The 72,089-nt window shown below is 41.4% G+C and overlaps 1 protein-coding gene across 1 annotated transcript; it reads right to left on the bottom strand.

The window, feature by feature from the left end:
- Window positions 1–17,030: 17,030 nt before the first annotated feature.
- SAMSN1 (SAM domain, SH3 domain and nuclear localization signals 1) lies at window positions 17,031–55,529 on the bottom strand (the record flags this gene model as incomplete). The annotated part of the gene is made up of 8 exons (XM_084270754.1): window positions 17,031–18,250; window positions 26,939–27,089; window positions 28,110–28,316; window positions 30,623–30,774; window positions 32,185–32,302; window positions 34,308–34,463; window positions 35,021–35,092; window positions 55,473–55,529. 8 exons carry the CDS (start codon window positions 55,527–55,529, stop codon window positions 18,045–18,047), a joined length of 1,119 nt encoding a protein of 372 aa, XP_084126880.1. The 3' UTR covers window positions 17,031–18,044.
- Window positions 55,530–72,089: the final 16,560 nt, after the last annotated feature.

Genomic DNA, 72,089 nt, shown 5'->3' on the forward strand with positions numbered 1-72,089 from the left:
CTTTGGGGAATGTGGATTACACACGCATGGAAATGGGATTTTTAGTAACAAGTGGCCAAATGTTCAGACGGCTCTTCTAAAGACATTTGTGCTTCTAGTGGAAAAAAGAGCCTGATCCCAATAAGGAATCTATTTCTAAATTAATAATAATTTTTAAAGCCCCTAAGTTTGAGATCCATTAAAATACAAGGTGACATTTGAATATGTACTGTGGGTCAGACTCGGATGCTCGGAGGCACGTTGAGTACTGTTTTACTTGCAAGTAGTTCCATTAATTTCAGTGACCCAGTTATGGAGTGAGACACGGCTCGGCGAGAGAAAAGATGTTAAAAATCTGCCCACAATATCTGATGATAATTTGATTTCTGTGCTGCCTCCCAGACCCAGTCACCCCATTCTGCTTTCACCACAGTGCAGCATCTCTTTCATAGATGCTGACATCTCTAGACGGCTGTCAGCCTTTGTGATGAAGAATATTAGAATAACATTGTAGCTGTGTCAATAAAGCAGATATGCATCCAGTCATGAGGAGGGTTTTTTTTTTCCCAGTGATTATTGTAAAATTCTTTGGTGCTTTTTTTTTCTTTCTTTCTTTTAACTTTGATATTCAGGTTTCTGTGACTATGGTAACTTCTCTGCATTTGCATATTGTAGGCTCTACAGCCACAAAACTCCATTGGAGATAATTGATTTTCTCCCCAAAGTAATTTGGTGCTCTTCACTTCAGAGATCACCCTTTGGATTATCGACTCCTTATTATTAGTCATTTGCAAAATTATTGCTATGGCTGTGAGGTTCACAGCCCTGTCAGATGTTTGGCTTCTTTTCCTCAGGGGTTGCTTCCTGACCAAGAAGGTTTTAATCCTCTTGTACTTGTAAAAAAAAAAAAAAAAAGCTAAAAAAAAAAAAAAAAGAAAGAAAAAGCCAGCTAGCTCTGCTAGCACCTTCTCCCATAAGGCTGACATTTCAAATCAGTTCTTTATCAACACATGCTTCTTGCCTGCTTTTATGATAGCCTCAAAAAATGTTGCAAAAAGCTTGGTCAGTGATGATAACCTCTGCAGAGCACTGACCTACAGCAAGGAGAGGAGTGTTTCCAGATGACTACGGCATATGAGCAAATAAGTAGTTTGCGCTTGCTCTTGACTACACTGCCATCCTTTCTGGTGTTGCATAGTTGGATTAACACTTTGTTTATGATAGCTCCTCCCTATTTTTTTTCCCTGTTTCAAATTAATTCATAACTTCAGCATAAAACCTTGCTGTAGGCTAACTGTCACATGAACTGCCTGCCTGGAATTAATTGGATTATTTAGCCCAAAATTTAAAAAAATATCAGAGTAGCCTGTGAAGATGCAGAGTGGATGGAGCCTCTTTGGTTTGGGCTGGGTGCTCACTTAATGAGAAGAGGTGAAAGTCTTGTTTTAGAAATGTATTGATAACCGTTAAGCTTCTAAAGCACAGCAGTTGCTTATGTTGATTTTCAAAGCATTGAGGACTTCACAGAAGTGGTAGTGATAATTTAAATATGAGGGAATTTTGAGTTTCAGATGCTGCTATTTTTCTGTTTGCACTCTATTTTCATAGCAAAAAAGTGGCATTTATCAAGCTCACAGTGTTCAAACACAGCAGGTAGTAGTAGGAGTGACTCAGTGCTTCCATTACCATCTGTAGGTCCCCGCCTGCGCCTTTGATGACTTCTGGCTTGCAGTTAAGATAATCATTGAGTAGGAAGAACCTAGTTTTAGTTGTGCAGTTGTATGTGAACTAGGCGTAGGGGCACAAATGATGGAGCTGTCACAGTAGCATCCGTGGCATCCATGGTAACATCCACATTGTGTGTTCTTTTGGTTGTAAATCAAGCTCCATGAGCTTCCTGCAGAGCTCATCCTGTGGGAAAAAGAGCACAAAGTTGGGACCCAAAAATGTATATACATTTTACTGATGTCCCAGTCATGGTTTCTGTAGTGCCGGAGAGAGGCTGATGTGGAGGCATGGTGTTTAGAGGCAAAACATGGGATAACGATAAGAGCTGTGACTACCAATAACATTTCTTCCATTGTATAGTGTTTATTTCAGGAGTATTCATACACATGCACATACACAAACCTCTCGTTTTCCTCAGAATTGATAGCTTTCTGTTTATTAGAAGCCCTGGTCATCAGCTTGTGAGGGGCTCAGGAGCATCCCCACACGTTGAAGAAGGATTCAGTTTCACTAGTCTTAGCCTAGCCCTGACAGACGAGTCTCAGCTACATATCTCTCTGGTAGTGGCAATTCCTCAATCTTCTCTGTAAACTTGTTCCGTTGCCTATCTTTTCTGATAGTTATAACATTTGCCTAATATTAAATCTAAATTCCCCCTTGCTGCATCTTAAACCCATTACTTCTTGTTCTGTCCTTGTTCTCTAATGAGAATAATTGGTCTACGTCCTCTCCGTAACAGCCCTTTGCATATCTGTAGACAGTAATGCTTCCCCTCAGTCCTCTTTCCTCCAGACTGAGTGGGCCCTGCTCTCATAACCTTTTCTCAGAGGTCTTATTTACCAACTCTTTAATCATTTTTGTTGCTCTCATCTGAACTCTCTCCAATTTCTCTGTCTGTTTTAAAACACGGTGCCCCAAAATGAATGCAGTTCTTCGAACGAGACTTAGACAATGCTAAGTAGAGCAGAATAATTATCTTGCTTGTTTAACGAGGTATTCCTCAGCATGGCTGTTGCCTTGTCTATCAGAGCTTGGTCCTCTGGCCTCTCCGTCCATTTGTTATCCTTTGTAACCCCACAAGAAAACAAGAGCTTTCTAATGCAACATTTTTAGGGCAAAGACAAATACATTAAATACCGATGTCTTAATTACACCTCTTTCCAAAGGAGAGGCATTCCCCTTCCCATCTGCTTACAATATGGAGGAGCAACTGGCAGCTCAGCTGCCTGATCCTCGGGCAGGCCAGAAGCCTCTGGGGTCCCTCACCCCACCCCACGGGTGCTCCTCACCACAAGCCATCATGCTGCGGCCTCGTGCTCCCCTTCCCTGTGCCTGCCAAGGGCCTGTAACCTCCCACACCTTCCCCGCACCCATGCCCCATGTGCTGCTTACCACTACTCCCCCTGTGTGCCATTAATGGAAACCTGCCTTCCCCTGAAGTGTTTTGTGTGGGAACCTCTAGCAAAACTCGGGTCTCTGTATGTTAGAATTTACACCCTCAGTATGGGCACAGTGATACTTTCCAAGGAGTGCCACGTGTCACACCTAAAACATCTGACAGGCTTTGGAGCTGGATCTGGAGCCTTCTCTTTCAAACATCCTCTTTGATTTTGCAGAGCTTGGAATCAGCCCTGGAGACCCCCTGACTGCTGAAGATTATTACTTCTTTCACAGAGCAAGCCAATACCTGCTGACACACTGTTCTGCCTGCAAAAAATTAAAAATTCAGCAAATGAATTCTGTGTAAAGGTTCTCATCTCAGACTTTGAGGGAGCATGGATGCAAGTGATAAAAATACACCCGCATCCCAGGCTTGGTGTTCAGCAAAGGCTCTGAGCCAGAGCTTCAGCTTTGCTGAGCCTACGTTTGTTGAAGCAGAGTGAGGAACTGGTTATGGCTTCCTAACTCCTGGCCTGGCTGCCAGCCCACAGCCAGGCTGGAGCAGCCAGGGATCTGCGCTGACATGTAGCATCTAGAGGCATCTCCGAGTCCTCAGCCACCACAAATACAACGTACAGTGGTATAACCCAGGCGCATCCTCTGCGTCCTTCTTTCTCCTTCTCATCTCTGCCTCCCCTGCTGACATGCCCCCTTGGAGCGAAGGTGGCAAAGGAGCAGCAGCACGCTCTCAGGGAACGTTTTTGGTGCTGGCAATCAATCATGCACGCAGTTAGCACAGCTTCTCTCTTTTACCTCAGCACCTCTTAAGCGATGCAGAGAACGTGCCCACAATTTACGAGGCTCCTGCTGAATGCAGCCAGCACCATTGACTGCTACATTTTTCCAGATCAGTGCACCAGTATGCTGCTTAATAGACCCCTGGCATAATGTGCAACACTACTGAGCTCTATACCTTAGAGCTAAAAATGAGACAGGAAGAGATGAACAGCATAGCTGTTCTTCATGCTGCATATGAAATTACACAGGAAGTAAGATGCCTCCTGAAGAGACAAGAAGGGACATATTTCTCACTTAAATTAAAAATAATAATTAAATGTTGGATAGTTAATTAGAGAATGTTTGGCTGATATTGCACCACTGCTTTTCTTGCTAAGAAAGTGATCGTACAAGTCGCCAACTGACTTTAAAATGACTGAGAAAGTATAGTTGTAAAAATCACTACTGGTAGTAGTGATAGTTGTAAAAATTGCTACTACTAATTTACCTTCTGGCAGGAGGAGGAGAAACCAGCTTTGCCTGGGCGTATTACTTCACACAGTATTAAATACTGCAGCTGGTAAAGAACAGCTGAACACGTGAGGACAAGGTGTCTGGTTTGCTCCATGCTTGACTGAGGAACTTGAATGGACCTCACAAAAGCCTCACATATTGAGCAAAGAACTGTGAAACCCAAACCCAGCTGGCTGCAGTCTGCTGTCTCTTTTGGTTCTGCAAAGGTATGGGGCATGGGCTGAAGGCGAGGACACTGGAGCAAGGTGTCCTCAAATTTTTTCTCAAATCTGTCATCTCTCTTGGCATTTCTTGTTAGCCAGGGTCAATCCACCTGTCAGTGGAAACCCTTTTACCAGGGTATTTTTCTTGCTGTCCTAACACTAGCCCTCTTCTGCCTCAGTCACAGTGGGTAAGCAGGACCAGAATGGTCTCTTCAAAGCAACGGAGGGTTTTCAGCACAACCTACACAGCAAATATCTCAATATCAGATCTTGTACCCGAGGAAAGGTTTGGGGTTTTTTTCACCTTTCTGATTTCATCCCTTTCACTTCTCATGAGCTGGTACATTACTCATAATTAAAGGAATATAAGTTTTAGAGACCATCCCACTGTGTAACAAAGCCTTTCCATTCATCTCAGCAAATGTTGTTAAGCTGTAAACCTGACTACTAAGGGACAGTCCTATAGGGAGAGGGGCTCATCACATCTCTAAATTCCCTGATCTTGGAGTTTAGGAATTTTTTCTTTGTGAAGATTTGCCTCCAAGAAATATGTGCATGAGTATTGCAATTATTTGGGGCTTAATTGGAACTGATCTCCTGTACAAGTCTTTCCCCACCACCACAGTTTCTCCGTAAAGAGGACAGAAAGAACTGCTGTATTACAGCAGAATAAGGTTGTTTGCACATAGCCCTATCACTGTATTACGGTCCCACATGGGCTACTTCATGCAGTCAAGACTTAAGTTAGGACCTAACACCTACAGGCCTTTTACTAGCTCCCCAGTCAGTGGGGACGTTGCGGGGATTTCTTTGTAGGCTCCTGCTCTTTCAAACTCCCAGCAGTACCACAGGTTCTCTGACTCAGTGCAATAGTAGTTAAAAATAAAGGAGGGGTGCGTGAACTCAGATCTGTCTCATGTCCTAGACCAGAGAGAGAAGTGGAAAAGCTTTATTATTCAGATCAGCAGCGTATAAACTCAGCTCTTCCCTGGTTGTCTCTGGTTACTTCTCTGATTGCTCTTGGGGAGCAATAGGGGGAGAACATCACCAGTTAATGTTTTCACCCCATACCAAAAGCTGACCAAGCCAGCTTTGCCTCTTTCTCCCTCACCCTTACAAATGGTAGTGATAACCTTTATAGGATAGAAAGGGATCAGACGGCTGTTATTATACCTTGCTCCTTTCAAATACATACTTCCAGTTGTCCTTATCTACTGTGCTACTGAGCTTCTAACAATGTGACAGGCTATCTATAACATTTTCTAAAAATAATCTTTTAAGGGGTGAGTGGGGTGGGAAGCCCCTCTGTCTTTTAGAGACCACCCCCAAAAGCAGATTCCATCTAAACCCAGCTATTATAGTTAATAGGGCTTGGCATGGGCACTATGTCTGCTATCCCAGACCTTAAAAGATAATTTACAGCAGAATTTTGAATTTTTCCTGGCTCAATGCATTTTTTAATATACTGGATCATTTGCATCAGTGTCTCTGTTCATCTTATATTTCATGAGTAAGTAAATTGTGGGAGGTTAACCTTTTCTATAAAAAAATAGGACTTTATGTGGAAGTCAATATTGGCACGGTCTGCAGAAGAACCGTGTCTCAGTTGTCTGGGTAGATGTTTTGTCTGGAATTCCTTGCAAGTCTTTTGGTTGTAGCCTTCCTTCCTTCCTTGTTTCCTTGCTTCCTTGCTTCCTTGCTTCCTTGCTTCCTTCCTTCCTTCATTCCTTCCTTCCTACCTTCCTGCCTTCTTTTCTCTCTGCCTTCTTTTCTCTCTGCCGCCTTCTCTTTTTTCCTCTCTTTCTCTCTCTCTCTTTCTCTCTCTGTCTGTCTTTTCTCCCCTAAAGCTAAAAAAGGAAATTTAATAAACTAACATTAGTATCAAATTCCTTAAACTGTCAAGTCATACTCTGGCTAGCTTTTCCCCCTGGATAGTGACTTGCGCCACAGCGAACATTTAGGCTTACAGCACATCCCTTCTTGAGTAATTTATAGCATTTAAAAGCTTAGGTGATCTTGTGGGCTTCTTGGTTCCTTGGTGCTTAAGTGGACTCTTGGCTCTGTAGCAGCGATTCCAGATCTAGCAGGCAGCAGCGTGCCACCGCAGTGCTTGATTGCTACCATACTCATCCAAGGACATAACTAGCAGTTTGAAAGATTTCTCCAAAGACTGATGCATGCAATTAGCTGAATTACTTCAACAGGGTGTAAATAGGATAGATTTAAAGTGGAACCTGTTACTGTGCCAGTGGCTGGATGAGGATCCTGCTGTGCCAGTCGAGGGGGAAGAAAATCCTTCTCTGCCAGTTCTCAATGAAGAAGTTCTTGCTGTGACAGCAGATCTAGCTCACACGCTTGATTTAATGCCCTCAATTACCATATCTTTGTAATTATCGTCCATGTCTGGTAAGTCTTGTGGAAACTATCAGGTCTTGAGTAGAGGATCTAGGAGTCTTGTAAGAAAATAATGTCTTGAATTGATCTTTCTGTTTAATGTTTCATCACTCTGCTACCGATTGATCATTCTTTGAATAAAATGATAGCATAGCTGTATGCCAACACTTGTGATTCATTTTCACTTAGCTAATCAAAATGTTGTTTCACAAGACCCTGATGGTGTTCAGGATGCCTTTTAGGAGGTATTACCGTATTCCTTGCTGGCTGACTCAAATGGTCTATTTCTTACAACGTTACCAGATCAAGCCACATGATTTATGAGGCATGTCTTCCTCTAGCAAATAGTTCTTATGGGGGATACAGAACTGTTTCATTCCAAAGTTTTTCAACTGCTGAGAAATCATAATTCGGGGGGGGGGGGTGTGGGGGGGGGGGGGGTGTAGTTCAGTTGAAGGAACTGCAGCATCGTAGTGTATACTGGATCAATAACTGCACATTTTCTCTTTTTACATGAAATTTAAGGATTAGCAGAAGATTTCTAGCCTGGTCTATAAAGATCAACTATTCATCGTTATCTAGCCAAGCCAAACACCTGCCTTTGCTCTACCTTATTCTGAAATCATAATGCAAAGATTCAGAGGCTGACTTGTTTTCAGGGCAGCTTCTTTTAGCAATGTGAACGAATTAACAAGAACCTTTTTCCCTTCCTCAGTTGTGATGGACTGCGCTCGTGTCTGTAGCTGGATTTTGAAAGCACACACCCATCAGCGACTCTGACCTTTTTATGATGAACAGTTGCTCTTTTGACTGATGCAATCCTAGTAAGCTAAACGGTGCAGTGGAGTTTGGTTTGTTACAGCAATGAAGTGGCAAGTGATGGTCGCCTTTAAGAGGCTTAAGCGCTGATGTGAGTCAGAAAACCCTAATGTGGTTAAGAGGCTGTGTAGTGCTCAGGCTGCAGTAGTGAGCAAGTGGTTCGTAGGCCTCAGGGTCATGGGTGAATTTTACCCAGAAAACTAAATATTTTCCTACAGTTTTATGCCCAGTATGTTTCCAAGTTTTAGTGCATTCTTTTCTATTCTGTGAGCCGCAGCAGTGGTAGCATTGGGAAAATCAGACTGTAGCACTGAATGCTGTCTGCCTACAGCAAAGAGGAAGCTCACAAAGGATGCAGCACAGAGCCCCTACTAACCTTCTCTGAATGAAGTTTTGATAGCATACTCTGAGAAAGAAATCTCCCCCCAGCCCTTCTCTGAGTCTTTGTCCAGTCTCGTATGTTTTCTAAAGAGAGGAGATACTACTGTTGGCATTTTATAACTATCATTAACTTCAAAAACCTGTAGGAGCATCTGTTAAGGCCAGAATTGTGGTTCATGATATCAGCCACTGCCTTTCACATTATTTTTTAAAGAAGTAAGTTAAACTGCTTCTCAGGTTCTAACAGGCTGAGAAAAGACTGAGAAAACAAGTTTTTCTATAAATTCAGCAATTCACCTCCATTTTCCTCAGTGTGATTACAAATATCCACATTCAAAGTGTTGTGCTTATTCCTCCATCACAAACCAGCATGTCTGACTTCTGACCACTTGCTTCTGCCTTCTGCAGCATTGTTGGTCCTTTGAGTTAGTGATGCTTGTACAACTCCAGAGGAGAGCTCACGTGGCACCTTTTCTTCCTGATTAAGCAGAACAAGGGAGCTCCTGATTGACTTCTGCCATAAATGCTGACATTCTGCAGCCAAAGGGGAAAGAGGAGGGAAAAAATAATCTTTGATAGTGCTTAAAGCACATGGGCCATTTTTAGCAAGGATTTCCATTTCAAGAGATTTGTTGGTGTAGTCTTGGATTAGTGTATGCATCAAAAGCTTTACTTAGGAAGATTTTCATCCTTGAGGCACACACTTACCAAGGCTCTTTGTTGTTCCAAATCCATATGATTATATGCTGAATAATGAATATTTTAAAAAAAGCTTTACACTACCACACTGTGACACCTCACCAATTTCAGCCAGTCTCATTCTCTTTCCTTTTTTTCCTTCTATTTCCTAACATAAAACTTTTAGCAGTTTACAGGATCTTCAGTGCCAGGCAACTGAGTTGCTGAGATGCTGATTTGAAAAACAACAACAAAAAAAAGAGGAGGTATCTTATGCTGATTTTGTTTTAGAACAAGCTGACTAGCTGCAATTGAGGTTAATTGACCTTTATAATGGATACACAGGACAGTACTAAAGATGTATACATAAACTGCAAGTTTATTTGAAAGCAAATTGTGTTAATTGACATTCATTGTGCATCTTTCTGTTGTTTATTGCTAGTTGCTCATGTGAATAGTTTGTTGATATTATAGATAGGACAAACATTTGTTTCAGATAAATAGGATTTTCAGTTGAATAGGTTTTAATTAAATGATCCCCTGTACTCAATTTTGAAACTGTGAAGCTGCTCTACAGTATGTAGCTAATCCTGTTATCTAGGATCTTAAATCGTTGAATCACGTCTCACACAGATTTGTTTATTTTTTAGCAAATAATGCCGAAGTTCTCTGTTGTTGTGCAAGATTAAGGTCTTTTTCCAGAGTAAAACATGAAGTTGTGGTCCTGTGGAGACTGAGTTTATGCAAGAATTATAGGTGGTTGGTTTGCCTCACAGAGCAAGCCAGCGTTATATTAAACACATATTCACTGCTGTATTGAAAACGACAGCTTCCATCATATGTGGTCCTGTTCTGCTCAGCACTCATCATCTTTCCTTTCATAGACCTCACAAACCACCTGAGAGCCTACCCTCTATTGCCACAGTCTAAATGCTTTTCGCAACATACGATGTTTTTGATCCCATAGATAAGTTCAACATAAGTCTACAAATTCAGTCCAAAGCAGTCTATTTTCACATTTCTTTTTTACCACCAACAGAAGCCATTGCTGAGGAAGTCAGTGGTCACACAACCACTTCCTGTACTGTGGTGATGGCTTTCCCTTCTCAAAAATGAAAAGCAAACCTTCCAGAGCTGTACACGGAAGAAGCTGTTTGTAGGTTACAAAGCACATTTTCCTTAACAAAGTTAAAATGAACACGGATTGCTACTATATTTTGCCTAAAAATAAAGCAGAAGTCAGGTAGATGTCCTGTAGGCATGATCATAGCATTAACTGAGTGATGCAGAGCTATCAGTTATCCTAATAATCTGCTAGCTCCTTCTGATACTTCATCTCTGTCTTTAAATAGCCATGCATTTAGACATATAGGCAAGGAAATAAAATAAGTATTTACTGCATATTTTTACCACAAAGTTATTTAAAGAGAAATAAGTGTTCATCCAGTAAGTTACATTTTATTTGAATTTGCCGGCATAAAGAATGGTGCTAAGTCATTCACCTCTTATGTTAGAGATGAGAGCAAATTTAGGAGGCAAAGTAGTTAGGTAATACACGGAGAGGTTTCTTTGAAAGCATGGAAGTTCCTCACTTTTGCTGTATTCATCTTTCTCTGAAGTGCATTTTCCCCACATGAGTAGCTTCTCTTTCCATTACTTCTTCATTTGCACCCTGTAAAAGGTAAGGTTATTTCCAATAGTGTATTAGGAAGTGCTTTCTCTGGAGGATGATTTTTTTGATCACCAGCAAGGACTGCTCTTGAATATGATGGTGAACATTTTAGAGAGGTTCGTATACTTTATGTTTTGCACAGAAAGGTGGAGAAAGACTGGGGGCTGCTTTCCAGATCTGACTGAGCTGATAAGCTCTTGGAGCAGTCCCTGAGACCTGCACTGAGTACTGGACATCCAAGCAGAGCATGAAAGAAATATCTAGGTGAGGATGTTTCAAAAACCAAAAGAGTAGAAGCAGCAGAGACTCTCTGTCATGATGGCAGAGTATATACTGCTGTATTCAAACTCAGTCCCAAGTCACCAAATAACTCTTGATGGTGGTATGTTAATTTGCACTCAGGGTGGCTATGATTGACAGTTTGGCTCCTTCTCCAGAAAGCAAAGGCTTGGGAATGGTTCAGGTCAAAGTCCTCCCACTTCCTCTCTTGGCCATGTGTATATGACTGGTAGCCAAATAGTGTCAACCAACTTATGCACACGCTGACAAAACTACCCCATGGCCCCACAAGCTCTTGACATGTCTCCTTGTTCCAGTGCTGTGTTCCTCAACATTTATACACTTTTGATGTTCCATCAAATAAAAAATACACACTGGGGACACAAGACAGCCCTTCCATATGTGGAGAACACCTCCAGAAACCATGACTGAGGAAGTGAGACAGGTATTCTGGAAAACCTGGGTTGTACAGCTTCTGTAATGGGGGAAGTAATGGGGCAGTAGTAAGGGTGCATCTAACCCTCACTCAGTGTGAGCACACAGAGAGTCAAACTTTGAAACCTGAGATCTCTGAAAGTAGATCATTTAATAATGTCTGTGGTTTGACACAGCCTCCTATCAGAGCACCAGTGAGTAAGGGGCGCATTATTGGATGGCATGGGAAATGGGCCTTAGGAAGTGAGGACATGTGGGGGCTGCCCAGGGAACACACATATTGCGGGACACTGGCCAGGTTTAAATTAAACAGCCAAGGTATGTGAACTGTTAAGAAACACCACTTGCCCTCCAGCCCTTTTGTCGCCCATTTGTGCATGAGTTCTGTCACTTGCAGATATTCTGTGCTCTTGCTGTCAGCTCTGCCTAGCAGAGCTTTCTAGGTATGTCAGGCCAGTTTCTGCCTAGCCACAAAAAATGAAATAACCATCTGAGATTCCCCTAGCCTATCATAGATGCCCTCCCTCCTATTTCGTAGTTCTAGATAATATGTATTTCCCAAGAAATTCAGGTTCATTGTAATTCCTGCTCTTTTTTACGCTGACATGATGTGACTCTAGATTTCACAGCTCTGTTTCCCTGAATATATTACACATTGTTATCCCAAATTCCCTTTTGCCCTGTGCTTGTAGTGGCAATTTTTGCCTTTTATAGACAGGAGGAAATAGAAAATTTGGCACCACTTTTGTAAGTGGTGAGTTTTTGTGTGTCTGGGTTCTGATGGAGGAGTGGGGCTGTAGGGGTGGCTTCTGCAAGCAGCAGCCAGAAGCTCTCTGCAGGACCCACAGAGCAAACACCAGCTGGGCTCAAGGCCGGAGTCATTGCTGACCAAGGCTGAGCCCATCAGTGACAGTCACAGCGCCTCTGGGAATCACATTTAGGAGAAAAAAAAAACAAGGAGAAAAAAAAAATGCAAGCAGCTGCTTTGTGCTGCCAGAGAAGGGAGTGAGAAAATGTAAGACTGTGCAGACACCAAGGCTAGTGAAGGGCAGGGGGGAAGGCACACCAGGTGCCACAGAGAGGGATAGAGATTCCCCTGAAGCCTGTGGAAAAGAGCATGGTGGAGCAGTTGTCCCCCCGCAGCACATGGAAGATGATGGGGAGCAGAGATCCTGCCTGCAGCCCATGGAGATGCTCCACACTGGAGCAGGTAGAGACATATGGAAAATGCTGTGACCTGCATTGGAGCGAGCCTCTGCCAGCACTTGCAGCCCATGGAGAGAGAAGTACACACTGGAGCAGGTTTTCTGGTGTGTGTGTGTGACCCCTTGGAGGACCAGGCTGGAGCAGTCTGGGTCTGAGAGACTGAGAGACATTCTATGATTTATGACTGCACCCCATAGCAGTGACCCACGCTGAGGCAGCTGGCAGAGAGCTGAAGCTCCATGGGAAAGGACTCAGGTTGGAGAAGTTCATGGAGGACTGTCTGTCGTGGGTGGGACCCCACACTGGAACAGGGGAAGGGTGTGAGGAATCCCTGCTTTCTCCCCCTCCCCCCCCTACAAGATAAGAAGGAAAACAGCTTGTGAGGAACTGACCAAAACCTCCATCCCCATCTCCCCTTTGCCGCCTGTGGGGGGAGAAGGGAGAGAAACCATTAGTTTCCATAAAGTTAACCATAAAGTTAAAACCATAAAGTTAAGTCTGTGAAGAAAGGAGGGGGGTGGGACATGTTTTAAGATTTGGTTGTACTTCTCATTATCCTACTCTGGTTTCTGTGGGTCTGCATTGTAGTGTAATAAATTACATGGTTTTCTTTTTATTCTGTGTTGAGTCTGTTGTGCCTGTGACACTGATTGTGGAATGATCTCTCCCTGCTCTTATCTCGACTCTTGAGCCTCTCAATATATATTATCTCCCCTGTCCAGCTGAAAAGGGCAGTGATAGAGCAGCTTTGATGGGCATCTAGCCTCCAACCTGGGTGAAATGATCACAGTTGGTCTTCCAGTGCTTCTTCTAGGTCCAGGTAAAATACAGAGCTTGACAGAATCACTGGCTGGTCTTCAGTCTGCAGCAAGGATGACAGCTTGTGCCAACCCTCTGGCCAGCCCTCAGGACTTCAGAAGCATGTTGATGGGATCATCGTGTAAGACAAACACTGGTTACACACAGACTTGACGCTCTACACAGCCGTTTTACAGCCTTTTCCACATTATCCACTGGGATGGAGAGAAAAATTTCCTCATTGCCTACTAGGAACCAAAAATCAATCAGTGATGCAAGCAAACACCTCACGCAGGAAGTCAGACCAAGAGAAGATGCTTGTAACATCCTATGTTACATATTCCTGTAAGTGACCAAAGACATTACACAAAGCAGTAGTTAGGGCAACATAGACTGTCAGCAGGCATCACGGTGTGATGCAAATAACCTCTTCAGTGGTGAACATAACCTAGAAAAACCCTCAGCTTTGACCTGTGAAAAAGAGGCAGAGGGTTTGCCATGCTGTTACTAGAAGTGATAGAACTGCTGCTTTCTGATGTGAAAGAAGGCTTAACCATCTATGATGATGTGTGACTCAGTTGCGAAACTGCCACTCAGGTTGTCTTAGGACAACCAAGCTGCGAATGGGACACACCCAAGGCACTGAAATAGTCGATGGCATGTCTTCCTTTAACTGTTGTCGCCACAGGTTTGTGAGTGCGCGTATGCGTGCATCTGTGGACGGAAAGAACTGGAGTGACCTTGGCTTGCTGGAAGAGCTGATTTCCAGGGAAAGGGGCAGGTTGCACTCACCTCTGAACCTAGTGACAATGAACTGACCTGTCTGGTTAACGGCAGCTTTGTTTTTTTTCAACACAGCCTTGTGCTCTCTACACCAGCCTTCCTTTGTAATGGCTCCACTGGTGTGATGAAGATCTCCTGACAATGCCAGAAATTATGTTAATTGCCACTGCCTGGGAACAAGTACTATGGTTTAAAGGCCCCTTTTATATCATAACTGGTGAGCTGTCGGCTTCCTCATATCACAAGAGGGATGGGCTACTCAGTGGTAGGATTGAAGTATGGGATGCATAACCTATACTTCAAGGTGGGTGGAAAGCTGGCTTGGCTGCTGGGCTTGGAGGGATATGTGAGCGCTGTAAAGTCCATCTGGCAGCCAGTAATTAGTTGAGTCCCTCTGAGGTCAGTCTCTCCACAGATATGCCCACGTTCTGCCCTATGCTTCCTGTGCTCGGTCACGCCGCAGCAAAATGAATGCAACCCCCTCCTTGCTGCTGAGCTCTGTGCTGATGTGTTTATGCCCGCTGACTTTCAAAAGTTCTGTTATAAAACCTGGAGAGCAGGATGCTGACTCCTGGGATCTGCAGGCTGGTCTGCAGGGATTGCAGGGCTGTGGTCTGGCATTCTGCCACTCTCTGTGATGGTAGGGCAGCCCTTTAGTGCCATGCCAGCTGTGAATAGAAGTTAAACGGGGATGAACATGAGGCAGTGCTACTAAAAGTGACCCTGGCTTTGCCCAGAGGTGGCTCTTCCCTGGGGATGAGGGTGCCCACCATCACCTGAATTTCTGTGCGGGTCACCTCAGTCTTTCGGAGCGACCGGCTTTCTGCCTCGGGCAGGCGGCAGCAGACGTGTCAGCAGCCAGCCCCTGGCCACAGCCCTGGGAAGAAGTCTGCTGCACCTGCCCCATGTCCCTCTGCAGCGGGGGAGATCCCCACCCGCTAAAGGCCAGTGGGGCTGGCTCTGTTAGCTTCGCCTCTAATACTGCTGACGGGTTTAACTTTGTAACTGTGGGGATCAGCGGACTCACAGTTGTCTCCAAATAAGAGACTTACAAACCTTATTGTAGAGGGAGGTTAATAAATACGGATGTGACGCCACCGAGCGAGTGACAGAGAGGAGCAAAACCTCTGCTGCTTGCTGTCTTTGGGACATTTTAAAGATTCCTCAAAAGTATCTCACTTCTCCACCAGACTGACTTTTAGTCAGATTATCCAGCACTAAAACTGAGCTCTGGTCAGGGGACTATTAGTGCTCTTCCAAGCAGTTTAATCCATGGTCAGTGTAAATAACAAGACGAAAGAATGTTGGGTGTTGCTTCTTGTAGGAAACACACTTTTTTTTTTCTTGTCTCTGTGGTACAAAATTTCCTCATTCTTTTTCTCAGAACAGCTCGAGAGAACACAGAACGGAAGTTTCATATCTGATCTGCTCTGCCTTCACAGCAAGTTAGAAATGGCTCAAACCAGCTTTCAGTTAACACGTTTTTCTGAAAAAAGAGCTTTTTTGGGCAAAGCCTTTCTGAGCAGAGAGGGAAGCGGTTAAAGCACAGCTTGTGCCCGTGGTTAGCAACTAGTTACCAGCCAGGTGACAGGAGATAGGACAAGGGGAAATGGCACAAAGCTGCACCAGGGCAGGTTCAGATTAGGAAAAAAACTTACTGAAAGAGTTCTTGGGGCCTGGAACAGGCTGCCCAGGGAGGGGGTTGAATCACTATCCCTGCATGTGTTTTAAAAAAGGGTAGATGGTAGATGAGGTACTTAGGGGTATGGTTTAGCATAGGATGGGTATGTTTGGACTCAATGATCTTAAAGGTCTTTTCCAACCTTGTGATTCTGTGATTCTCTCTCCACCAGCTCAGACCTTGCAGGGTTTGTTTCTTGTAAAGTAATGGCAGCTGTTGGTGTTTTGCTCTGTGGAAAGCTGTCTTGCTGTAACTAGTTAGGAAGGCCTGTTTTCCTTTGCAAACCTATGCAAATAAACCTTTCTCAGGGCGTTTGTATCGTGGTACATCTCTGGTCTCTGTGGTTGTTAGTCCTTGATCCAGCTAACTGAGCTGTTTTTGACAGTCATATTTAAACTCACCTCAAGATATTTTTATGGGTTCAGCAATTTCACAGATGTCTAGATAGAAGCAACCTGAAGACTAAGTGCCTCTGCCACAAAAACCAAAGAAAAAAAGATAAGCCCCTCTTAGAGGAATCCAAGTTGATGTCAGTCCTTCTCTAAAATGAGCAGATAGAAGCCAACTACATCACTTCAGATAAAAGTTATTAGACATACTAAGTAGAGTCAGTACTGCATGTTGTGACTGTTGTGACATACTACTAGTATGGAAAGGCTCAAGAAACAAAAACCGCTGTCTGATACAAACTTTCATGTACATACGAGCTCATTGCTGCTTATCAGTGCTGGTTGTTGCCAGTGCAAAAAATAAGTTAAAACCAGGGAAAAAAAACGCTTAGTTTTTTTAGTCTTTATTTGCCTAAACAGATTTTTTTTTCCCCACTCCCAATCTTTGGAGTCTAGTTATTGCAATTTTCTAAAATTCCCATTTTGATAATCTCGCCTTCAAAGCAGACCTGTGTGATAGGAGTCTGGCAGCAGTGGCCATTTGAGGAGTCATGCAAACTGCAGAAGGCATTTCCATTGGAAACAAAAAAAAAGGGGGGGGGGGAAAGCTTCAATTTGTTTATAGTTTCTTCAAAAATACTCTTTTTGGGGTGGAACTTTCCATGTTTCATCTCTTCTGAAAGTGGTTTTCTTTCAAGCTGTCAGCAACATGTGGAAACTCTTTAACATAAATGCAGAACGCCTTAAATTATCAAAATTGTGTGACTAACTGGTGAGCAAAAAGTTCCTCTATTGATTTGATACACAGATCGTTACGCGTGATGAAAATGCTGAGTGGAGTTGCCATTTACTGTGTTAAGTCTTAGAGCAGTCTTTGAAATCTAATGACCACATTAAAAATCAAGTAGTTTTTAAAGGACTCAAACACATGATTTTGTTTATTTTTGAAGGAAGTACTCTAAAAGAAGACAGGCAGTTAAAATGTGTACTCCAGTGCAAAATATTCCGGGAAAAGACAACAAAATCTCACATGAAAGACAACAGCTCACAACAAATATATTACCTTCTGAGTTTTGTATACAAACATGTGCTCTATTAATGAACATCACACCACACACAAAAGGCAGGAGCTTCACAAAAAATGACCATTAAAACATAGCACTGATACTGATTTTGGTTTTGCTCCAAGCTTGCGTTCTCCATATAATGCTTGGGAAGAATGAGAACAGGTGTGAAAACAGCAATAAAGAAATTGGCCGTGTGTAAGCTAATCCGATGGCTATGATGTTCTCTAAAAGGCAGCGAACGCAGAGAACTTGATTCAGATTCACACCACAGTTCTTTCATACCTCCAGGATAAAGTGTAGGAGATGATGATCTACATACCTTTTGGGGAAAAACGGTCTGAAGCAGATTTAATATTAATGAGAATTAGCTTGGTACTTTTCCAAGCAGGCTGTGAATGTATCCACCTTTTTATTATGATGATATGTCAATGGATAATTTTACAATAATAAGCATGACATGTCTGAAAATAGAGACAGTGTGATTATGCTATGTCCTCTTGAAATAAATATGTATAATATTTATATCTTGGACAGTTCCAGAAAAGAACATGTCCAGATGTTTTGCCACTTCCTCAACCAGTTCTCTATTATAATAGAAAATTAATTTGCTGTACAAATATTTATAAATACATATATAAACCTTTTCAGTGAAATGACTGTAGATTCATTGGAAAGAAAAGCATGGCGTTATTATCAGCAAACGTAGTTATCCAGTGTCCACATATTAAACAGTCTAGAGTATCATACATCGAACAGATGTAGATTTTTGGAGTTGAGAATATTTTCTGTTCTGATTCTGTGCCATCACACTGGCAAGTCTGATTCTTTTCTGGAAATCTGCAGAAAAGCAGCAGGACTGAATCAGTTTGACTCGGTGATTGTTATTGACCGCACCATGTCAGGCAGGGTTTCTGGGTCTACTTCTTCTTTACCATTATCTGAGTTTTCTGATGAGACATAACAGCCAGAATCTCTGGGGCAGTCATTTAACTGTGATTTGTCAAATCCAGGGTGAGGACTTAAGCTCCGCGTCTCCTGACCACCCTCACTCTTCTGCTGTGGTTCAACTAGAGAGAACAGAAAAGAAAGGAAAAAAATGTCAAAATAAATATCCTGGGAGAGAGTTAGATATAGAAACATGACTGATGCTGAAGAACTGTTGAAACAGTTGGCACACACACGTGACTAGGTCAATATCTCTTGTCTATCAGAAACAGAAACTTCAGCATCAAAGAACTAAAAGTACGATTATGTGAGTATACCAACATCTACGTTGATGTTGAGGTCCTTTGGTGTGCTGCTCAGAGATGAATGCTGGAGGTTTTGGCCTCATCCTTTAGACCGAGGTCCTTTAGGCTGTCCACAGGTGCAACAGTCACCATGTGTGGCCGCTTTGCCCGCAGCAGAGGTGGCAGGTTTTCCTTTCCCACATTTATCTACTGCAGAGCCTGCTCATGCCATTGATTATGTAGCCAACTGCGCCTCGTTTATAGCACATTGTCTTTCCATCATCTTACCTACTCTGTGCACTGTCTAGTGAGATATAATGTGCTGGTCTTCAGAAGTGCTCAGATGTAGTGATAAGATGTGGTCTTGTAGAGCACTGGGCTTTTCAGAGGGAGTGGGTGGCTGATGCAAACTTCCTAAGCTTAGCTTGATATCCAGAATGTTATTTTCCAAAACACAAAGGCCTCAGAGAAGCTAAGATGCCTAACTCCTGCTATGCGATCTTGCAGCACTGTTCCAAAGCTAAGTAGAAGCAAATTATCTTGCAAACAGTTTGTCCTCATTTAGCTGCTGTAAAACTGATCTACTGAAACTAAAAAATCTGCAACGCAGGGATGGTATTGAGAGACCTCTCCAAAAAAAGCTCAGCAGTCCAGTACTTTGCAGATGGGATATATCTGTGCACCATGAATATATCATGAATCTGATATATCTTGTGGTTAAGGTTCATGTTCATATTTTCTGGCCCTGAAATACATGATGTTTACCCACAGAAAATTTCTTCAGAAAAGAAGCTATAAAATATAAAATATTTCCCTTTCATAGTTTTCTTTTTCCTTATCACTCTCCTGTAAATGCATTTTTACTTCAAACTCTGACTAGTTTTCCAAATAATGTATAAGGAACAAATCTCACAGGAAACAGATGGTTTTACCCCAAATCGATCCCTTCAGAAATAATGGTGCCTGCTTGCTTTTGCTAAGAAAGTTCCCTTATTTCACTTGATTTATTACACAACAGTTAAATAGTTAGCTTTGAAACTTTAGCCAGATTCAAGCAGCCCAATTGAAGTGCAGGAAGAATGGAAGTCCTAGTTCATGAAGGATTTTATACTTCATCAATATCTTAATCTAGTTTGGCTCCAGGGTGGAATCCCAAAAGTATAAAATTTCCATAAGGAAAATTAATAGTGACGTTGGTTTAGTTGTTGGAAATGATAAGCTTTGGCAGCCTGGGAGAGGTTTCCAATTTGGATTATTATCTTTAAAAAATATTGCATTATATTCTATAACAAAGAATAAATTCAAAATCCAAAATGAAAATGTTTCACTCTGAAAATGATCGAAATGGAATAGCAGTTAGGATCTGTCTTCATTGTGTGAGATTTCAATGAATTTACCTCAAAAAGCATTTTGATATAGTGAGAAATATTTCTTGGTCCTGATGGATATCTTGTAGATCTGTTTGGACTGATTAATTCTATTTAATACTTTCTAAACTTTGGTTTTCTAATTAAGTTAATGAACTAATCTGATTTTGGAAGAAAAGAATCCAATGTCTCAATCATTTTTGCATGAATAGGTTATAGGCATAAACATATGTTTTAAAATAAATAAATAAGTAAATATTTCCAATTACTTCTAATACTTTCCAAGGAATAGAAATCCCAGCTTCACAAATAAATTAATGTTTAATTGCACTTGCGTGGAAGAGTACACCTTTCATCAGATTTAATTGATAACTGTAGCTGTTTGATCTCCTTCTCACCTTATGGAACATATTTTGTCTCACTTTGCAAGGAAAATATTAGATCAAATTGATTTCTGATTTAAGTTGGGAAGGAATTAGGAAAGGCATTACACCGGTGAAGGCATTACTGCTGCTATTAGTAGCAACAGAAGTAGTTTAGCACCAATAACAGCAGATGCCCCTGTAAAGCCTTGTCTAAACTGTGTCATTAGCTCCTGGCACCCATCGCATTGGCACCAAGACGAAGCAGGACCCGATTGCTGTGAGCTGACAGAGCTCAGCTCAGGCCCCCGGAGCTGCAGGCAGGGATCCCCTGCCCTCCCCTGTAATCCCCTCGTCAGCCTAATGCTGCTTGGTGGTACTTTTATCAGCTTCTGTAGCATCATCTGCTGCCCCGGCAAGCACTGACCTAAAAAGTGTTAATCCTGTTTACATTTTCAAGGTCAAAGAGGAAACTCCATCCACTATGTTTGTTTTACAGTGGAAAGAAGGCCAAGTAACAAGTGGATTAAAAAGAAAATACAGTTTCAGTCAGTATATTAGTGCTCTGTAACTAGTTGTGATAATCTGGGTAGTTCCTCTGTGAAAAACAGATCCTAAGGTCTGTATAGCGGTGTCTTTTCCTTGTGTGCTTCAGGGAAAAAGACACAGATAAGGCTGGAACTGAGATTTTTTCAGTGTCTTAATTTACATCAGTTAGGAGAATAAGAACTTTCTATTTAGGAAACACATAGGAATGTAAAACTTCTGTCTCACCCCTTAACACTAGAAGAACTTTTTACATAAGAAGCTGAAAACCAAAAATGTTCAGGGGTTTGAGACAGTGAAAATATTGTATTTTCTATTTTTCATTCTGAGCAGAAAAAAGTTGAAGAAAACTCTCCCATATTTCAGAAGAAAAGATAGAAAGCAAATTTTGACATGCTCCCCGCTCCAGTAACTACTAAACCACTTGAACAGCGTACTAAGCATTATAAATATACATAGCATCCAGCTTTAGATATTGCTTCAGAAGAAAATAAACTATACTTTTTTTCTCTGTTTAGCTTTTGGCTCTTACATTCAGCTCTACTCATTTCCTTCCTCTAACACGTACGTGTTCAAGGTCCACATTAGTAAAGGTAAATTTACTGTCTTAATCTTCTGGACATCAGAAATAAGATACAATGCAGAGAAAACAGGAATTGGTAAAATTAAACTGCTGTTAGATGTTGCAGAATCATCAGAAATAACTATCTTATCAACAAATGGGAGTCCTATCTTTTTCTACAGTAAAGCAGTTTTATATAAGATAAATAGCTTTCAGTCACTGTTGTCTATGATATGGCCAGAAGAGTCCAAGATATACATCATTTTGACACATATATTCTAATGCTACTTTAGATGGTGGGATTATATTCAGACTTTGGGAAAAAGCCTTGGTAATAGATGTGTGATGCATACTTATCTTCCTTGCTATTTATATCTTTGAAATCAATATTTGTTGTTCAATGACATAGATGTGCGTGACACATACAGGGATAGATCTCTTTTTTCCTTCACCAGCTTTTTCTCCTTTTTTAATGAGTTTAAAGTCCTGATTAGGAAGGCACTTTAAGCTTAGGTTTAAGGCAATTCAACTCAAGAATGCACTGAGGTCACACAGACCCCCATCCAGTTACATGAGTGGCAGGAAGCTTGGATTTTGTCTTGCGGAAAAGAAAAAAAGGGTCACCCAGTAGCAAGCCGTACATCACAAGCATGCCCTCTGAGAGTTTGCCCTCATGAGCTTTGCCCAGAAGGAGGACTGGGCTAGGAGCACGGTGCTTTAGGCTGAGTCACTTATGTGCCTTCCTAGAAGGTTCAGGGATGATGTACTGAGTAGCACAATACAGTAACTAGAATCATAGAATTATTATAGAATGGTCTGGGTTGGAAGGGACCCCAGGTATCATAGAGTTCCAACCCCCCTGCCACAGAACTAACTAGAATGAAGTGTGTCTTCAAGGCTGATGTTAGACCGTGGAAGCCATGCCTCAACCTGTGGTGCCTGTAGCAGTTAGGCAGCCTAATTGTTAAAATGAAATGGAAAATCATAAAGCATCAAACTCAGAAAGGATAATTTTGAAGCGGTAAGTGGCAATACTTCTTGAAAAAGAAGCAGAGAAACCTGAAATGGCTCGGTAAGCACATGCCACCCTTTGGGTACTCAGAGGACTAAACCTTTTGTGGGTATTTACAAGCATGCAACTTAACTGCACTCACTGAAATGAGTGGCATAGCACTTCTGGGAGGGATACCGAACTGATGTTAGAGGAGACTATATTGAAAATAGAAATGAGAAGCTTCTTTTGTCTCTAAAATCTGGAAGCAAATGGATGTGCCTGAAAAAAAGTGGAAAATACTAATATGCATGTAAGGATGAGCTTCCATGGTTAATCTGGAAATATTATGTCCAGGTCGATGAGTTGTACCACAGTACCAAAGGGGAGATTGTCTTTGAGCACTATTTGACCTTGACATGATATAGCATCATCCCACTACTTAAAGGGTCTGCCCAGTGTAAAATGATACTCTTGATGCGTCCCCACCTAAGTCCTCACACAAGGAACACAACTGAGAACTCTAAGTTGTGCCTGCAATCTACTATCTTGCTGTCTAAGTACAATAAATAAGGAGCAAACCTTTTCTGGTACTGGCACTGGGATTTAGAGTATGATCTAGAACTTAAATATGAAAAGTAAGCTAAGGAAGTGGATATGGGGTGACAAGCATAAACTGTTATCCCCCAAACTGCACATATGCCCCCTTTCTTTTCTCTAGGAAATGAGCTGTGTGCATGTGCATATCCAATGAAGTCTAATTCTCCTTTAACTTAGTATAGCTTTGGACTAAAGTAACCCACTGGACTTCAGGAATGAGACTCTTCGTTTACAGCATTTCACTGAGAACAGAAGCTATTTTGCACACACCAAAACGTGTGTCCCAGGAAACAGTCAAGAAGAAAGTTCTAAACTTCTTTTATTACTTTATTCATTAACCATCCAGCAACTGCTTCACTTTAAAAATAGCATCCTACAAAAGCACAGACATCCATCTCCTGTCTAGAAGCCATCTGGGAGAAGAATGGAAAGCTATTAAGAAATACTTTATGAAAAAGACCCTTTTTTTTTAAGTTCCCCAGCCCTGAATTCATGGAAACCAATCATTTTGTCCCAAATATGTAGGTCTGATCAACTTACAGAAAATCGAAAAAGAGAGCTGGGGGAGTGGGGTGAAGGTCATGAGTAGCTTACAAGACCATGACGTTCTAGGATAGCCATGCTATGTGAAGGACCTGAAGATGGTGAATTTGGGCCTGGACTCTTAGGAAAGGTAGAAAAAAGTAACAGGAAGCAAAATTTGCTTCAAATCCACTATGTGGTAGCATTTACCAAATAAAATTTATTTTTAAAATCCTCATATGAGATGGGTGAAGTTTTTCCTTTCAAATACATTCAGGTCTGAGTCACATGCAAGATGTAAAAATTCTCACTGCCAGAAATCCTACATTTTTGATGGCTTTAAGGGGCATATAATGTGGAAACTATTGCTACAGGTCTTTTAGCTAGAAAACTCTATAACTTTATTCTCAACATGACTGATGTAGTCACAAGTACGCGGCATGAAGAAATCACTTAGTATAATATACAATAAATGTCAAGAAAAAGCCAAGAAAAGAAAAAGAATTTATAATGTTAAAACATCTGCACTTTTCACAATATTAGATGTCGCATTGAAGAAATATTAAATCCTGTTTTACTACATTTATAGTAGAATCTAGAAAAATGAGGCTATGTTCCACCACGCTTGGCTCTTCTGAGGAACAGCAGAGTCTCAAAACCCTTGCATTTTGACTCTGGACTATACCCGAGGCTCCATCCATTAAGCAAACACATGCTTCATGGAAGCAAAGACCTGGAAGCCTTCCAAGCTCTATGAGAAAGGTGGGCTCAGAACAGTATATACGGTCTATGGCCTTGGTATATTTTTTTCACAAAGCTTTTAAAAGTGAACTTTTACCCAGAAGAGTGCTGGACTTACATGTAGAATACTTTTGGCCAGTAAACAGATTACCTTGTAGCTGTGGGTAATTATGCTGCTCACTTCTAAGCAATGCAGAAAATCAATTTTAATTAAAAAATCATTTATGCTGGACTGAGTCACGCACATTTAGGGAAAAAAGTATATATTGACCTAGGAAAGTACAGTTCAGATGCAGAATTCACTTTCACTGCAGCACCCAGCTCTTTCAACCCAATTTTCCAATCAGATTGATGGAAGGACAAAGAGGTCAAATGATTCAGATGAAGTCAGACTCATGCTGAGCTTATCCCCAAGATCATCTTGACTCCCTGTCTTTCGTTATAACGACTTAACAGATGGCTTCTATCAATTTTAGCCGTTAGTGTCTTCCTTTTTAGAGCAGGTTGTTAAATTCTGTTCTATCACTACCAGTCACGTGAGAGATGCTATGAACTTTTGGCAAGCAGGTAAGGCAAGGGGTTGATTCAGTCCGCATTCAAACAGTATCCCAAGCCACGTAAGTATGTCTGCATGGCTTACCTTAAAATATACATGAGTCTTAAGAAACACAATTAGACTGAATGCTTATGGCTAGCATGGTATGTAAAGACGCCTTAGTTCCGGTCCTTGTGAGTATTCATAAATTCTGGGAATATTGTTTAATTGAATTTGAATTCTAGAAAGATTATAACTATCTCAAGTGTATGTGATGCAAATATTAATTTCCTCTTTTGATCTGTCATCACTGTCATCACTGATTTTGAAGCATGGGCCACTTTATAAGTTTTGATGTTGTTATTTCCAGAACCATTGCAAGAACTAAAGCTATTAAACTGCCATGCAGATAACACCAGGGATGCTATTTTGCCTGGAGAAGTGACTTAACCCCATGCTGTCAATTAGGAAGAACCCTATTTGGATAATTAAGGTAAATTTATTATTTTCATTGTATGGAATACGTAAGGGCTTTCTTAGATTTAGTCCTTGCGAAAGTGTATTTGGCATATTAAATGATGGGACACCTTCAGATAAAGAAAAACCTCGGGGTCATCTTCTAAAAAGGTTAGGGGTCTAAGGCTGCTTGCTATGCTTTCTTACACAAGGAATGTGCAGTGAACCATAGCCTCACTCCTCCAGAATAGTTTGATATTCATGCAGTCTGTTAAGAACCATTATGTTTTGGGGTTTTCTTTTCATGATGCAAAACTGTCAAATTGCAATCTAGCATTTGTGTGTGTGTGTGTGTGTGTGTGTGTATGTTAAATACTGGTATAGAAAAACATACACAACGAAAGATGCAAAAAGTGCAGCAAGGCTAGTAGGAGTGCACACAAATATATGTATACTCAGTTTAAGGGCAAGATAAGAAAATGAACATATTTTCAGATGATTTTCAGTTATACAGTTCTTGGCAAACGTAACCCTTTTTTTTCCCCTCAGATTCACTCTTTCAATCACTGCTTCTGCATAGACAGCTCTTCAAAAGCCCTTTTCAAGCCTGTCATCTCACAAAGCTATAGACCAGAAAGAAGTACTGATCCTGGTGGGCAAAGAAAACCCTTTGAATGCCTCTCCAGCATGTTTGCAAGAGTCTTACCTTTCCCTGGAAGCTGACTAAGGACAGGAAGGACTGCATGTGCAAGTGGGGTGCCAAAAAAGCCCAAGCAAATAGTCAAAGAAAAGAGGTCAGCAAAGACACGAAGAGGGAGATTAGAGAACATCTACAGGGAGATCTGAATGGAGGAGACAGTGAAAGGCATTCTTAGAAACACAGATAGATTTATGGATCGATGCACATAGGGTACACGTGTGCGTGCGGGTGTGTGCATACACACGTACGTGTGCGGACTAAGAAATGAAAAGTGACCAACCATCTACTGAGGAGAGAAAAAGTGGACAGCTGACAAGAATTAATATTAAAATATCCCAGGATGCCATTGCTTTTCCAGGTCTCCTTGTCTTTCTTTCAGATGCCTCTCAATTGCAAATGTACCTCTGATGAAATGATTACTCAGGATGGGTGGGGAGTATGCACGAATATTAATGAAGAGAAAAACATCTCCTGTTTTGGCTGAGTGTCTAATTAAGTAGATGCTTAGCTGAAGTTTCTAGGAACTTGACATAAATTATATAAAATTAGAATTCAGGATGGAACTATCATGAAAATATAATGAGAAAAGTGTTTTCTGTTCTGTATCCTAGCTTTTTTACTCCCAATGAAAAGAAAAAGTGAAGAAAACATAATGATGATAAATGCTTATACATGTACATGTACTGTATGATCAGCTTTCCGAAGGTCTCTGGAAGCTTGAGTCAGATTTACTTTGAGAAAAGTAGTATCTTTGGCTAAGATACTACTCCAGAATTTGGGAGGTTTTATTTTCTGCTCTGGTATAGACTTTGTTACTTTTGGGAAGTCACTTAACCTCTCTGGGCGTTGCTTCCCCAACCGTAAATAGATTTCTCAAGAAATAGTTGCTACAAATCACTCATTTAGAACCTAGGCATAACAAAATGTAAATCATTTGTGTGTTGCTAGTATAGTAATCATGTACATAGCTAAAAGACATATACAGTTTGCTATCTGAATAAGAAAACACTCTGACTCCAAATTTCATACTTAAAAATAGTTTAGCAGTTCAATGTGAGAATTGCTGTTTCTTTAAATGTGTTTCTTCAAATGTGTTTCTTCAATTAAAACTTGCACATGTCTCTTAACAAGGATAAACACTTACTGTCATAGTCCTGTAGATTTTCAATTGCTGATAACAATCTTGCCCTGTCTTCTGGGTTCGAAATATTTAATTCAATCAGGTGGCTCTCCTGAAGATCCTTTAAGTCCTCTGGAGTTTCATAGCCATTTAGCAAGAGGGTTGAGGCATATTCCTACACAAAGAAACAAGAAAATCCTCTCATGTAAACAAGCGCTATGCTTGGTAGAGAGACAGGCACCATTTCTTGTCTTTTACTTTTTTGTCAGGTTGAAATGGGCTCCATTCTCTAGTCTGATCAACTTGCCTTTGTCATAAACCCACCTTCCCCCCTGAGAATTGGAGAGCAAGAGAGAACAGAGGCAGAGATGCCTTGGGGTCCTCTTGACCACCCTAGCATCTTTGACTGAGCTGTCTGACTGAGAATGGGCAGATTGGACCAGGACAGAGCTCTGCCAGAAATGATTGAATCTGCCAAGCTTCTGAGCTTTTGGTGGGTGACCCCATGGAGTGCCTTCCATGCTGGGTCCAAGAGGTAGAGAGTGTCCTCTGCCTTTGCTAGAAGGACCCATTCAACGTAATTGAAGGTGAGAAGCTGAGGGAGCCCTCAGCCATGCTGTGTCACACATGTCCCCCTTGAGCTCGGTGTTGATGCAGTAGGAAACCCTGTGCATACTCCGGGGAAAGCAATGCTTGCATCAGCACAAAAGCAATAGCTGTTATTAAAAATGTTGTGTAAATCATGACCTAGTTACGCTTTGGCACTCAATTGAGGACTAGAGTTGCGGAGACGGAGAGAGGCACAACACGAGCAGAGTGCAACGAGACTGTTTCTCCCTAAAGGTCATGAGAAACTAGAAACTGAAATTCTTATGGTTGGTACAGAAGTCAGGCTTCAGTCCTGTCCCTGAGGTGTCCACAGTCACACAGCTCCTACCCTTAGGCACACAACTACAGTCAGGTTATGGTGACTTGACAGGTCACCACCGTGCCTCTTTGCATGGAGTCTTTTAGCCCAACCAAATGGTGTGGTAAAATGCACAGTTCTATCAGCAGCTCACATCAGATAAAAGACAAACATCTTTGCTGACATCAACACCTCTGAAACCTGCCTGCCTGCTTCTGCCTGTGCCTGACATCCAAACCTGGGTACATGGAAATGAAATGAGTACAGCTGGGAGGTGCGCTGGCTGACCTGCAGGTGCAAACAGTCCAGGAGCTCTTGCAGTGTTTTAGGCTTCGTCCTTTTGCTTCCTCTGTGTGGCTTTATCTTTCTGGGTGCAGCTTCCTCTTCCAAAATAATATCCACGTAAATGAACTTGAAGTTTCCTACTTTGTTGTTCAGCATTCCTGTCCATATGCCCATGGGGGTTTTACAGATGATATCTATAATGTCTCCTTTCTAGAAAAATAATAATAATTTTAAAAAAGCATGTCACTGCTTACACTTCTAGTTTGTTATAGGTAGCTTTTCCTCCAAGGACCAAAACCAGCACAGACTCTTAACTAATCAGTGTGAAGTAACTTTTGAAAGTTACCCAGATTTAGCCCCTTTGCTTTTATAATATTCCAGTGAAATAATTCCAGAAAGTGGAGCTAATCCTTATCTCCAAACATTTGTGAAGGGAGAGGCAAGCATAAGCAGCACCTTTTGCCTTTTTTTTGTATTCCCCTTAATTCCTGAAAAGGGATGGGTTTGCATCAGCAATCAACTTTTGTCACGAATAGTGGGCAAATCTTTGGCAAAAAGCAAGGGAACTCTGTGAGGTTGTTTTCCAAATAGACGACAAACCACACAATAATCTTACTATCTAGCTTCTCAAGGGTGTGCAAAAACTCATAGCTGAGCTACGCAAAATGTGGACTCTTACCCTTTTTACAGTAAAAACCACTGGCTACACTTCTCAAAGGCAATAAAGAACATTTAACTCCCTTAATATCTTCCCATCAGTCCTTCCCAAAGGACTGTCAAATTTCCCACTATTAGTTACACGGTTGTCTGAGAAAATAGTGGAAGATGCCTTAGCAAACAGATCTAAAGGCTTCAGCTCTCCACACTTGTCCATGTACTCGCAAATGCAAGTGCAAAAAATAGTGACAGCACAGCAACTTCAAGAGGGCTTTTTGGTGAACGTGTCCACAGCCACGCTGTGGGAACCAAGGTGTCAGCCTAGCAAAACAGTCACTCTAAGTAATCCTCATAGTGAAAAGGCTTCCTTCTAAATCACACAACTTGCTCGAATGATCCCAGAATTGGATTGTCTCTTCTGGGCAGCTACCACAGAATTTACGAAAATGTTGAAAGTCTTTAAAAAGAGTTCTCCAGCTGATCCCCATGTACACATTTTGTTTGTCACTCTGCTGCAAACTTAAAAATCGAACTAATTTTGTTGAAATATCTGTTAACAACTCCAAGCCTTTCAAATCTTTTCTGTTCTGGTCAAGAAATAGCAAGTAAAGCAGTCATCCTCGTTTTGGTATGAAACTAAGTATGACATTCACTGTGTTCCAGTGACCTGGTTTAGTTACAATATGGAGCTCAGAGCTATGAGCACATTTGAAATGGAAACTAAACAAACATTTGTTTAAAGCTCCATAAGCATAGATATTATTCTACACACTCACAGAGGCTCAGGAACTCCAGACGTGGATGTAGATCAGGATTAGGCAGTGGCTCTAAGCCAAGCTGCAGACACACTTTGAATTCAGATTCAGAGTACTGAAGCTTTGTAAGATAAATTTTGGGGATTTCAACCCTGATTATTAGTTTATAATTTAAAATATACCACCCCAGTGACTAAAAAAGGAACCTATGTGAGGCAGCAGACATTTGCCCTTTGATGACTAGTTAAACAGAAAGAAATGCCCTCGGTGTAGGTGGAAGTGGAGGACAAGTGGTGAAAGCTGCAAGTGCCAGCAGAGCAATGGCTGTAATATGTACAGGCCAGAGAGGAAGAGGGGGAGAATGCAGTGAGACACAGATGTGGTTTTAACAAGAAGACGAGGCTGTGAAAAAGAAAAAGAAACGATGCTGAAGTGTGAGTATAACCTGAGTATAAAGAAGTTTACAAAGAAGGAAAAGTTATGTGAGTAATCATGAAGGATGATGATACTGAATGTATCTGTTCGTGGAGAGAAAAGAAAAGGACTGGGCCTTTTTAGTAATGTTCAACTGCATCCATGTCTGGAGGCCCTTTTTCTCACTCACACAGCCTGGACACCCTGCTGTGCTTTCAGTGCCAGAGAAAATTCATAGTCCAAAGAACTTAATGAAAAGGTGAATCATTTTCATTAAAAGCAGTGGGTGCTACTGAGCTTTTGATGTATCCTGGCTGTGACTGAAAAAGCTGGAGAGGCAACTTCACATCCTACAAGACTCAAGTGTTTTTCTCACTCCAGACCTAGTATGTGGGAAGCAATATGCATTTTACTGTGAGGAAACTGTGGTATCCAGTAGAAGCCATGATGAGGCACCTACCTGAAGTTTGTGCCTTAAAAAGCCTTTAGTCATGGTTCGCTTTGTGACATTGTCTGAACTAAGTCCTTATAGAAGCATTGCAAAAGCAAATTGGTCTTGCTGTTAGAGTGTTCCACATGCTTAACAGTTAAAAATGCATTGCTTAACATGTTCTTCATAAGTAAGGGATGTCCCCCTCCCACCCAGTAACCCTCTTACTGGAAAAGAGGAAATCCTGGTGGTCATCTTACCTTGATTTTCAGAGAGTCGGTGTCATAAGGACTCGGTGTGAAGTCGGTGTGAACTTTGGCTCGGCCGCAGAAGGGTCCATTGTAAGGAACTTCATCATCAAACCGGAGGCTGTCCCTGTTGCTTGTCCCATCTGAGCAGCTGGTCACCCCACCTTAAAGAGAGTTAAGTTGAGAAGTCTCCTGCACCAAATGCCCAGGCATGCAATTCTGCACAGCAACCGAGGGGAAAGTGTTCAAAAGCACAGATTTGGGGAAAGGGTGTACTCTCTGTGGTTTTGACACATCCCAGGAAAAATACATTCAGTAAAAAGCATACTACCACAGGCTGAAGAAAACAAGTAGGAGACCTTTCATTAACATATTCCCTGCAATAATCTTTTTCTGGTGATGATACTAATAGACTACACCCTTTACTCACAGAGTTTTTGAAATATTATCTCTGCAGATTAATAAAATGTACTCTAAAAGTGCAATTTAGGGAATTAATTCTGCTGAAATTCTCCTGTTTATTCAGAGAAATGAAAACAAGTACTGTAGAAGTTATTTTATTTCATTACAGAGCTAGCTGAAACATCAAAGGAACCTGCATTGCAGAGGGAAATTTTAATCTTATCAACATTTCTGCCTGTCATTTTATCCAAGTAGAGCAATAAAATATCAGCAGAGTAATTCAAGCAAATTTGAGCAAGCTCTGCAATATCCCATCCAAATATGTTTTTAGATACGAGCAGCAGTGTGTTGGAAGTAAACTCCCATATACAATTTTCACAAATCACATCACAGAAAATGATCATAAAAATGGTTTTGTTTGAGGTGATTGCTTAAGTGCATGGTTCCACCTCAGGGCCAGATTAACTGCTGAGTTCAAACGGTCTGGACTGCAGCTCGCGTCCCCTCTTGGGGCTCACTTGGTGCCTGCAGTGATGGCACAGCCACATCATTGCAGGCAGCTGTTGCCTGTTGACCAGAAAATGTCCACAGCAGAGCAATGGTTAGAGAGGTGGAGACAAACTCCACTTCTCATGAGAGATTGATCTGCCCTCCGACCGAGACTACTCTGTTGGGGGAGTGTTTTCAGTGGGTTTGCAGAGAAGCAGACTGTCTCTCTGCAACATGACCTGAAGCCACCGTGTCAGGCCACCATCACCCACCATCCCAGAGGGACATCTCACTTTGTCTGCCTCACAGCTTCACAGATGCTACCACCTGCACAAGGATGTTTGTGTGGCTGCACGCAATGATTGCAACCCTATGGGTCCCAGCACCATAGAAGTGATAACCCCCAACAAACATCTGTGGCACGTACACCAGCAACGTTCCTTATAGCCCATGTTATTTATTTAGTTCAGTTAATATTTCCATGCTTAAAAATACCCAGCTTGTTTCTGGAGAGAGGTATATCTGCCCGAGCTGCCACCCATTTAATCAAAGGACACTTTTGTCTGCCAGACTGAAGAGCTCTCTACTATCACATTTTTGATCACCAGCTCTGATATCTCAGTTTAAACAATAACAATATCGATCCAGTGACTGAGTAAGAAGTATAGATATCTCGCACTTACTAGATGAGCTCTGGCCACTGTTCAAGCTATAGAGGCTTTCCATAGAGTCACTGGCTTTTAGGGAGACCTCAGTGTGTATTCCACCACCAGGATCACTGTCATCTTTTCCTTCTTCATTCTTTAACATAAAAATCAGATGTTAACCACCAAGGGATGTATTTGAGACAAACAGGTTTTTTTCTTCTAAATCTTCTAATCATTGGAGATTAACTCACCATTGAGATTAACTCGCCATTACACTTTATTAAGAACCACTCTATGAGAGAAAGTATTTCAGAAGTTGATGCCTGGTATTAAGGATGCCCAGCACCACCCATAGCATCTTATGATCTTGGAGAAATGCCCTGTCTCTTCTCTGCCCCACTGACTTCATTCCACTCCTGCTGAAGCAGCTACACCGATTCTCTGTCTCAGAAGACAGCAGTATACCACCACAGCAAGAAAAGCTTGTAATGGGAAACTCAAAGATAGTCGGATAAGGTGTTTTTTTTCTGATTGTCTCACAGGAGGAAATATAAAGTTTAATTTTGAAAGCACATGGTAAAGTGCTAGCTGACACAGCTGTGTTTTGCACTGGACTTCTGAAGATCATGGGCGCTTGGTGGTAGGTGGGCAACCCAGCCAGGGCATTCAGGAGCCAACTTGCACACACGTACAGCACCGGTGTGTTCTAGCACCATGTTCACCACGGTGCCTGACCTACACATTGGCCTCCAAATCCTCCGAATTAACAAATGCAAGTTTCTCTCACAAAATCTAATGGTGTATGAAATTGCCCCCTTGAGTTTATAATATTAAATCACACCTCAGGAATCACAGGCCATTCAAAACAATAAGATCCATATTTCAGTCACAGTTAAGTTAAGAATGCTGTAGCAACTAAATGAAATAACGATGAGCTTTCAAAGGAAGGAATTTCTTCAGCAGATTTCATCACATTGTCAATGTGCGTGATAACCTGATGCAACTGAGACATCCTGAGGTACTTAGGATGTTACGTTATATTTGGGGAAATATTCATTATTCAACAGTTGGCTGACAAAGTCAAGCAAAGATGATAGTGCATGTATGAAGCAGAGACACAATCGGATACATATAAGACATAGCATCGAAATGAAAGACTATATTTGTTTTCAATGAGGACAGTGCTTGTTAGCTTAACAAGTCTGCAGCGTAACTCATAGATTAAACAGTGGGCTGGTATTGCTTGTCATCATCTCCTGCAGGAAGGACGACCATGCTACATGTATGTTCAAGCAGATAATTAATTGAATTTCTGTCATGTGAATTGTTGCTCTAAAGGTGCAGAAGGTAAAGGTTGAAATTGTGATTTTTCTTTCTTATAGTGTAAAGATCACGGATTTCAACCTCTTGAATTTCAGCAAAAAATGCAATCTAAACAATGAAATAGGAATCCTTGTCTTTGACCTCAAAAAATCATCTAAAGGTATCCTGTGAAACACAATTTTCTACCTATGGAGTTTTTTATTTATTTTCTCTACTTATTTGATATTGACACATGTGAGAGAGGATGCAGACTAGCTAGATTTTTAAAGATAGTTAAGTAAAAAAAGTCTTTTCCGGTATGTTTTTTAAAATTTGGAACTTAGTGACACCTCATATTGAGAAAACAGGGTTTGCAGGGTGTGAAATGTCATGGTTTTTTATGTTTAATAAAGATAGGTTCCCTTAGATTAGATAAGTTAAAGCAGATAAAGCATGTGAGTTGTCATGTTCTAGGATACTTGCTGACCTCTATGAAATGGAATTTGCAAATAATTATTGTACTGAAAGATAAATTCTTCTAATGAAGGATTTCGAACAGGCTGATTATTCCCTTCTGTCCATGTCAGAAGATGTTTTTGTGATGCTTATACAAATGCTCCTTGATGAAAAAGCAGAATTAAATGATGTAAAACTCCTATGTCTATCCCATGCCCTCGCCATGCGATGCCGTAATTGTATATGTGCATGTGTGTGTACATTAACATGCACATGAAAGAAAGGGTACATGCCAAAAGCTGTTCTAATTCAGTATGTGTTACCATGTTTTTATGGATTGTCATAACTGATGGCAGTTGAAACACGAATGGGAGATCATGAGATTCTTAAGCTGTATTTACCATCTCCTCAGAGAGTGCCTTGATGTACTTTTTACCCATCTTTTTCTTCATGGTAAGGGAAATGGCTCTCATCTTCTTACCCAAACTTCCTCCATTATTTGCTGCTTTAGTATGTACTGCTTCTCCCGTGTCATTTGCAGTCTCCAGCTCGGATGTCTGATTTGAAATAAAAGAAATAAGCAACAACTCACCACAAAAATTAAATACAGTGTAATGGAATAGGACTTTCAGGAAAATATTAAGGAGACCAATGCAATTAGGATGATAAAAGTCAGTCACAGACATTTTCCTGGGAAATTCTGTACCTGAGCAGGTTTGCAACACACCACTGTATGTATGAATGACTGAAATAAAATATATTTCATGCTAGAAAATGCTTGTTTCCTAACATTTATTGTCCTTAATCAAAAAGAAAAGCGAGGTGATTTTTGCAGGGGATTCAAAACCAAAAATGACACATCAGTGGGTTTCATACACGTGCCGGTTACATTGAGTATGCCCCAGCCTGAAGTGCACTGTTGTTTTCAATCTTCTGATGAAAGCAACCAAGTATAGGTGTGATTCTCTTGTTCGCTCTGACAAGGACTCAATCACCCAGACAGAGCACCCAGTACATGAGCAAAGTTCTCACTGCTGTAAAGTTTACACAATGTTTTTGCATAACTGCCATGGGGAAGTGAAGTGAAGAAAGTGAAACTTTGTGTTATACAGACCTCAGCTGAATCCTCTGTCTTTGCTATTGCATGATGCCTGAAACGGTCAAAGCTTCCAAAGCTGCTGGTGCGCTGTGAAAGACAAAAAAGACAACTCTTGACTCGCTGATGGTGTTTTGTTCCTTTTATTAAGACTTAAGTATGGCGATCACCTGTTTGTGTTAACATTTCCTCACAGATCAGTGGACCGTGAACGGCTACATCCAGCTACAAACAAACTAGGAGGTGGCTACAGGGAAAAAAATATTGTGACCGTACAGCCAGAAGCAGAAGAATGAGTCAGAGGAACAATACCGCTTCAAATACTAATTAGGCAATAGATACAAGTTATTCTATGTCAGTTTCCCATTACTCATACACACATCCACTTCTAGGTAAGAAGTACCTAGAGTTACTTCTGGGTAAGGTTGCTGTCTGTGAGCTTAGGAAAAAAGGTGTTTCCCTGGAGGACTGTTCAGTATGCTTGGAAGCGACTGCCCCAGGGGTGGAAACACAGCCCCACCATTTGCCATAGGCTGATCCAGACTGCACTGGAATGGGGTGAAGCTACAGGACACCAGCAATACATTGTATTGGGCAGCACAGCAGAAGATTCTGAGATAGGGAAGAAAATATTCCAAATCCTTCTGAAAGCTTGGTTTGACATAAAATGAAGTAAGGTCAAGGGACCTGCACAGGAGATCCAGTTTTCAGAAGTAAAATGGCAAAATTGGTGATGTCAGATCCCACTGGATATGATCAACAAAATAGCAGCTATGTCTCCACCCGCTAGCAGAAGAGAAACAAAAGCTTTCTTAGGCATTGTGGGTTTCTGAAGGATACATAATCCAATTAACAGTCTCATTGTCTTGAAGCTCCTCCTGGCACTCTGACTGCCACTGCTGGGCTGGATGTTCAAAGGGAGGGTCCCCTGTAGACACCCTGCAATTGATGCTACACTGATGACACAGCAGGCTCAAAAGGGAAACCCCAGTCGCCCAGGAGTTCTGGAACTGATCATGGCCAGAAGGCAAAGATTTTGGAATATCACTAGAGGAGGAGGTGATGCATGCTGAGAAAGCCCCATCATATAATAAACCACCTGGCAATGAGAAGCAGTATGCCCTGTTCACTGATGGGTCCTGTCACATTGTGGGAAAGCATCGGCGATAGAAGGCTGGCGCATGGAGCCCTACATGACCAATCACAGGAGCCACTGAAGGGCAAGGTGAATCGAGCCAGCTTGCAGAGGTGAAAGCCATCCAGCTGTCTTTATACACTGCTGAATGAGAAAAGAGTCTGATGCTCTACCGCTATACTGATTCATGGAGGGTGACCAATGCCCTGTGGGGGTGGTTGCAGCAATGGAAGCAAAGCAACTGGCAGCACAGAGGCAAACCCATCTGGGCTGCTCCATTCTGGCAAGATACTGCTGCCCAGCTGGATAAGCTAGTTGTAAAAGTACATCACATAGATGCCCACGTACCCAAGAGTCAGGCCACAGGGAAGCATCAAAACATCAGGTAGATCAGACTGCTAAGATTAAATTAGCTTGGGTAGATCTAGACTGGCAACATAAGGGTGAATTATTTATAGTTTGGTGGGGCCATGACACCTCCAGCCATTAAAGAAAAGGTGCAATGTATAGACAGGCTCTAGAGTGAGGGGTGGACTTAATCATGGACAATGACCTGAACATGAAACATACTCTGCAATCAAGCAAGCCAAGGAGTTAAAGTCCCTGTGGTATGGAGGATGATGGCTGAAATATAAATACGGGGAGGCCTGGCATATAGATTACATCACACTCCCACAAGACCACCAAGGCAAGTGCTATGTGCTTACCATAGTGAAAGTCACCACTGGATGGCTAGAAACATATCCCATGCCCCATGCTACCACCCAGAACACTATCCTGGTCCTTAAAAAAACAAGTCCTGTGGCAACATGACATCTCAGAAAGAATTGAGTCAGACAACAGGATGCATTTCTGAAACATTCTTATAGCCACCTGGGCTAGAGAGCATGTCATTGAGTGGGTGTGTCACATCCCCATCACGCACCAGTATCTGAGGAAAGAGAACAATACAATGGACTGCTAAAGACTACACACAAAGCAATGGGTGGTGGGACCTACAAACATTGGGATAGACATTTAGCAAAAGCCACCTGATTAGTCAAGACTAGGGAGTGTACCAATCGACCTGGTCCTGCCCAATCAAAACTCCTACATACTGTGGAATGGGGAAAAGGTCCCCATAGTGCACAGAAAGAATGTGTTTGGGAAAATAGTCTGGGCAAAGGCACTGTGGGACCACTTTTGCTCATGGACCTGGGTGCACTTGGTGGGTGATGTGGAAGGATGGGGAAGTCTGATGTGAATCCCAAGGAGATCTGTTTTGGGGTGAGAATAGCCAGTGATTTTAATTGTATGATGTTAATTGCTACAAAACATTGCATGTCATCACTACTATAACTGCTATACTCCATAACAACAGTGTTACAGTAAGAATTATCCAAATTAATGAAGAATGAACTTAGATGAAACTGAGTGAGGTGCAGAGATGATGAAACCAGCAATGAGCCCCCAGCAACTTGCTTGGGATTGACTCCTTCATCCTGCAGCCCGTGAGCACGGACTGTGCCAGATACACCAGCCGTGAGCTCGGGATGCAGCGTGCAACCATCCAAGTCTGTACCCCATCTCCCCTGCCCTGAGAGACTGTGATGGCAGAAGGAGCCCAGAGTCACAGGCACAGTGAAGGAACTCAGTGGACACTTTGAGGACACTTTAGAGCTGTTTTATGGGGGTGACCTATGGACCAAGGGAATGATATCTGGGTATTACATCAAAGGATAAGAAGGGCAGCATTTGTTAGTGAGGTGGTATTGAATAGTGTGGGACCTGAGCATGATGTAAATGGTATGAAATGGGGGATGGGGTGGAGAATGTGCCGGTTTGAGCTGGAATAGAGTTAATTTCCTTCATAGTAGCCAGGACGGGGCTCTGCTTTGGGTTTGTGCTGAAAATGGTGTTGGTAACGCAGGGATGGTTTAGTTACTGCTGAGCAGTGCTTACACAGAGCCAAGGGCTTTGCTGCTTCTCACCCCACCCCAACAGTGAGTAGGTTGGGGGTGCACAAGAATTTGTGAGGGAAAACAGCTGGGACAGCTGACCCAGACTGACCAAAGGGTGATTCCATGCCATATAACGTAATGCTCTATATATAACTGGGGAAGCTAGCCTGGAGGCAGGATCACAGCTTGGGAACTAGTTGAACATTTGTATCAGGTGGTGAGAAACTGTGCTGTGCATCACTTGTTTTGCATATTCTCTTTTTTTAAAAGTGTTGTTATTATTATTAATGATCATCATGATGATCTTCCTTTTCTGTCCTATTAAACTGTCTTTGTTTCAATCCACAAGATTTACTTTTTGCTTCCCTCCCCCCCCCCCCTTTTCAATTCTGTCCTCCATCCCACTGGCCGGTGGGGGACGGAGGGCGTGAAGGGCTGTGTGGTTGTTTTAGCTGCCGGCCAGATTAAACCACAGCACATGAATATTACACAGGCTATAGAGTCGGTTATAGTGGTGTCAAGTGTGGCAATTTATACAGTTTTACTTTCGCAGCTGGGGAGACTGTTCTTTTGCCAACAGGAATAAGAAAGGACTGCTGGGGATTATGAATACATTTTGTCCAAAATGTGTGTGTTGTGGAGGGAGTAAATAACAGAATAATCCAGCAGGCGTCATGTTGTCCTTCCCAATCATTCAATTTGAAAATCTGATTTTTAAACAAAAATGGGTACAATTTTACCCTTTGCCACTTGATTCTCATCCTAAATCCAAAAGACAGCACTATACCAGCTTCTTGGAAGAAAATTAACTCTATCCCTACTGAAACCAGCACGCTACTCTGTAGTGTTTTTAAGAGCTTGATTTTATATCTTAACCAATACTCAAAACTAAATCCAGAACGACTCTTTTCTTTTTTTAAAAAAAAGTTCTTCACTCTTCCATACTAAATGTAAGTCTTTTAATGCAGTATTGGAGTTCTTGAGAGCAGCTATTATCTCAGTGTCTGTCAAAATCCCTTCTGGAGGAAAAAAAGACCCTGAACTAAATAGCAAACCACAAAATAAATACATCCTGGGAAGTTTAGGAAGTGATTTCAGACAACCCGGCTACAGGTTTTCTTGTATTTATTCACCCATTTACCATGCTCATGTGATTTCAGCCAAACCAGTTCCTTGCTCCGTTGCTTTCTTCCCACACCCCCAGCCACACAAACAGGTCTTCCTGCAGGTCTCTAAAGCACAGGCTGTGCCCCCTTCCACTCCCAGCTCTAGCTGCCTCCTTTCACTCTCCATCTGGGAATGCCACAAGCATAAAAAGGGCCTGCAAGCTCCTGGATCTGCTCTCCCACTACAGCTCTCCACAATTCGACGCCAGAGAAGAATCTTCGTCAGATAATCTCGGAGGCAACTTGATCAATACAAGAGGAGGAGAACGGGACTGGTTTAATAGCCAGTCCTATTGCCTGCCCTTGTGTTGCAGGCACAGGGACCACCGCCCATGCTGCATTGTCCCCCCAGTTCCCTTGCCAGGCAGCAGGGTTAGCAAGGCTGCAGGAGTGCCGTCCTCTAGGAAGCTGGAAAACCGAAGACCTGTTTGAGCCGATACCTAAGTAGTGATTTCAGCTGCTGGCATGTCTCTTGAGTGCTGGTACGGCCCTGCACCTATGCTGCCTACAGCTCCCCAGCTGCTGCTGGCTGGTCTCTTCTCCTTGCAGCAGCTGGGCCCCCGTGGGACGTGGCAGTAAGGCTCCTGATGCCACACAGGGTGGCACGGTGGCATTCAGCCTTCACAGCCATGATCTCAAGGAAGGGGTTCATCAACGAGATAACGTGGAGCGCACACATACCTCCCCTGGGTGTTTCCATCCAAGAAGGACCCCATCTTATTCTGACCCTGCTCATAAATCACAGGGTTACTCTCCATGTTAGCACCTTTATCTCTTACACACAGCCACTTACAAAAAAAAAAAGTTTGCAGAGGGGAAAAAATACTGCAAAGAAAAGCTATGGGAAAGCATGTGCAAATAGTTTGTCTTTAAGTCTCCATTTGTGAAGAAGAAAATCAGCATCACCTAAGGCACAACTGAAAAGCTCCCTGCTGTTTCATTTCCCTGTTTTCCCACACCTATTTATTAACCAGCTCGCCCCACCCCCTCCCCCAAAAAAAGATATAATAAATAAATGTGGACAGAGTAGTGGGAGAGACCTGAGCACAGACAGTTGGAAAAGGAAAGCGTACCTACATTTTGGGTCCATGTTCTAACCACTGCAGCTTAAAAGAAAAAGAAATAACACTTTTTTCACTACATTTCTGGGCACATCTAACCTGAAAAATATTTCCAGCCAAAGGTTATTTGAAGAAGCTGACCCAGATTTGTGAATATTTTTGGACAAGTAAAATGACATTTACTATTCACTGAGGGGGGAAAAAAATTTAAAAAAAAGAAAAGAAAAAAATCACACAGCTCTCCTTTTAATTGATTGTAATCTCCCAGAAAATCTCTGTTGGCTAAACATTGTGGTTTATTTGTTTGTTTTTACCCTGTGAAATTGAAAAGGACAATTTGGATTGCACACTTTAATTTTATCTAAAATTCCCATAAAGAACTTTGCTATTAAGTAGACGAACAATATCCTGTGACAAGGGGTTAGCGCAATCGTATGATATAAAAACACAGCCCCAAGGATTATGGTTCTATTAGACGGGATTAACACCTTTCACTGGCTTGTCAACCCAGCCAAATATGCCCCGCAGCGTGGAGGGGGAGGGATAGAAAGAGGGAGGCTGGGATTCACAGCAATATTGGGAAAGTATAAAATAGTCTCACGCGGTGATCTCTAAACATACACTGACCTTTCTGTTGCAGTCAATCACTTCAAGATGCCTAGTAGGAATAACTGTATATTAAAGTGCAGATGTGCTGCAAATGCTTTAAAAGGAACAAGAGGAAAAACATTGTTTATTGTCGGTCTTGCCTATAAACAGCTTGAGCGCGGGGAAATCAGTTATTCTTTTTCGACCCTTGAAACAACCTTATATCCTACATGTGCAGAAGCCTTGGGCTATTTTGTAGTGTACTTCAGTGTAGCTTCATCCCTATTAAATATTAATAAGGGTTACAGGATGATTTCCACTATTCTAGGTAATGGTCTTGTAGCACTGGGAAGCACTAAATAGGGCTGCTTCAGCAATTCTCTATACTAACTTTTTCCATTAAGTAATCAATAGCTACCACCTTTTAAAAATGTATTCAACCCTATTACAGTGCTAACGGAGAGCAGATTTAGGAGCTCTGGGCTGCAAGGAGAACAGGACTATTACTTTCAGTAGTGTCAGTCACTGCATTAATGTCAGGGAACACCTACTTTGTGAAGATACGGACAGGCCTGATTTCCAGGTGAAGGGGGGCTTTTAAAGTAAATGCAAAGCTACTAGGAGAAAAGGTGCTATTGACTTTTGATACCAGGATTCAGCATCCTATAACAGAGTCCTTAAGTGATTTTGCTGGCAGGATTCAGGCAAGAGCTACCAATGGACACGTTAAGCAAACGGGAATTTGCTCAGTAACACCTAATGGGGGCATGGGCAAGGGAAAACCACTCTTAATTTTCCCACACTAGGACCTATCAAATAATTTAAAAGAATCAGTGCATTAGCTTTCCTAGATTCCCCTTCAATATGCCAAATTAGCATAATAGAAAATGTCAAAGATATTCCATATTTTAAATCCTTCTTCCAGCTTTTCCTATATCTTCAATTCCCTGAAATACAGGAACTTTAACAACTTTAAAGGGGTGAGTGCTATGCAATTGCTGTTGATCTTGATCTTAACTCGGGCAGTCTGCAGTTGGTGACCTGATTGGTCTGTAAATAGCCTGACATTTTCACCAGAAATTGGTATGGTATACAAATAGAAGAACAGAAGCAAGAAAAGGTTCTGCAATCCACCACTTTCTGTTGTAAAACATCCTTCCTTTGTAGGGCATACCATAGGAGAAGTGCATTAGTTCTTGTGATACACTACTCAGAGCATGTCAGTGTCTAAAGACAGCCTTTGAGCCAAAACTGACAGTAGTTATCCTGCTAAATTATCACTATGGTTGATATCTCACATTTTCTTTGGACAGTTCACACTGCTCCAGGACCTGGTTCCTTGCTGTGAGAAATTCTGGTCCTATTCAAAATAGCTTTTAAGTCCAGAATGATGCAACGGATTTGTACTGGCCCTCTCACACAAGTAAATCTCTTCATATTCCCCCACCTATTTTCGTTTTTAGCTTCCATTCATCCTTAGCCAACCCAGACCATGTAAGCTATGTAGGGGCAAAAGCAGTCACTGGGCATAACAAAAAAAGAGCTCAGCACGTTGCCCAGTTTCCTCATCTGCCACAGACACTGGTATTCTTTCCTCTCTGCTTGGAAGAAGCCACAGCAGCTCCTAAGAGGACAGTCTGTGTCTGCTGCATTGATTGATGAATATAAGTGGAGTTCAGGATTTTATTAACTTCATCCGTTCTCTGATCCTCCTAGTTTCTTCCTAGTAGGAGCAGACAACTCTGGGAAGGAAATTAGGATGCTACCTAACCTTCTTGCATAGGTAATCAAAGAGATGATCTCCTACCTTCCCAAAAGGCAAGATAGTGATTTTTAGCTTTTGGGATGTTCTGTGAAAAACCCCCAACAACCAACAACAAAACCACCCCCAGCCCCAACACTGCCCCCTTCCCCCACACTCCCACGGCTTCTGTGGAACGAATGAGAATTTGCATACAAGATTCAGTAACTGTCCAAAGAGTAATACAAAAGTAAAATAAAAAGACGTTGTGAACTCCTTACCTCAGGGATTTTTTCCTATTTACAGATTAGTTACACATATAGAACTTCTGACCACTAACCAAGCAATTAATATAATTTTATAGCTCACACGAAACATGGCCTAAACCTTGTACTTTGCCAGTCAAAAGCAATAAAAAAGATACAGCTTGTTCTTGCTAACTCAAATAGGGCAATCTACCGAAATGGCATTTTTAACTGGCTTACAAATGACTCCATAAAAGACTGGTTGTTATCAGTACCTGGTGTTGAGCGACTACAGGGAGGTGGGGAGGGAGGAGAGCAAAGTGGTCTTCGGGCAAAAATGCTATATGAAGAATCAGATCAAACACTCCATTTTTAATGCTGGAAAAGGACTGGAAAAGCAAAGCGGTATAAAATCACGACTTAACCGCACTTAACCCTCCTCCAGGTCAACAAACCTGGGTCTCCAAAGTAAACAAGGAGTGGGTTTTTTTATCAGCACTGCTATCTGGTACCGGCCTCGGTCTCCTGAGCCGATGCTGCCACAAAGCACGTAGTTCCTGATAACCTGGCCCGCACGTCAGAGTTTCCACTAGACACTGGGTTCTCGAGGGCTTTCAAAGGGCACCTCATGCGGGGCGGGCACCCACCCAGCTGAGATCGAGGGGGAAGCTGCAGCTCACCGAGCTAAACAAGGGTGAAGTGGTTTGCAGTGCCTGTGTCGGTCTCCTCCGGAAGGGGCAAGCCTCATAGGGAGCCCTTGCAAAAAGGCAAATTCAGCCAGCAAAAACCTGCTGCGTTGGTTAAACAAGTTGGTGAGGAACTAAATAGGGAAGCAGTTTCAGAAACGCCGATCTTAACGCTAGGAAAGCTTTTTGCAATCGAGTGTTGCAAAATCTGGGGGGTTGGGTGGAAGGGATCTGACTCCTGAATGCTCATTGACCCTGAGTTTTGGGCACCAGCCTTCCTGGCCAGTTGCTGCAGAGAGCTCTCAGTTCCCAGGGAGAAAAGTCAATCCAAGTGCTCCTCTGGCAGGCTGTCCAATCCTGGGAGAGCACACACAGGTATTTGCAATAATCAGGTAATTAAGACTTTATTATTTATATGACATTTAATTAAAAGTGACTTTCAGTGGCACACAAAACCATGAAAAGAAAATGACTTTAAAAGAAGGTTAAGGATGTGTGACAAACTCAGAGGAGCTATGAAAATGACCGTTAAGGACTTGGCATGATGTGCACATCTACCTCCCCACAATCCTTTTTTACCCTTCATTTGCACATGGGCAGAAACATCGAGGGACAAGCCTTGAAATCCACGTTGCACAGACCTGTGACTGCAGAAAAGGGGAGGGCTGCCTGAGTAAAGACTGGTTAAATGCTACATAGCCATTGCAAACTTTGAGCTTTAACTTCTTAAATACCAACATTTTGCATCTCCTGAAACTTTTTCCTCTCCAGAGGAAGAACGAGATGAATTCATGGGTGAATTCTTGTATTTAAAAAATCCCAAATTGCCTTGCCTCAATTAAAGTCCTTTCCCTGCTTACCTATACAGTGCAATTTATTGAAGCTGAGTGTCACCCTTGCAGGGTTCAGCTGGGTTTTTCATGCAAGAGAAATTGCTCACACGTGTGTTTGCAGGCTTTACGTGAAGATGAAAGTATATACATGTAAAGATGAGCTGAGAAGCGTGTAGCCCTCAAGGGTCAGTTTTAAAGGGAACCCCGTGCCTGTCCAACACAGCACGCATGGAGTGAGGCAGCCGGCGTGCTGCCCCAGAGGAGGTGGGAACGCTATTACTGTGGATGCTCCCACACCAGAGCAGAAGGGGTGGTGAGGACCTTACGGCCGCGTCGTGCTGTACACAGACAGCACACAGAACACAGCGTGAGGAGACACGGCGCGTCCGAGGGCTTAGCTATTCCTTTCGGCAAGCCTGAGAAGCAGCCACAGCTGCCGCCTGCGGCACGCTCGCCTGCCCGCCCCACAGCAGGGGACAGGCAAAAAATACTCCTGCCTGTGTGACAGCCTTTTGGTCAGAGCCTCTGTGACTCAAACGCTATACCACAGCTGTGCAAGATCCCTTACAGGGTTTATTTTGATGGCAGTGAGAGCCCTCCCTGCCTATCTTACGCTTCGTTCAGGCATGATGGGGGACCTGGTCCCGCTCCCAGGGAGTCACTTGGAATGAAAGGCAGCTTCTGCATCCCTCGCTAGGGAGAAGCACGTTCTCAGCGGAAGGTGTTCCTTCAAATGACCTTCCAGAGGGAACAAAAATAACCTCTAAGTCATGGTTAAATCAAAAGCTCGTTTCATTTTTCTGAAGTGTAAGCAAACTTCAGAGGCCCCTCACACAAGTTTTACTGCTGTCCTGCAGCCTTATCCTTGACAACAGGTAGTGACCAACAATCAGCTAATTCCAAGAAACTTGGGGGAGGGGGGGAAGAAAGCGAGTTAGTTTTTATTACTTTTAAATGAGTGTTTGATACATCATGTTGGTTCCCCTGATTAATGTTTGCAGCAAACTCAGCCATTGGAGTTGTAATGTTTCTGCAAGCTTCCCTACAGCAAAGCTTAGCCATTAATTCAGTGGCATATGTCAGCTCAGCAGAGCAAGGTCACTCTTCTCTTTCAAGGGGAACCTTTTTAGAAATAATAAAACTGACAGAAAGTTCTTTTTTGCATGCTTTATGTCACCTGAGGTTGAGTGCTGCAGTTAATATCACAGAGCTTATAAACATTCCCATCTTCAGCAGTCTCCAACACCACTGGGCTCTTGGAACCTCAACTTTTTTTTTTTTTTTTTAAAGTAATATAGTGACAGCTTTATGTGGGGCAGATATACAGTATGTAATCCTAAATGAGTAAAAAATGAGTAAAAAATGAACAAATCTTTTCTTATGCTTTTTAGAGGAGAAATGTTGGAAGGCATTAAGAGACTGCTGATACTGCAGATGTATTTAGGATGTTAGTGCATAAAGAGAAAGATGTAGGATTAGGGACTTTGTCTGCATGGATGCTTGCACCTTTTGGATAAAAAGGAAGAAATTTACAAATGCTACCGGTCCACCTTGTTTCCATTACGCTGTTAACTGATATTGCAGCCTGGAAACCTGTATAGGCAGGCAATGTAAAAAGAATAAAAAGTTAATCGGTCTATTTATGGAATAATTTTGAACTTGAAAGTAAATAAAGATGCCTTAGTCATCTGTTATGACAACTAATTCTGACTGGAACTTATTTATCGGGATACAAATATTACTGAACATGATAAACAAACTAACTAGCTGAAGAATAAGATCCAAACAATAGGCCAATTTTTTCCCCCTCATTATCTCCCTTCAGACATCCTGACTACACTTGATTAATGAATCTATAGTGAGATTAGCTGAAATTGCCTTAATGGAGATGCACTACAGTAGAGAAGCAAAATTCAGTGCAGTATCTATCATCAGTCACTGTGTATTTTACTGTTTCATCAAATCTATATGTCCACTTATGTACATTATTTTCATCTTGGAGAAAAACCAACCCAACCAAACAAAAAAAAAAGGCCATATTCATTACACTGGCTTAACTTTTGACTCCTTTAAAATGATGACCAGTGTCTCCATTTTTTCCCCCTTCATGTGTCCTCCCTTGTGAGTTCCAATGTTGGCTTGTTGCCATCCACAGGCCAAAGCTATCCTCATCGTGCAGTTGAAGAGAGCACATGTGGCACTTCATTGCGGCCTTGCAGGCTTCCAAAGCTGAACATGCTTGCACAACATATTCCTAAGAAATCTAAAATACTGTCCTTGGAAATTTGAACTCAGAAAATGAATTCAATAAGCATTTGGTCTTGGACCAATACGGAAGGAGAAAGAAGGTTGTTTCCAGCTCAGGGTGGTTTAGCACTGTGTAAAAATACTTCTTAGTGCAAAAGTCATGAGGTGTTAACAGGGTTTTCTTTGTACCATAAGCTCTACAACTGCAATGCCAGGAAAAACCTCTACTTGTCTGAAGACGTGATAGCATCCTGATTATGTTAAGGTCACTCTTAGGCCAGAAAGGAATGAACACCATCAACATCTCACTGAGGGTACTGGGTACAGCAAATTACAGTAGTCCAGTATGAGCACATCAATTCCTGTCTTTCTGTTTGATTCTCTTTGTGGCATGGAGTTATTGCGATCACAGCTCAGTGGAAAACTACAGTTTCAGGTCATGAAAAACAGATATACCAGATGCTTGAAGTGTGTTTTCATTCTCACACATGACAAAATCAAGACCGAGCTTTTCACCCCTTCCCTGCTTCTGCAACCCCCATGAAAACCACACACAGTTGAAAGAGACTGGTGAGACGGTCCTACCAAGGCACGGACAGCAGCGGGGCTCTGCAGTGTGCTTTCAATCCCAAATTCAAAGCCATACTCTAAAATCTACTCACATCTGGCCCACCACTGCAGAGGGGATTGTGCCAGCTACAAGGTTTTGAGCTTTCATGAACGGGTAGGAACATGTTTCCTCTTCCTATTCCTTCAGACACTAACTAAGATCCCAAACACATAGTTTTCAAACATTTTACTACAATTACCAAGAGATATTAATTAGGTAGATATAAACTTTGTTACAGAGACAGGAAGAAAATAATGGAATCACCTCAATAGACAATATCAGAAGAACTTTGCTACATATATTTGTGACTACAGCTGAATGCCTGCTCTACCATCATCAGTCATTTCATCCACCCTTTACACAGGCCCTGAGCTGGTCATCCATCAGTGAACCATGTCCCCTTTCCAGCTCTGTGAAGCGGTCTTTGGGCCACTGATCTTGAAAAAGAAAGCAGACAGACAGAAGTATAAGAGAGGAACAGTGCAGCTGCAGCGAGTGAAAGCAATTCATGAGTGGTAGAGCTTAGTGTCCACTTCACACAGGTGAAGACAGCAGAGAGACAAGCTGCCTGAACTCATTCAGCTGTCTCAGCCACTTTCTCATCTTCACACATCTGCTTTTGGCTGTGCTGTTGCTTAATGAAGCCAATTTCTTTATCTCATGGCTGCAGGCTGTCAGTGACAAAGCTCCATCTCTATCTCAAACATAAGGGTAGAGGGAAGACATGAAACTGCACCATAGCCTTTCCATGTTCTCTGGTTGAACAGCACTCCTCTAGTGCTCCTCTTCTCCCTGAAGAAGCCATGAGAAACATGGCAGAAATACCTAAAACCAAGTACTCAAATATTCCAGTAGCTTTGTGTCTCACTTGCATTTCAACATACCTGAAAGAACAGCAAACCTATCACACCTTCTGAATGAGGCTAGCATGACCAAGCAGAGGAAATCACAACTTCCTACAGTTCTCAAGGAAGTGACCGTTCAGCATCCCATGAAAATCAAGTACAGGAGTGTGAGGTTACTTGGTTGTTCATGTGAAGATTGATAAAAGAGATGAAGACATAAAAAAAGTAGGAGAGGGACTGAAACTCCATCCAAAGATGTAACAGGGCAAAAAAGTTGGTGGATCACTAGATCTTCCCAGAGAAAGCCTGTCAGCCTCAGTGCTGGGTGATGGTTAGAGATGACAGACCCTTTGCTGTTGGCATTCAGCTTAACAGAAAAATGCCAGTGGTCATTATGGCTGGCAACTAAGGAGCCTGAAGACTACGTACAGGTGAAGTTGTAATCCAGCCTTCTGTGTATCCATGGAATAAATCAAAGAGGTACAGGGAATAAAGTGTCAGTGCAGTATATAAGACGTATAGACAAAGAAGAAGATTCCCTGAAGCAGTTAAAAGTCCCCAAACTTTTCCCTAGTCTGGAATTTCAGTCTTAAACTTGGGAAGAAGAAGAAAAAAAGAAAGAGAACATCCTCTTGGATACACTCTAAGTGGAATAAGATTTAAAAAATCTAGAAAGGTTAAGAGGAAGCAGGTATACAGGAGAGATTTAACTTATGAAAAAAAGTAGGTGGTCATTCATCTTCCTGTGGAATGTCAACACACATACAACACACCTTCAGCTGACGCACGATCCCATTAGGACAGTTTAAAGGACGTCTGGCTGGCTAAATGTACAGAGCATATATAATCTGTAGCCTGGTGCCTAGCAGCAAAACGTCTGGCAAAACCACTGACATTGCCAGTTTGCAGATGAGAGTGTAACTGAGATGAGAGTGTAACTGAAGTAACTCTGCTGTCTCTGTTGCAAGCTTTCAGAAGATAAGGTTAAGGGATATAGTGATTACAGAGGCCTAGAAGCCTTTGTTTTCCTTCTCTGGGGTGGGTATTGCCAGGGATTTCTGCTCACACACCAAGGGATTGATTCTTCTGGCTGAAGTGTTTGTAGTCACCCACAAGTTGCTTATACAAGCTGGGCAGTGATGGGTTTGTAACGACGTCAGTCTGGATTAATGCTATGATACAGATAACTTGAAGAATCTTGAAACCCACAGAAATGTAGGCCACGTTCTCTGCATGTTCTGCTTGTACGTAGTTGGTATTTGTTCCCAGCAATGACAGGTATCCTGTCCAATGTATAATTCGGGGTATTTGGGGTTTCCTAGAAACGTGATACTGAAGTAAATCAACTGCTCTATAAAGCTAGTTAAAGAATTAGAAGGCAACTAAGGCTGATTTATGTCACCTTGGTAGTCATGCTGCAGTATTTATCAAAGACTACAGTTATAAATTATGTGGTTGATAGTCAGGTTTCTAAACATGGCTGGAGAAGGTGGTTCAGACATACTTCTTAAAATGTTCTTGCTTGCTTAGGGGAAACACACCAAAAAATGAACTGGATTTGTTACTCTAAGTGAAATGAATATTAATGTGAAAATATTCCCCTTGGGAAATTTACTCTCACTTGCTTTAAAATATTTTGCTCTTAAGGACTTAAGACTGCCTAATGAAGGGAAAACCAAGACAAAGAAGAAATAAGAATTTACCTGAATTTTGTGGAAAGTTGGCAAAAATTTTAAAGGTGCTGTAATCAAGTGAACACACTAAAGAGGCCAGGACTGCATGAGGCCACAGATGGCAGTTTTACTTTTGGCTAGTCAAGAGTTGTCTGAGACCTCAGTGAGCCTGTGTGAGCATTAAAATGTGGAGTCTGATCATCCTCATCAGCCTCTTGGCAAGTGTCAGGAGAGAGACATGAATACTCTGGACCCTTACTTTCTGGTGAGAAAACAAAATTCCTCCAATTTCAAGACCTTACTGGAAGAGATGTGCTAAAATATATGCTGTAATACAAGCAATTTTCTGAAACTACAGTTGAAAAAAGTAATTTTTCTTTCTCTGAACCATCCCTGATAAAGGCTTACAGGTATTTCCACTATAAACCAGGTTCCTTAAACTACTTCCCAGATGTTGTCATCCATTTCTTCTTATTTAACAGAGTTCAAATGGATTTTGACAAACAGTCTTTCTTCAAGAGGCAATGCAGTAAAGACCTTTAATGACAGAACTATGTGTCATCTTTGCCTATAAGCATAAATTTGCACAGCGGGCAGTACGGTGAAAACAGCTTATCATCAACTCATCACCTCTCATCATTGTTAGAATTAAATGCAAATGGAAACGAACATCACTTCAGTCATGGTTGTGAAAATTAGCATCTGTGACATTAGCAGTGGCTCATTTATTATGCACTCAAAATTTCAGGCGGAAAGAAAAGAATATAAAACTTGCTATTTTCAGAACTCTACCAGTCTTTACCTTTGAAATAAAATTAAAACCCTCAGCTTTCCCCACTCAAGGATAAACCCTAGTTAATATTCATTAACACTGAGCAATCTCTTCACTACAGATCTTGTCCTACAGAAGATCTAATTATGTCTTGAATTATTCTTGGTGTTTAGGTTTGCTGTACCTATTTTCTATTTTCTTTTCCTTAATAATTATTCCCCATTGGAGAGTGACAAGCCACTGTCTAAGAAAAAAGCAGCACCAAAAATCTTGCTTATAGCATCTGCACTACAGGCTCCAAACACTTAGGCAAGCGATAAACTTTACTCAGATGAAAAATCCCATTGAAATCAATGGGATCAAAGCTAATTTATTCATTTAAGTGTTTTCAGAATCAGGACCAGGACTTCAGTGAAGAATATATAAAAAGGGTAAATCCTGGCCCCAAGTCTATGGCAAAAATGTGCATCGATTTCTGTGGAAGCAGGCTTTCATTTAAAGCTTACTAAGATGAAAATTATTGGTATGAAATAGTACTAGGGAACAAAGTTGCACATTAAAATGTTTCCTCCCATTGGATTTACCACTATTTTCTCATAACCCATGAAAACAAATACTAGTTTATCATCTAAGTAAGTGAATATTGATTTAATTAGAAGTTTGGACACATTTTTGCCAAGCAAAATGCACAGGCATTGACCCTGAATTGCCTTACACACCAGCAGTAAGCTGAATTTTGAGCACCAAGCACATTTGGAAGCAGAATAAAGAAACAAAAACGTCTCAAACCTTTAGCATAAACATAGATCAACTGTCATGTAGAATAATGACACAAGACTTCCTTCAGTCAAACCAGAAAAAATGGCACAAAGTCGTCTTTGCTTCAGCTTGAAGTAAAGCCAAGAATCATCAGGCAGTTCTCAAGTTTGCTGTGTCCATAGGAATTTGAGAGAGAAAGGAATTGGCTCGGCCCAGCACATTGAAGCCTGTGAAGTGGGCAAGGCAATGCAGGGGTGTTTTACACATTATTTGCACCTTCCATAGTCATTTGCACCTGGCCAAATGTGTAAAACGGTGCAAAGTGGAATGCAGAGTAGCTTCAAGATGCTTTAATGGTATTTTATTTGTGTGGTGCCATGATATGGTGCTGCCTGAAGCATATACAAGAGAGAAGACTATATCCTGTTTAATTTCTTAGAATGTTTCCAACCATCCCTCTAAATCTGCTGCATGCCACTCCCAGATACACTGATATCTACAACGTCGTAAGGGCTGAGGAGGCTACAGTCCAGGTGATTTTCAGGGCCATTCTTTCATCCTCTAAGTCAGATGCCCTCCTGCTCTCCAGCTCTCTGTGAGATGGTGGGACAGACTGCAAAACCTTCCCCCACACTTGCTATAGTACTTCCCTGCTCTGAAACTAAAGCGCCAGCAATGCAGGACACACACACACACGCTTTTCCTGCACTGAGCGTACAGAGCCAAGGCTCACTGAGGCCAGCAAGCACGACCACGAACCTCAGAGCTAGGTGCATGGGCCGGTTTGCTCGAGCTGACCTGTCCACAAACACTACCGCAGCTCAGAACAGCTGCACCACATAAACCAAGGCAGCTCTCGTCTGACGGGAAAAAAGGGGGGCAGGTGAGGACTGCTGTGAAACCCTGAGAGCGAGCTGTCACTTAGGGGATGCTTTGATGTGCACCGGCTCTGTTGTGATAGAAAGTCATTTAAGGTCCTGGACAGGCAGATAGGTTAGATTAGGCAGTCTTGAAATGGAGAGCTTAGCTCTTTACTTGGTTGGATTTCCTCAATATTAAGCAGGGTATTTTGAAGCCTTAGGACTTTTCCTTTATGATTCAGGTACCTGAATCCTCAGCTGATGTATGAGTTGTAAATGTGCAGTTTCATGGCAGTATGTGCAGCTACAAGGATAAACATTGGCAAAGGATCTGAATCCTTCCAGTATCTCTTTTGAAAACATCTCTTTCACATGTCTCTCCCCATTTTCTCTAGGATAACACCAGGTGGAGATTGGCTTTTTATTTTCCTAGCAGTCAATATTTATTTCTATAGTTTCCATACTATTCATTCAGTAGTTATATACATACCCGTACACAAAGCTGCCAGATACACAGAAGTTACTAGCGTGACTGAAGGGCTACAGAAATCCTGCTGTATAACCAAGAAATAGTGTAACGCTGCTATTTCATGGCATAATATCAACCTTTTCATAGCAGACACTGAGGGTTTTAGGATTTCACTTTTTGTCTATGTAGCACCTAATGTGGCTGCAGAAGTCCTTTAAGCACCAATAATAAAGTAAATTAAATGCATTGCACATAGAGAACTGGCAGTTAGAAACTGGAAATCTGTGTTACTCCTGCACTGATCATAGACTACCAGAGGTCATCACTACTAGAGGCTTTATACAGGGACAGCAAATTGTCTTGAGAAGGGTTTTAGCATCAGCTTTGCATAGAATTCCTTCATCTTTATCATAAATGGATGCTTGTACTCCTCATGTTAAAAAGTTATAAACCCAAAAAAGATTAAAGAGAAAAACTAGGTGAAGCACTTGAATTAATACACAGAAGTTCAAAATTATGATAAAAACAAGTGTTCAGTGTGCTTAAGATTCAGCTACCTAAGGAGAACTTTTTGATATCCTCTTTGAGGGCATAAGGTATCAAACCTGATTTTCCCATAGCATTGCAGACCTTGTGGCTCTCCCCTAGGACTGGTGTCAGCCCCTTGTGGATGTATTGGAGACACTGAGACATCTAAGCTTCCTAAAAGTAAGCCCAAGACCTCCACAGTGACAAGGGCATCCTTCCCTGTTGAGTATGTGATGAGGCACCAAAAGTTGCCTGCTCGGAGCTGGGGCAGAAAGGAAGTTGCTTGTGAAATCCTGTGACTTCTGCAGGAGGTAAGGACCTGCGCCCCATGTTACCCAATCCAGAATTAAGCAACTTAAGTATTTACGTTGCTGCTACAGGACAAGTTTTGAAACATGCTACGAGCTCAGTTTTCTGTTCTGTGCAACGTGGGGTGTCTCCTCCCGTGCCCCTTTTGTGAATAGCACATTCAGCAAACGCATTCTTGGCGTGGAAAGTTTGCACAACCCGACGCCGAGCATGGAATGCATTCACGAACAAATAACTAACTGCATAGAAAAAGAAATTTAAAGATTAGAATCAGACTGTTGTTAAGAAATGTCTTGTTCTGAAAGAAAAGAGTGACCAAAACTGACTTTTGAAAATATTTAACAGACAGGAAAACAGCCCCTCCACAGAGCATGTTGTGGTCATTTCTTGCTTAACTTACAGTGTAATTAGGTATTAATTATGCCTCTTCTCTGTCATTAATAAACAGTATGATGACTGAGCAGAAGAAAATACATACCATACCAACCAGTGAAATGCATTTAAAAAACACTTTAAAATCTCTGGGAAAGTGGATTCCATTTCTTTTTCAAATCCATGGAAAAATTAATTTTAGTTGTTAATGTGTCTGTCTAAAACTGCAAGTGCAATACCCAAAAGCCAAAGCTGTGTAAAACCAGAAGACATTCCTGTTGGATCAGTGTCTGCAATAATATTTTAGGACCCAGAAGTCACTGAGTGAGGGGTATTCCAAAAAGATGAGACGAGGGGTCTGTAAACTAGGAGGCAATGAGATGCCAAGAGCAGAGATAGACTAAAAGGCTTTTCTAATATCTTACTTAAATTTTCAGCACTGAGAAATTGAGGTATAAATGGATACTGAAACACTCAGTTCCAGCAGTGACCATTTCTCTTCAAGCTTACAGTACGCTTGCAAAGGTCATTTAGCATCCAGCCCAGGCACTGAAAATAAATTCCTGGGACAGGATGCATCCTTGCACATCTTGAAAAACTCTCACTTTCTTTCATGCGATTCCAGATTGTAGAAAGTGTCTGGTGTAGCACATTTTCAATTTATCTGGAGTATTTCTTACAGTCTGAAAGTATAATCATTCCTAGAAAATTAAAGATACAAACACTGACTGCCAAGTACCTTCTTCTCCTTTGGTTATGGTGATGCAAAAGCAAATTTATTAAAATAAGGAGCACAGGATCACAGGATCACAGAATTGTAGGGGCTGGAAGGGACCTCAAGAGATCATTGGGTCCAACCCCTCTGCCAAAGCAGCTCCCTAGGACATATCACTCAGGCGTCCAGACGGGTCTTGAATATCTCCAGAGAAGGAGACTCCACCACCTCCCTGGGCAGCTTGTCCCAGGGCTCTGTCACCCTCACTGGGAAAAAGTTCTTCCGCATGTCGGTGCGGAACTTCCTGTGCTCCAACTTGCAGCCATTGCCCCTTGTCCTGTCCCCACAGACCACTGAAAAAGGGCTGGTTAATTCCCCCAGCATTCCATGCTTAAGATACTTGTAGACATTAATTAGATCCCTCCTTAGTCTTTTCTTCTCAAGACTGAACAGCCCCAGTTTATTGTGCCTCTCCTCATAGGGGAGAAAAATTCAACAGCTTTTCTAGTTCTTCACTGATTCTTGAATCTTTTGTGGGAGATCATTGGTTTATCATAGATCAAAGGGAGAGGGATTTTTGTGAATCACTCTGTTAAAAGGCTGATGCAGAAAATATAACAATAGACAAAGTCCAATACTGTGATGCTATAGCTATAGCAGCTTCACTATAATGATTCTTTGAATTGAAGAATCATTATTATTATTATTATTATTATTATTATTATTATTATTATTATTATTATTATTATTATTATTATTATAGCATATACAGATAGATCCCTGAGGTTATGGCACTGAGGTATTTGCTAGCATATCAGGAAATACTGAAGCTAGGATTTAAAAGGAAATTACCTTTTTAAAAAGTGATAGGAATTCCTGCTCTTATTCATTCACAATAAAAATTAAACATTCTTACCTTTGGCTTTTGAATTTTCTCCTTATCAGACACGTTAGATGGTTTTCTCTTTAACATCTTAACTCACGTTTATCCTTTTGAAGTGTAACAACTACTGTCTTGTAACTAAGCTGAGTACAACAAAGTGTACGTGGGTTACACAGTTCCTTTTCTTTCAAGATGTGACTTTACGCAGCCATGGATGAACCAACCAAAACTCTGTTTGGGGTGCAAATGAGGAAGGCGGGGAGGAAGTGACAGGGAAAAGACAGAGGTTCACTAAGATGAGTTGAAAATTGTCTCCTCCTCTTGTTTTTTTCCCTCTCAGCCTTGGGGCACTAACTGTACCCTTCATTTCAACTTGTGCTGGGACTTGAATGTGAAGAAGACGTGCTTTTGTTCAGAGGACCAAGGCATATTAATGCCCAGTACATGGTCTAGCTGGTCCCTAACACCTACCTTACTCTCTTAATTCTACAGAGATGCAATAGAAGCAATGAGATTAAAGGTCACTGTTTGGTGGAGGAGGGAAGAAGGAACTGGGGTTAAGGTACCAAAATTCTGCCAGATATAATGCAAGACTGTTCTCTAAATTATTGGATTGTAGCGGAGTATGTGCTGACCCTCAAGCCATTAACCAAGATGTTTCACTTCACATCTTAATCAGAACTACACTCATCTAAGACAGAATTTAATTTATTATTGTTATTATTAATAATAACATCACTCAGAGGTCATAATAATTTTATTATTATTAATCATTAATTAATAATAATAATGAAGCCTGAGATAGATGCTTTTTCTATATCTGATAACACCACCTAATAACGTCCGTTTAAGTTTCTAACCATAAGGAGGCTTTACCATGGATATTTAATCAGCCTTAGTAATTCAGTAGGGCCACAAATTATTATAAAAGCTTTATGTATGTTTAAACCTGATTATTTATCTACATAGCTCTACATTGCAGTATATTGTTTTTCTTTTTAATCTGATCCAAATGTGAGGATTAAATCAGACTCTGCTGATCATTAGACTGTGATTTCCTGTCTCAGGCCACTGTTAAAATCTCCATGATTAATAAAATGGGAACTCATCTGAAGAGTAATATATGAGCTTCCTTTCTGTAGAATATTTATTGTTAAACAGGAAGAAAGAGGCCATTTCAAGAGATATAGTGCCCACCCGTATCTATTTCCTTTCCTCAACCACATATCAGAAAAATTATAGCAGCTTGAAAGCTGACCTGATTATGTTCTTGCCCTTGGAAGGATGACCCACACTAGTTTTAGAAAGTAACAAAGTGAAGAAAATCAAACATATATAATATTAAGTTCATTTAATTTAGTTAACCAATGCATTTCAAAATGAACTCTTTTAAATTAAAAATTAATAATAAGCTTGGTGCTTATATCCCCTGTATTTGAAGGTAATTTTTCAAAGGGGAATGAGTACCTATAAAAATTACTTAGTTTTTTGTTGGACATGACTGCAGGTAACTTAATTCCATTTCCTTGCTAGTCTTTGGACCTGATCCAAACCCCAGTGAAATCAATAGAAGTTTTTCAGGTGAGTTTTATGGGGCTTGGATTGACTCCTCCATCCTGAAATACCCAGGCAATGTCACTCTTCTCTCTGTGAAGTCCTGTGGGGAAAAAGGCTGTCGACTTAAAAAGAATTAATATGACCCCATGAGAATGATTCCCACTGTCATTGTATTTATATAGGCAACAAACTTATAGCTGCTTCTCCTTCTTCTTAGTATTAGTATTCAGTTTTAAAGAATGGAACATGATGAATGTTCATGGATATTCCAGTGCTTTATGTGCCTCCTTCCCATACAGCGTCAAGTGCTGCAGCAGTTCCATATCCCCTCAGCTGGCTCCATCTAGGTACCTCGCCCTGAAAGGAGAGATCACTGCTAGTCTAAAATGCAAGCGTAAAACTATGCTTTCAACACTTAATTGTTCTGATAAAACTAAAAAGTAGAATGCAAAGTAGATTGAAGGGTTTAGCATGGTGGCCACAAATCAAAAAGCTGGTGAAAAAAAGACTTATTCCTTATTAACAACTCAGTTTGCATTGTCTGCCAGACACATCTGGTCCAAGTTTAGCCAGAGCCTTAGAGATACCTCAGGGCTGTACATTGCTTTCCCTAATGCTAAGCAATCTCAGAGTCTGTTAGTCTGTTTATTTTAATTAAAATAAGACTTGTATTTTGTACAAGAAAGGAATCGTGCCTTCATCCTCCACTTTTATGGTCATGCCTCTCCCTGTATGATAAAGCTCCCTTAGATATTGCAGAAATCTCAGAATAGCAAGTGGAGCTGTGTGAATAATTTGCAGTGAATAATTTACTTAACAAATTTAATCTTTATTTCCTCAAGGAATGTTCATGAGCCGAACACAATTTCCTTATATATATTAATTATGGGCCAGAACGTAGCTAGATACTTCCCTCTCCTGGTCTATTCTGAGCAAGGGCCAGTCACAGTTTCAGTCACTGCTACTTCTCAGCACAGCTCTCTCCGTAAAAAAATGGAAAATGAAAGTAACAGCTGTGAAAAAGTGAATGTAAGCCCTCCTGCTCTGCCAACAACCCATGAAAGACACTATACGTTGCAGCCTCAGCTGTCTTTATAGCTATTTAAACAAAATGCTCACTTTTAATTTTAACTCCAAAAACGGAGGCTGTGATTTTCCCTTGGGATGCTGGGGAATGGAGCTGGAAGCTTACGTTTCCATCTTTGAAACTCCCACGTTTGCTGCCAACTCATCACTGTGAGCACCCAGAATTTTGTGCTGAAAATTGGTCTAAAATGCAACAAGATGCGTCATTTCCTATAGAATAGTCTTCTATATGCTTTTCATCAGGAATAGAAGATGAAGCTACAAAACTTCAGAGTCTTCAAGAGACAAGATGGGATTAAAGAATCCATCCTTGATTCGACAGTATGTTGACACTGTATCGAGAATCCTACCCCGTATGAAATATAGTTCTTATGAAGCCTGCAGAAACTGGCCATTCAGCAAAGCTAATAACTAACATCTGAAGTCTGCTTCAAAAACTTGTTCTTTGCTAAATAATTTACATTACATAATTTACATTGGGGATTTTCAGTACCATGCATCCACTGAAACAGCATGAGGGGACAGCAACAACATGGAGCCGAAGCTTGTTTAAGCACCCAACAGTGTGCGGAGCTGCAGGAATACCCTCATCAGGCCAAGGCCTAGGAATTGTGAATTCGGCCTTTCTCAGAGTGTTGGGCTTCCTTCTCTTCCTGAAAAAAATATTTTTGTGATTCTTCCTTCTCTTATTCTAAACCTTTGCCACTAAGGTCAACGGAGTCACAAAGAATTATGTCAGGGACAGGCTATAGAGCATCACTACAGGAGCTCCTACGGAATTTAAAGACGTGTCTGGTACAAAAAACGGTCACAACTCTGTGAGTAAGAAAAAGTGTCTCATTTGCCAGGCCCTCAGACTGTGTCCTTGGCCTGCTCCCAACACTGCTGGGCCTAAAGGGAAAATGAAGTGCCAAGAAGTTATCTCAAACTTTGATCCCAACACATTCTCTTGCATTAGCAGTAGATGAACAGATCAGTCATACCTACACTATGTCAGGTTAGCACTAACACTAATAAAAATCTATACTATTGTGACAGAAGGATACTCAAGGAGATTGGCTTTCACCTATTGAACAAATCCCTTTCTTATTACCTTGAAGGGTAACACTCAAAGTTGTATCTATATCTTCTTGGTATTCCTACTGGGAAAACTTAAAGACAGGAAGGTTAGTGTCTTGTAAAACACAGCCATGGGCTTATCCTGCATCAGTGTAATAATTTCCAGTAGATACATGTACGTCAGTGGTGGTTTTCCTGTACAGTTTTTTGTAAGCAGAGTACTCTTCACCTTCTGTGGCAAATAACAGAAAGTAACTGGCAGGCTGATGATGCTACGGGTTCAGGGATGTAAGTGAATAGCACACTGTTTCTCAGAAAGAATGTTATAATGTAGCTCAAAGCTACATCGCAGTGTTTGTGCCTAGAACATCTCAATGGATTCTGCTAGTGAGCACTGAGATTGCTAATCAGCTACAAGGGCACTTTATCCCACGTAATTTGCAGGTTTGTATCACTGTTGTTTTATAGTTATCCAGCTGAAGCTCAGCCTCCCAGAAATGCATTTACAGATAAAGAGTGACAGTTGCCTTGCACATCCATTCAGAAAGCTCCAATATGAGATTTTCGATAAAGGCAACTGATACAGAAATAAATTTGGGCTCGCTGTTTTAATCTTGTCCACAAAAACATGACATGCTTCATTCTGCATTTAGGAGATCAGCTTAACACACAAGCACTGGCAGTGCAGCAAGGGGATTTTTTCAAGGTACGTGCATGATGCCTGCCAGTCTTTCTCTGATTAGAATCAAGATCAACAGAAGTAAATTCTGATTAACTCTAATGTGCAGCCTGCTCTCAGGAAACTCTTTGTAGTTTGAACCATCTTTTACAAGTAAACATCTCCTGCTGAATTTCTTTGTTGATGTCAGAGTGTCAAGTCTCTGTGCCATCACAGTGTTAGGATTGCTGTGCAAATGCTAACATGAAAAGGAATGAAGTGTGGTACATTGCATATTCACTAGCAGGGCTTCGATTTCATTTGGCTTCTAGAGGAAATTGCTATTCTTCCATTCTCCTTGTACATGGTTTCCAGTGGGTGAAAATCATAATTTGGAAGTGACAAAGAGGGTCAAGATGGCTTTATCTGTAATTGCTTTTAAAACTTTCTTTCTACTCCTGTGATACCTGATTGATAGCCAACAGAAACACAGAAATGCCTCAGTATCAGGAATAGATGATGGGTTTCAATCTTATGTTATATTTTATTTTTTTAAAACACCCTGTACCAGACCTGTGGATTTATCTGTTGCAACACTTGAGTCCGGTGCCAACATGTGTGACAATTCCTTCAACGTCAGCAGCGTGTGGGTTAAGCTAGCTCCATCAGCAGACCTGCCAAGTCCCCATAGTGGCAGTGAGACTGGAGAAGCTGATTTGCTCTCATGCCCACTTCCAGGCCCAAGCCTGGCTGTTGGGATATCTGGCTCCTGCTCTGTACGTCTGGCAGGTGTAGGTGGTTACCCCGAGGCGTCAGCCGCTTGCTCCAGGGCAGGGGTAATGGACGATGGCCAAGCTGCAGCCATGTTGAACTCCTCTGTAAAGAAGAGGCAGCACTTTTCCTCCTAGAATTTGACACCAAGTCCCACACCAAGGAGGACTGTCCACAGTCCACAGTTGAACCCTGTGCTGGTGCTGGTCCTGGTTAGTGCCCTGCCTGCCTCACTTGGGGCTTCATGGAATGCTTTTGGCTGCAGCTGAAGGGTCACAACTGAGTAGGGTGCCCCAGGTCAGCTGATCATCAGTGATGGGGTGGGAACTTGCTCTTAGCCCATCAACAAGATGAACTGAAGCACAGTCACATAAATTTATTTCATTAAGGATTTGAGATAACATGCTTTATCTCAGGCTTTGGGCTAAAAGCACTCAAAGGGACAGTCAAGGTGCTGGGTAGGCAAAGGTAATTATTTAAGTGTCAGTAACTTGTCTTTTGGGAGAGAAAGGAATGGGAAGGTGAGGCTGTCGCTGGAACTGTGCTCTGTAGAAAGAGAGATCGATGCTTTGCCTCTTCACAAACACCCCGCTTTTCTTTTGGATTCTCTCCAACAATCTCAATCTTTTTTCATTATATTATCAAACTCCTTCCCCTCTCACTTCCCCACAGTGTATGAGTTTTTAACGCACCTTGCATCCCGCTTCTGTAGAGAATCCTTTTTAACCTCCTACTGTCATCTATCTGTTCCTTTTTACTTCAACACATACTATCTTGTATGTTTTTTGTCTCCTTTGCCCTGTTGCAGCCACAGAAAGCAGAGGTTGATGAAAAGGCAAAAAACCAGTTTCCTCAAACAGCTCCATGATCTGCTGTAAATTCTACTGAGCAACCAACAGCAAATTGGAGAGAAGTCTGAGAGCAGCAAAACTCCGAAAGCTTAGTTTTCAGCAAGTAATTTTTTCTAATTATTTATAAACTGGTGAAGACAAATGTTAACATTATGCTCCTCGAGTTTAGGAGGTGAAAGTTCCCCAAAATCTTTGAAATATCTTTGGGTTCAAACACCTGTATAAACATAACGAATAATACCTAAAACTAAAAATTTGGAACCCTCACATACACACACATACCCATTAGATTAAGAAAACAAAGTTTTAAAGCCAAGGGAAGGCAGAATGAATGCCATCTGTCATACCTGAATGTCACCCCTATGCATGTATGCTTTATGATTCTGTTTTAATGATGCAGCTTTACTATCTACCCCATTTTCTCCACTGAATGTCTGTCTCGTTCAGCTCAAAGGATGGATCTAAACAGAGGTGTCAGAGCCTGAAATAAACTGTTTGAACTCATGCCCTTCTGGTGCGCAAGTTGGTATGTGTATTCTTGCTCCCCCAACAACCTTATGATGTGTAAAATGACAAGCTATCCCTATTTTGCAAATGAAGCCTGAGGCAGGCAAGTTAAGTGATTTGTCTAATATCACACAAGAGGTCTGTAGAAGTGCAGAGAATTGAATCTGCATTATCTACATCCTTAATCACTGGGTGAAGACTCAGAGAGGTAAGAAAGCTGTGCTGCTATGAAAAACTGGAGTAAAGATTTATTTTGTCATTATAGTTCAATGAAATGCCAAGAAATTTTGTTAAAACTTATTTACTTTGTGGTCGATCATTGAATGCAAGTAACCCCCGGGTTTTGACCCTGTGGTTAGATGTGCAGAAAATTTGAGGGAACAGAGGTGCAAACGAAATTTTGCGAGTTTCTCTTCAAGGATTTCAGACTGAAAAAATCAGAGTGATATCCTGCCTATCTTAAAATGGCCACCAGAATAGCCAGATTTTGCCCTTTTCCACCTGCACACGTCTTGCTGGAGGATGTGAACTGTCATCTGTATTTATCTGAGATCAAGATCTGTCTTGTGATCCAGCATGGCAGCTAACGCACCAGTCCCCGGTGCAGCTGAGGCCATAGGTATTGCTGTATAGCCATGCTGATTAATTTTAAGGGAAGTTACGTGGAAGAAAGGATGATTTGTCAGGAAGGAAATCTAGGTATTAAGCCACCTACACAATCCAGAACTAAATATAGAATCCCGCAAGATATTTGCAAAGGTTTCTGTCTCCTGATCTTAAACTATCTGAACTCTCGATTTTCCCACATCCCACGCACTGTTTGTCGTCATTTCTTGTGGTATGCTATCAAATATAAGTTGTAAGTAGAGGAGAACAAGAAGTTTCATGTCATTTAACCTAATTAATTTGTTCCTTTTGTGAAAAAATTTGGCCAAATTTCTCCAAATGAATTGGAGTGTAAGCGCTTCCAGCAAGAACTGTGTTATGTTTCCAGTTCGCTTTGCTTATGTATCAGGGATGGAGAACTTTTTCAATCAATTAAATGCCTACAGAAAGTCAGTCCAGAAATTTCATTACCATAGGTGAATTCCTTTCGAAATAAGGGAGAGTATTCAGGTACAAATTATTGTCAGGTTCTTTCTGAAAAGCACTGCTCTTTGCCTTCTAATGATCTGTTCGTATACCTGGAAGTGTTTAAATAGCAGAATTAGAGGCGTGTCTGCTGTGTGTCCATTGCTTCACTTCCAATCTTGGTTTTGAGGCCCTATTCTTGTTCATTTCACCTGCAATTACTTTTTCAAAGCTGGATGAAACCCCAGTATTCAAATTAAATTTTCAGTTTCTAAAATCAATTTTGAAAAATATGCAAGACATACCCTGCTTTTGGAGAATGTCACCACAGAAGTACTTCTTTTACTGGAGTTTGAAACACATTCATTATAGTAATGCTGCAGCCCTGGAAATCTTAATGCTTTTCTGGCTCTGAAAATCCTCACTCTTCCATTTATGCCATTGCTAAGTACTGATATAATGTGACTTTTCCTACATTTCTATGTGAGGGAGATGAAAACAGAACTAATTTCTTCTGATTTATGGAAGGCTTATTTCACAAATAGGCTTTACAGGAACACTTTAAAGCATACAAAAATGACTTACCAAAGAGCATAACTAGCTCCATCTATACTCACAAAACAAGCAAGAAAACATAATCAGCTCCTGAGCCAGCTCAGAACTCCCAGAATATTTATGTTCCTGAAGTCATTTGAATTAGCTAGGGAAGAAGACAAGGAGTATCAGGCCATGTTGGATGCACTGCTACCTACCACCTACATATTCTTGTATCTTAAAAGTCAGAAAGGGCCTCACCAAAGCCTTAGCCACCAAATCTTTACCCAATCAGTTGTGTGGGTAGCACTTTAATTTCAGTTTCATCAGGGGCACTGAAGAAATCTGAAGCTAAGCTTGCTTGTCCTCCTAAATAAAGGTGAGCAGACATAAAAGGTATGCAGAGCTAATGCAAGCACAGTGAAGATTAAACATCTTTGACTACAAACAGGGGGCTTGTCACCAATTCAGTAAGCTCAGGATTAGGACAAGGTTTAGGTTTCAAAACTGAACCTAGGCAGAAGTAAAACTTACTTCATGCGCTTCAAATGTTGCAGTCTCAGATAGGCAGATCTCAAGGCATGGTTTCGTTGGACAAAATGCTGTCGCCAGGATCAGGAGCTAATGCATTAGCCCAGCACAGAATGAAAACACAGCCTGTGTTAGATGATTTACTCAGCAGGAGCTCTTCTCAAGCTGAGTAGTGTATACTTTTATTTTTTTCTTTGTACAGTGTATTGGGAGAAATTATAGCTTTTATATTTTTTTTAATATTTTTTTAATATAACAAAAAAAAAAAACCTAACAAGAAAAATGTCAGTTACAAAATACTGGACTGACAGTATATCCAAGGAAGGATGATATTATCACAGCACAGGTATATAAAGCAGTAGACAGGCAATATAATCTATTTCTTTCCGTATGCAGAAGTGCATCAATTTGGCAATTCTGAAGGATGCTAACAGGAAGTCATCCTTTCATCACACGGTTTGTTATCAACAACTGCACTTAGTTTAATTATATTTTGAATCTTAATCATGTTTCATGAAGCAGGTAGAATTCCTTTTTTCTATTAACAATTCATATGCCATTTACAAAGAATTAAGTCTATGAAAAGCACAATTTCCCCTGCACTTTCAACAATTATATTTCCCTTCATACTACATTCATGACAGCAATCCAAAATAACTTTTAATTTCTCTCTCTAGCTGTAGCTCTACAATACTTAACAGCTATCTCAGAAGCAAACCCATGAAATCTGCTGAGGTGAATCTAAATGTTCTCCTGCTGTTATATGTAACCATATTAAAGACGTTGAGGTATTTGAAAATATCTTTTACTGCAGATAAATTCACTTAATTGTCATTCTGCCTTACATATACTAGCAAGTATTAGCAATCCAACTTTACAGGACAGTCCAGCAATGTTGGGAGGGAAGAGTCTGGAACTGTTAAGCATTTTAGTAGAGTTAGGTATATGTGCCTAATGGAAAGATTAATGGAAAAGGTAATGTAATTCCCTATACAACTATGAAAAATCTAGTAAGGTGTTAAAAATATAAAATAGGACAAGAGTTATCACAGTGAAGATCAACGCCATCAGATTTTTCATATTTTTTAAAACTGCTTTGTGTCTGCATGGTCCAAGTCATCACAAATGAAGACACTAAATTTCTAAGTTTTTCACATTACTATGCAGGAAGTAGCAAAAATCACCGCGGGATGCAGAATGGCAGTTCTGATAGCCACTTGCTATCAGCACAGTGCAATGGTGCAGCTATAGCAAGGCTGGATGCCCTCTCAGGCTCCTCTCTTCCAAGCACAAAGCTTGAGAGAAGAAGCCTTGTGTTTTAACAGGTGATTTTCTCTCGCTTTTGGCATTTCACTGAAGCAAGTCGTGCAATATTTACCAACTTCCCATTGTAGCAATTCATTAAATAAAGCTCCCTGTGGTATGGGACAAAGTAAGACTCGAAAGACACTGAAGCATCAGGAAATCGAGTGCTCTAGCACTCTGGTGTTCACTGGCATTTGTATCTGAGTCCATATTTTGCTTGGCATTTCCAGCAAAAGCACACACTGAAATTTCACTCATAGAACTTGACTTTTCTTCAGTTTTAAAATCAAAATCATTCAAATTTCACCAGCATTTGACTACAACAGACATGCATAAATATTTCTCAATTCCCATCCCCTCACAAGGCTTAAAATTCAAAATAAGCTGTCACAGGGTTCTGGGACAGGGTTTGAACTGGCAATAGTGAGTGCCTTTGAATTTCATCACAAGCTAGACTTAGCTGTAGCACTATTCCTTTTCATCTAATCAGTTGTGTTCGTTCAAAGACTGCAGTCTGGGGAGCATGAGGGCATTTCTAGCTGTCTCCTCACCCTGAAAGAGAGGTGGTGAGTACACATGGTGAAGAGATGAGCTGGTGTACCAGATCAAATTAGCCAGAATGTTATAAAAAGAAACATGACACCTGTCTGGAGGCTTGTAGGTGAAGAATTGATTAGTTGAAAGAGAAGCAGCTGGGGCCAGTTTCACATCTTAGAAAACAAGTGCTATTTTCCTGTCCCAGCCACAGCTTATCACCTGAGCACCCATCATTGTGGTCTTGCCTGCTTTGTCTTCTGCCACCCTTTCTGCTGCTCTTCACCCCTTCTTTGGGCAAAGACTTTGGACCTCACCTAGGGTAAAACTAAGAGGGACTTCCTCACACCAGTAGAAAATAGATTTATACTTTGTGAGGATCTGGCTTCCTACCTTGTCACTGAAATAGGAACAAATAAGAGCTACAGCTTTTTAAAAGGGCCGCTTATTACTGACACTGAAGCAGCTAGACTGACCAGAACAGTTGAAAATTGGTGTCTCAGAAAAGCAATTTGGGGATTTCCAGGCATTCTTTTTAGCGTTATATTTGTGCCAAATGAGGATTCAAAATGTAATTGAGAAAGCTCTTCTAAGGCACACTTGGGTGTCTCTCAACAGAAAGATATTAGCTGAAGAGAGAAAAAAAATGCAGAAAAGAGTTAAATTGCTTAAGAAAATTGAGCAGCCAGGAAGTCCATTAAAGCCCACAGTATTCTAGTGCGCAGGGGAAACTGCTGGCTGAAATCAAGTAGAAATCTTTCCACAGCCATTCTCTGGGCTGTGCAAATGGCCAAATGCAGCTTTCAGCTTTGAAGTACCTTTTGTTAAATGAGAGTACTCTCTATCCTGTCAGTTTGTTACTGGCTGTCCATACCCTCCACCAATCTAGGGAACAACAATCAGTCACTGCTATCACAAGAGATCCAATAACTTGTGTAAACCTCAAGGGAACAATATACTGCACCTCTTTGAGAACTGAGATGATGATGAGCAGTAGAGGCAGTACAGAATGCAATCATAGCAAGCAAGGAAGGCTGTGATAGGGCAACCAGGAACGAGAACCTATTAAGTAGAATTTTCCAGTAAAAGTTAGGACAAGAAAATGCTCAAAAATAGAGATGAGGAGACGTTTACTTCTTCAACAAACCACATGTCTACTAAGTGTCAAAGGGAGATGCTGAGAAATGGTTTGTCTGGCAAGAAAGCAAGCCAGACCAGGAAGAAAGCAAAAAAGCCACAAGGCCACTGAAATGGCAGAGAGTCATGGCCATAATAGCAGGGCTACCATAACCATGATAAGACCACAACACATTGCTGAGAGATATATGTAGAGAATGAACATAGACATAAAGGCACTTGCCGTTTAAACAAATTTACTGTTCATTCCACCACAATGTAATGCATTCATATTGGATGGAAAGCACTATATTGAAGCTTTCTACTCTCCTCTTAACCTGAAAATGGGAGTGAAAAGGGATCTGGCTATACAACATCCTTAGATTTTTTTTTCTCCTCACCGAAACCCCAGGTTTTCTCTTGTCTCAGGAAATGACCCTTGTCTTTTAATTCTCACTGAATGCCAAACACAGGTTACAACAGATAAATATTCTTATGGTATCAATGACTGAATCCTTCTTTTGTTAAACCAAACCATGTTTCTAAGATATTGCAAGAAGAGAAATCCACTTCTGGTAGCTCTCTGCTGATTTATCTCCAACAGGAGATGTTGTCTCCTCTCTCTTTCCTGTAAAGGATGCCGCAGCTTCCATATTGCACAGTTACTGGGAGAATGGATGGGTCAGTCAGTGAAGGAGCTTGTTATTGATTTATTGTGGTAGAAGAGAAAGGGAGTCTTCAGCTTTTCAGGCTATCCAAGACTGGGAGCCCTTTTGTGAAGAGGACCTCCCAGTTATGACTCTCCTATGTGCCCCACTCTTGTGCCTTTTTCCAGGGCCACTCAAGTCCATGAAGCTCCTGTACTATCCAAGCTTTTGACTCTAGATTCATGAGGTTGCAAAAGTCTTGTGCAATTGCAGAGATTGAGAAAAAGCAATGGAAGGCCAAAATAGCTTGTGTAAAAGTTGTATGGACACAGAACTTCTAAGTATACTACTTTGCTAGGGTAGTGAAGATCATACCGTACGGCTAACAGGAAGACAGCTTCTAGTATCCACAATTTAAAAAAAATTAAAAAAAGAAAGGAGAAAAAAGTCTCAGACAGACAGCTGAACTGCTTTCTGCAGGGCTAAGCCTAAGGAATAAAAAGAATTATAGAAACCAATAACCCTTCACATTGAGGTCAAGTGGTTGTTAAAGTGGTGTCTGGACAATCTTTTCTTCCATCCTCTGCCTGGTTTTCAGCTGATTCATAACATTGCAAATACCGGCCTAGATCACTCATTTCTCTCCCCAACATACTTTGTGATAATATGAAAATATGCAGCATAGTACTTTCTTTATCTGGGAATATTTTTTGTCCTTTTTTTTTGCTGAAGCATTCAGTATTTTCTTAAATATATTCTTCCACTTTCTAAGGAAGAACTATTAACAAATTACATCTCCTTAGGAAGAATATCAGTTACAATAATTTCACATGGCAATCCTGACACACCAAAAGAAAAAAAAGTGATGCTCTGTGTTGCCCCTGGCAAAATTGTGACCAACCACTAATTATATTGTAAACAGCTGAACAATGCAGAAAAATATGACCTGTGTCTAGATTAACTGCACAAAGTTGCTAACGGTGGCACTGTGGCTGTAAAATGGTAATGCAGCACACCCAGTTCTGTATTCAATGAAAGGACAGGAATACAGACTTCTACAATGTTTTCACAACACATGAAGGTGGACAGGATGGGTGAGATTTGAGTTGTCTTCAATGTCCCTGTGCTGGAGGCACTCAGCTAACACGGGTGTTTGTTGTGCTTTAACTGGGGGAGGCTGAAGGAAGAGTCTGGTGAGCCTGTTGCAGCTGAAGAGGGATGTGGCTTTTGTAGTCTGCTTTCACAGTTCTTTAGGTTTAGGTGACCAGCTTGGGTGGTCTCTTTCAGCCTTCTACTCTTTTAGGTGAAAGGAAAAATGGGAACATGAAACATCATGAGGAAGGCAGAGTAAAGTGCTGAGGAGGACAAAAGGAAGAAGAAAGGAGTCAAGAGAAGAAAGCAGAGGAAGGGAATTAGGATCATTCATATTTTGCCTCTCTAAATAGCAGTCTGTCATGAAGAGATCCAGGTCTTTTTCCTTGTGATTATGGGAGAGCATAATTTAATTTACTATCTGCAATTTAAGCTTTAATTAAGGTTAGGCTCAATCAGCTTTGTGTATGTTGCTGAGTCTGGATAATATGTGCCCAACCTAGATATTTGTCTGTCCCCCAAACCAGATCAGCCACAGTTTGCTGATGAAATAGCAGAGTCTTGGATCTTAGTCTTGCATCTACCAGTTTTGCCTGTTTGCATCAATTCCGGACACAGCAACTAGCATTTCAGTAGTACATCTCAGCTGATCTTTTCCACATCATGCTGCAGCCAAGACTCATGGAGTAGTAGCCAAGCCAAGATCAGCCAAGAAAAAGGAATAGAATCAGAAATAGTATTATGGAATATATTGGTTGTACTCTAATAAGTAAACCAACATCAGAAAGAACATCTGCATCATCCCCAGTGTCTGATCCCCTCATAGCAAAGCCACCAGTGTCAGCGTGTTTGATTCTTAAAAAGCAAACCCGAAAATCCAGTCTTTGTAATCTTCAGTTGAGCCAGTTGGTAGAATGCAAATGCAAATAATGAGATGTCTTGCCATTGCCTGTAATCTAAATCTAAAAACACTAAGCCCATAGAGATACATTAAAGTCATGAAGCCCGTCAGGAAAGCAGATGGCAAAATAAACAATAATGCAGAAAAAAAAAAGCACTAAACCTCTTGCTGGCACTTAATAGTAACACGGGTAGGACAAATCTCACCAGGGTAGGGAACGTTAGCAGCCTGTTTGTGACAAAATGAAATAAAAGTATGTGAATTGACACACTCTCACAAATCCAACTGACACATCTATTATTATTATTTTGCCCTGGGACTTCAGCCTTAGCTCGGGATGCTGCAAGTTGCTTTATTTGGGAGCCAGCATGCAATGGAGCCCAGCATCCCTGCCACAATTTGGATTCTGTAGAGAGTCCTAGTTACCAGCAGACAGGATGACTGACTGGACAGAACACAGTCTTTGTTTGCAGCACCCAGCACCTAATTCTGCCAGCTCTCTGACCCAAAGGCCTGTCTCCAGCGGCTTTCCCTGTGAGTTTGCAGTTCTGAGGCTCTCCAGGGTTTCACCACTGCATCTTTCTCAGCTTTTCTAGGTACAGTTTGCTTTTGCTCTCTTCTAATTACAGTTCCATTGATCAAAGCTTTAGCCTTTCTGTGTTCTGTGTCAAATCCCAGGAAAATTTTCTGGGCTACTTTCAGCTAGATAAATCCCACATTTCAGGTAATGCCTGTTGTTATGTCATCTACTGTGTCATGTAAAAGACACTGAACGACTCCTTCCATGCGTTCTGAAATACGGTTGCTATATTGATGTACACACATTGACACGCACACGTGCGCGTGTACCTTTCTTAATGATATATCAGCACATGCTAGAAAAAATGCTGGTTTTGGCAGGACACTCTCTGATCTAAGGTTATGGTTGCTCTGGTCTCCATATGAATACCCATCTGGTGGGCTTCAGCAGTTACCTTGCCTCTAGTGGTTTAGACACACTTTCCTGGGAGCTGGCCTTATTGTGCAGTGAGAACCAGCTCTGTCCCTGGAGAACTGTAGAGGGAATAGACACAAAGGGAAAAGAGGCTACTCTTTACATCTTTACTGATAAAGTTCAGTCAACCAGCCACCCTCCATGTGCTTACCACAGTGTGGAGTGCCAGAAGACCTGCTGCACCTAGTGAGGAGAGGGAGAAAAGCCTGACTGCAGTGCCCATATTTAGCACATCTCCCCAGTTAAAGTTTTTCTTGGTTTTTGTTTTCCAGTTTTAAATAGGCCTTTGAGAAAAGCCAGCAATTAAAATAGAAAGGCCTCCTTCCAGTCAGCTATCCAGACAAATAATTTCAGAGTGAGATTAAACTCTGCTTCTTTGTATCTGGCCCTAAAAAATTCTAGCTGCCACAAAGGTAATTGCAAAAATAAACTTCACCGGCTGCCAAGATGGAAGAAACACCAGTACGTCTTCAACCTCTGATATGGGTCTAAGTAGTGTCCTTTACCAGCATTGCAGTGACCTCTAGGGGCCTGACCTGAGCTCACTGGCTTTGCTGTCCCTTACTGACTTACTCAAAACTTCCAGAAAGTTTTCTAAGCCTTGAAGGATGAGTATTTAATGTACAGACGAAAAAAAAACCCAGTGTGTATGATGAGAAACAGAATAGCCTAAAGCCTTCCATGTCAATGCTGCTGATGTCTGCATGGCTAAAAATGAACTACCTAGGGCTACACAAACCCTCAGTGTTAGTCTGAACAATGCCTTCACATCCATTTACCTGAAATCTAAATTTCGTTTGCTCCATTGCATAACCACATAGAGATGACAGCATCTTTTAATGCTGAATCAGAGCAAAAAGTTTCCACTGTGTATGCATATCAGCACAAAAGAAACCACTTCCACTTACCCAGGAGTACTGGAGGTCCATATCAGTAAGGGAATATGTAAGATGTGGCTGATGAGATGAGCAAGTACAGTTTTCCCATTCTTCTATTTTTGAAATCAAGAAGTCACAAGGACAGAGCTGGTTATCAGGAAATGGCTTCCAGTCACTCCACAAGTGAAATTCAGTTTCTGAATGGATTGAAATAGTTCCTAAGTTATTAAGCCTGGAAGTGTATGAGCGGCCCAGAGATGCAGAAATAAAATCTGCCCTGGTCTCAGCCTCTTCTTTTCTCCTCACGTTGTCCTTCCAAGTCTTCTTTTCCTGAGGTTTTGTCAGTTTCATGCAAGAAGTTAGTGCTTCTTCATCCTCTTCTGAGAGATAAGCATCTTCTAATGTACCTTTAAACCCACAAATACTTCTGTTATAATATTTTGCAATTGATGGAGAAAATAGCACACTTTTTTTCTTAAATGCTGTCTGTTGCATTCCATATAATGAAACAGCCAAGGACTCCATAAAAAACAAATATAAATGGTAATTAGGGAGATG

The sequence above is a fragment of the Gallinula chloropus genome, assembly GCF_964237585.1.
Source record: "Gallinula chloropus genome assembly, chromosome: 1".
Taxonomy (NCBI): domain Eukaryota; kingdom Metazoa; phylum Chordata; class Aves; order Gruiformes; family Rallidae; genus Gallinula; species Gallinula chloropus.